The following is a 72,089-nucleotide window of genomic DNA, read 5'->3' on the forward strand; positions in this document are numbered from 1 at the left end:
ATTACTATGAATAAAAGATATAAGGTAACATTCAGCAGGAACCACGCCTGCATGGCCGACCCATGCCATACGATCAACTCCCATTGATTCAATTCATTCTTCCCGCCCTCTTCATCGTTTGATTTATCGCCGTGTTTAATATTAAGTGTCCATTTCACACATTGTCTCGTATTAGGGCCCAATGCCACTACAGAGTGACCGGAGATCAGTCGTGATAATGGAATTACATTGAATATCGACCTATAATGTGGAACTATAATTGTTAGACATTAATGTTCCTACTCCAGTATACCACAGTCTTGAATGTCTGAGCGATTGAAAGCTATATCCTAACCTTAATGATTCTGGCTACCTAATTCTAACCGAAGTCAAAGAAGCTTATATATATGGGACATTGTTTTGTTCTCATGTCGTAGAAAATCTTACATTTGAGCTGTCGTTTTTATTTTTCTCCAGAAGTCGTAGATTTTAGTATCAGCTTTGATCAACACAACTTCATAATACTTGGTAGTAATCGATCTATCAATTTTGATACGAATAGTTGAGATGAAAGAAATAATGATCCGAGGGTCACTTCTAGAACGTTGAATACACTATCGTAACATAACATCTATAATACGGATCCAGGACAAGACTCCAAATTACTCAATACTTCGTATTTCCCATTCATGCTCTTCTTACAATAAATCACATTATAGCGGCTACTTGGAGATTAGTAACAAGTGGGCACCAAAATATATGCAAAATGTCGTCCAGTCGATTACCATTTATACATCTAGATATCATTGCTGAAATTCGACGCGGCGTTCGTCGCGATCGCAACTGAGAAATTCAGTCGACCAATGGCTAAGCCGTTTGTTTCAGGTTTACAAAAGTTTTAAGTGATACATGCAATTGTAATGCCATCTGTTCACTGTAAAGTTCATAATTCGATCGACTATCTTCGTGTGTTTCTTAATATCAATTTTCTCATCTCAGATAGTCAATATGCTGTTAATTCTGCGGTCAATATTCGAGCCAAAGTTCGTAGAATATACGTTTACAGAAATGCTTACTACCTTATGTGATCGTCATGTGCCTCCAGTCATGACGAAGCGCTATAACGTAGATGTACACAGGCTAGAGGTCTTGGATTATTTATCACTCGAACAAAAAAGATATTGGCGACTGCACTTTCATTAAGTGATTCGAGACATCTGGATCGTAATTCAGTATCACACTGTCGACTTGACCTTCCATGTACTGTAAGATACAGTTGACTTCACCGAACATGGCTGCGTCGCTTACGGTTCGATGTGCTCAGAAAATACATTCAAGTCAGATTAACCGAAAAGTATTATCAAGAGATCTAGGGGATGATATAAATGCAGAGAACTTCTACGGAACCTTGTTTTTATCACACATACAAAAGACTCTTCGACACTATGTGGAGCAACCATTCGCCTTTTATTGGCTATATTTATGACTTCAGTTTGAAATTTCAAAATTTTTTGAAGCTTGGTGTTTGATTTTATGACGTTGAAGTAAAACAATCAGTATAAAAGAAACTCCTAATGTATCACTCACTAACTGCTTGAAAGGAAAGAACGTCAAAAATAATGGATGCAGTACCGTTACAAATTATTAAAAATGGAATAAAAATGTCATGTGGGTGATTACTGGAAGATAGCAAAGGACATAGCTCAGGCTTCCACTAAACATAATGTGCATCAGAGTGAAGCACACATCTGGAAAATGAAGATTTTTAGTTAGGAGAGGCTTGGAACGTTTGCTACAGGCCGAACCGAGAGCCCGGAATAAGTGAAAGGCCTCCTCGAAGAAATCTGGCCGCAGATCTTACTTGGCACTGAGGGACGGAGGCAAAGCCGAATTTCACAGAGGTAAATGTTTTCAGGCCAAGCTTACTGTCAAAATACAAGCTAAGTTCAACTATCTCTATAGAATCATGAAAACGTGAGAGCACATAAACAAAGGTATTTGCACGATTGAGGAGTCAAATGCCGAAGACATCATTAACTTAGAAATGATAGAGATCTTCGCTGCTAACGTCTTAGGCAAATCAAACTAAAAATAGAACACCTCTTAACTGTAGTACTACTTGAGAGGCTGGTTTATACAAGCCTGTGACAGATATTGGTTATTGGTTATATGACCTTAGTTGAGTTTAGTCTATTTTTCAAATAAGCATTAGCGGTTATTGTGCTTAGGAAACGAACATCAATCTCACAGAAAACAGAACGATGGATGAACTATTTAGATAAACGGTCTGGAATATGGGATGCTCTCAATCCATCAGTGTTAGAGAAATAGTCGATTGTGGAGAAAAGCAAATTTCAGGTAAATTTTATCGTCAAATATTTGACGATAAAAAATATATTTGAACATATGTTCACACGTCTGAAACTTTGGAGGGTTTACGAACATCACAAAACAGTTTTGGTGATCAATGAAGTGACAGCTGGAATTTTTTTCGATTTTTCGGGCTTAGATAGCACAGAAAGTATCTGAAATATCTTATCCCAATCTTCCAATTCCGGAAAAAATTTGACACATTTTGGGAAAATTTCGGAGAATCTGGTGTTGAAAATTTTGAGGAAATTTGTGTAAAAATTGCACTCAAACTTCAAAATTTCCTCAGATCCGAGGAATTCCCCAAAGTTACCCAAAATCCCCTCAAGCATTTGTGAGGGTCATTTGACATCAAGAGTTTCTCCAAAATAACCCAAAACTTCCGCGAAATCCTCCAAAGTTTCTTTTAACTTGGGAGCTCGAGATATTTCTCGAAAATTTCCTTCAAACCTTAGGCGATTCCCCAATTTTTTGGATTTTCTCCAAATTTTGGGGAAGGTCATTTGACTTTGAGGGGTTCTGAAAATTCCTCGAAAATTTTCTCTAAGTTGAGAGATGAGGATACTACCGGAGCTCACAAGTTCGGGGAAATTCAGGGGTATTTTGAGGAATTTCCCGAAGTCAAATGTCCCTCATCAAGTTTAAAGAGGAATGTTGGGGAAATTTTCGGGTTTTAGTGCCATTTCCCCAAAGTTTACCATAGCAGCTTCCTTGAAATTGAGAGCTCGAGTACGTTTGATGGTTTACTAACAAAATAATCTAGAACCAAATTATAAACTCAGCACCTGCTAAGGGAAATCTTTTACAATTTTAACTAATGACATCCATCTCACTCGAAGCAGTATCGTAGTCCTCAGAAGCTGTTTAAGTTCACACTGATCACTGTTTATACTTCAACGATGTGTTGCTAGACAGCGTTTAAAAAATAGTAATATTAAGAGTTACAAAAAATTGATCAAAGTAGACGAGTTTAAATGCAGCTTACAATGTTTTTCTGTCTTCAGTAATAAGGATAGTAGGTTGGTGAACCTGTGTTAATCTTGACAAATTGACTTCCAGTGAAGGTCTATTTTTTCCTTGAAAATATTCACTGATGGGGCTGATACCACTTGTTCGGGTAAGGCGTTCCAATCATTGACTACTCGATGAGAAAAACGGGACCCCACTTTAAGTTTATTGGATCGCGGTTTATGAACCTTCTTGGTATGACCTCGGAGATTATTAGTGCTGGAGGGAGCAAAAAGATCATATATTAACACCGAAATCATAATTAAAGATACGAAATGCCAGTATAAGGTTACCTTGCGTCCTACGATACGACAAGGGGAAAAGGTTTAGGCGTTTTAAACGCTCATCGTAAGGGAGTTTAGAAAGACCCTTCACTAATTTCGTTCCCACACGCTGGACACGCTCAAGCGAGTTAGTATCATTTAACAGACATGGGCTAGCTGCTTGGATACAGTACTCTAAATGTGGTCTTACATAGGTTGGATATAAAATTCGAAACATTTCCTAGTCAAAAGATTTGAACGCTCGACGAAGTGACCATAACTCACGAAAACCTCTGACAGCGGCTGCGTTGCCATGCATAGTTGCTTTTAATTCATGACTTATTATTGCTCCTAAGTCTTTATGTTCTTGAACTCATGGAAGAGACTTGCCATCGATGGTATAATGGTAACTATCACCGTGACCGACGTGCATTAGCACACTTCCTAGAATTGAGTTCTAAGCCCCAACCTCGAGCCCATCTAACTTAATCGTCTAAGTCAGCTTGAAGATCCAGATGATCAGCCTCACTTTTTATCGTTCTCCAGATTTTTACCTCATCCGCAAATAATGATGTCGACGACCTAAGCAACAGCGGTAACTCATTAACGTAGAGAAGAAAGAGCAGAGGGCCTAAGATTGTGCCTTGGGGCACACCACTTTTGACCGGCTTCCAATCGGATAGAGCCCCATTGACACTCACACTCTGTCTGCGGTCACATAAGAAGTTACCTAACCACTCCTGTACAGCACCTATCATTCCGAAGCTCGTGAGCTTCTGCATAAGACCTAAGTGTGAAACCTTGTCAAATACTTTGCTAAAATCTACGAATATCATATCGACAGACAGACCTTTATCTAAGGCTGCTGTCCAATCCTCTCTCGCAATAATTAAGTTAGTCAAGCATGAACGCTTGTTACGAAATCCATGTTGCTCAGAAGCTAACAGATTGTGTGAATCTATGTGGTTTAGCAACCTAACCCGAATTATCTTTTCAAGTAACTTAACGACAATCCTAGTTAGACTGACAGACCGGTAGTTAGATACGATCTGTCTCTGACCATCCTTAAATATAGGACTGACTATAGCGTCTTTCCAATATATAGGAAGCTGAGCAAGTGAAAGGGACATGTTGAGGAGTGTCGCAAAGGGCTTTGAAATAATGTCCGCAAGAGATGATAGCATCTGTGGATGTAACCCGTCAGGGCCCGGCATCTTACAAGGTTTGAGGTTAGTTATCAACGGAAGGACAGTCTCCTCAGTCACCTGTACAGATTCAATTGTTGGTATCTCGGTGTGAGTGGGACAAGTATTTGTTACAATAAACGTAGAGAAGACTTCTCTAAAATAGTTTGAAAAAGTCTCAGCTTTTGCTTGATCTGATTCAGCTCGTAAATCTGAATTTTCGTGTAACAGTAACTGGGGAATACCATCACTACGTTTCATTCGCTGTTTAACATACGAAAACAATCGTTTCGGACAAGTACGGCTATCATATGACAACTCTCGTTCGTAGGTAGTACGGGATTTAGCTATGGTTTTCTTACAAATATTCCGGAATTTCGGTACTCACGCTTAAATGACGCATGACCTGTCAACAAGAATAAGCCCCAGAGATGTTTCCTACGCTTTAACAGCTTTCGGGTTTCCTTATTAATCCATGGAGGGCAATGTGATAGCTTACGTGCTGACCATGAGATAAACGGCGACGTTACGGACTCGAATGTAGCCTTAAACTTATTCCATTCATCTTCGATCAGTCCATCCGCGTCGACCGACCAATCAGTCGAGATAACACAATTTCTGATTGCCGGAATATTAGCTCGCCAGATATTGAGACGGGATGGGGCAGATACAAATCGTATACTATGTGTACTGAACTTTAAGTGAAGTACAACGTGATCACTGTTTACTAGTGAGGGAAGGTGGTGAATATCAGAGACATCCTCACAGTGGTGAGTGAGGGCGAGGTCCAGCAGTGACGGATCATGTTTCAAATCAATATGTGTCGGTTTTGTGATACATTGTACAAGTGCACACTGAATAACGGTTGGTAAAAGGTCGCTATCGAAACCTCCATCTGGAGCTGTAAGCTCTGTCCAGTTGATGTGCGGTGCGCTGAAGTTCCCAATGGTGAGACAACATTCTGCCATACTCCAAGAACAGATGTGTCTTAAGATAAAGTCGTCAGCAAGGCAACACGGACGACGGTATGTTCCCCCTATAGTCACTAACCCATTTCTAGATTTAATCTTACAACATGATACCTCACATGTACTACTAAGATGAGCCTCCGATATGATTGATTGTATACGAAAGTGATCCCTAACGTATAACATTATGCCTCCCCCCTTGCGACTTAAAAATCTATCACTTCTAATACAGATATAGCCTGCGATGATGGAAGAACATTCTATATCCACTGTGAACCAAGTTTCTGTAACAAAAATTATATCGGGACTTAATTCATCCACCATCAGACTTAGCTCGGACGTTTTATTTCTAATACTACGGGCGTTCATGTAGCACGCACTTAAGGTGTTTTGGTAATCATTCATTCTACCCATACAGGCCTCGGAAGCATTGGATTCCCTTAATTCCCTTGATGGTAAGGTTAGTTTTGCCATTTAACTTGCGAGTTCTCAACTCCGTAAGAGCATTCTTCCACTTGATTTAATCCTCAAGCGGCCAATCTGGTCAGATACGAATATTTGAATCACGGGGTTTTTGTGCGTTTTTCAACAATATATCTCTTTCTTCAAAATTCCCGAGAACCAGCTTTTTACATTCGTTCTGTACACCTTTAGTCACTAGTAATAAGGAAAAGAGGTCGATCGACCTATTTTAATCCTTGCTGTTTGTAACACTGTGGAGATCCAAACTCATTTTGAATATATCAGCAGAAGGTGCTGATATTACGTGTTCTGGTAGGGAATACCAGTGATTCACTACTCAGTGCGAGAAACAAAGCTTCAGACGTAGACGATTTGATCTCGGTTTTTGAACTTTCTTCGAATGTCCTCTCAAATAATAAATCATAGACCGAAGAAAATTATAAAACATTAGTACCATGGTCATCGTTCAGCATACGATAAGCCAATATCAGATCACTCCGTAATCTACGGCAAAACAACGGAAATAATTTGGGATGTCTCAATCTTTCTTCATAAGATAAACGAGAGAGACTTTTTACCATTTCCCTCCCTCGTCTTTGGACTCGTTCCTGAATCCGCCTCATACTTGAAACAATGACTCGCTGCTTGAATCCCATATTCCACATGCGGTTTCACGAAATTCTGGTAAAGTACTTTAAAATTTTCTTCACGAAGTACTGAAAGGACCTACGAATGGCCCATGATACCCTAAAGCCTTTGGCAGCCTTGAAGTTGCTCGTAGTTTTAGGGTCGTTTCTTATTACGACTTCTAAATCTATATGGTCCATTACTTTGGATAATTCATCTTCACGTATTGTGTAGTGCTATGAATCATCATAGTTATCTAATTTCATCACCACACTCTTGTTAGGCTTTACTTTTAGTGACCACCTGCTCATCCATTCCATCGGTGAATTGAGATCATTCTGTAATACTATTCTATCTGACATACTGTGTACCAGTCTCCAAAGTTTTTTATCATCGGTGAAGAGTAGAACGGACGACTTTGCTACAGTTCGTAATGAGTAATGAGCAGATTTGTCAAACATGATATGCCTTCCCGAAAACCATGTTGTTCCATGGATAAAAGATTATGTCCTTCTACATAGTTTGTAACAGCCATCCGAACAATCTTTTCCATTAGTCTTACAACTGCATTGGTTAGACTAACGGGTCGGTAGTTAGTAACTGAATCTCTACTCCTCGCCTTACACACCAGACTAATTATTGCGTCTTTCCAGTCTCTTGGCAGTCTGGACTGCCGCAGAGGCATATCAAACAGTATGACTATAATTTCAGCAATTACATCCGACAAGGGCTTTCCTAATTCTAGGATGAATATCCTCAGAACTACTGGACTTGTCAGGTTTGAGATATTGAAGTAGGTTTAAGACAGTACATTCCTCAATAACTATGGGATCCATAGACGAGCCGCCCCATTGACAATTATTCATTGGTCGTTCTTCATTGCTGATAAAAAACACTTTACTAAAATATTCCAATAAAGCCTTAAGTTTCTCGACATCATCTCTTGTCAATATTAACAGATTTGTTTGTACCAAAAGTGATAGGATTCCATCGCTTCTCTGAGTTCACCTCTTTAAATACGAGAATAACCGTTTCGGACTATCTTTACAGTGCCTAACCAATTGTTTTTCATATGAATGTCTAGTCATGATAATTAACGCTTTATAGGCAATCCTTGTCCTACAATATGTCCATCTATACTGTTCTAAGCCAGTAGAGATGAATATATTCAAGTGCTTTTTCTTACATCTAAGATGTTTCTTGACATTTTTAACTATCCATGGTGAGAAGTTATTCGGTCTACGTAGTACCAGGTATGGTATAAACGAAGACGTAACTGAACTGAACTCATTTTAAATATGAACTATGCTTCTTCAACTGATGAGTCGGTATCTTCTGACCAATCTATCTTTGCAAAGCACACCTGAATGGCCGGTATGTTAGCTCTCCACACATTTGGACGAGGCTTAACCTAATCGTTTATCATGTCACAAGCTCTAAACATGAATGACAAAATGACATAGTTGCTGTTTGCTAATGGTAGAAGAATAGTTAGACCAGCATGAGTGAATACCAAGACTAACAAAGAAGAAACTTGGTTTTAACCAAAACGTGTGCATCTGGATACATGCTGTAGTAAATTATGCTTCAATACCGTTATCAAAAACCTACTATCAAAGGAGTTTATGGATCCTACGTTGGTCATCGTAGTTCAACCAATATCAGATGCATTAAAGCCTCCTAATATCAGGCATCTGTTCTTTGTACACCATACATGAATGTGTCCTAAAATAAAGTCATCAGCTAAGCAGATTAAGTTGCGATAGATGACATCGAGTATAAATGTACAACATCCGATAGTGAGTTCAGAGCTAATGACTTCATAACTTCCACTATCATGGGATTCTCAAGCAAAGGAGCGGATATTTATATTATTAGCTATATATAAGAGATGCCATCCCCTTTCTTACATCTTTGTCTATCACTTCTTTGGTAGTGAAATCCGGATAATTCTGGAGTAATATCGAAGTCGTGAACTAACCAAGTTTCCGTCACAGCTACAATGTGTGATCTTGATTTGTTCACTAATGCTCCTACTTCACAGAATTTATTTCTTAGACTAGGAGCATTTCCATACAAAACTCATAGGAAGAACGACCTATCCACACAAGCCATGGCAACATCCGCTCCTAAGACCTGACTGTTTGAAAAACCACAAAATATATGAAACGCTTCACGATTTTGCGTGTCATCCTTGCTTAGGAGCCATGCCAATCTTTGTATCGTTCCAATTTTAGTGCATGTACTGCCAAAGCGAGTGGACTTATGGATGTTACTATTCAGATACACTCTATGGTAGATTTTGGTCATTTGCCATCCTATTTCTTTGTTTTTATGATAGTTAAATGTTATTAAAAAAAAACGCCAATCTGAAATCATGGAGTGTTTGCTCAATATAGCGATCCAATCTCTAGTTTATTATCAGGTTACTCCTATTGACATAGAATCAAATTGTAATAAATAATAGATGATATAATAAAACTCGGAATTAAAGTAGGAAAAATCGTATGTTTAAAAATCTCCTGTGATGTTAAATACAAGGCAAGAGTATTTACAATAGGTCTGAAGTAAAGAGGATACTTTTAGATTCATTAAAAGAAATTAATTTCGCCTGACAACAGATACATTTTAAAAAATTCTACATTTTCAGTTATGAGTTTTTATGACAGTTTTCACAAATTTTTAAGTCTTATTAGGTGAAAATCTTTTTTTTCTTATGTATTTTGTAAAGGTGAGTTAAGCTCTTAAAAATCATTCCACTTTTGAATGATAAAATTATCAAATGAATGCTGATACCCAGTTCATTTAGAGAAATCTTTAAAAGTTTTAACATCCGTAAACGAAATAGTAATTTCAAGCTAGTCCTCTTTCAAGTTTTCAGCATAAATGAAATTTGCATTTATGGACTAAATAATTTCTCGTTAAATGAATACCGTATACCATAAGCTACGTAACGTTTTATTAAAAATAAATTTCGGTTTATCAATATCCTCAGCGATAATGTATCCTAGACAAAGGATATTCACCATGTCATGTAAAGTTTATTTAGTGATACAGAGTGCTGGTTATTATGGTTGTTAGCGGGACATTGATTGGATAGAAGCACACTCAAAGCACGATTGCTTTAGCGCACGCTGATTGGGTAAGAATTAGCCAATCAGCGCTAGTCGATACTTGAAGAACACTCTAGAAACCTTCTCATGTAAAAACTATAAATATATTAAAGTTTTTCCTATTGTGCTTTTTACTTTCATCTAACTTTGTTATTTGGAATACAATCTATTTCCTGTTTAACCGTGTTCTGATTTGAGGACGTGTCTGGTGAATCGGTGTCCGAGAATACTAAGCAATAGGAATAGCTGTGTTGTAATAAAAGAGATTTATAACAATGGTAATAAAGCCTTCTTTAACCACTTTCTCCTCTGTACTGGTTTAATATATATTAAAAGCTATTGTGTTTTTATTAAGACTGACTTTTCAAGTACAGGCTGCAATTTTTAGAACGTTCATGTTGTTGTTACGGTTTGCACTTGAGAATTACTACCAGATTATGTTTTTATGTCAAGGACTAAAGATTTAACCCGATAAGCTTTAGATGTTTGAAAAATATCTTGATAATATTTTAGTACGCTAGTTGATACATTTTCTTCTTGGATAGGGGGAAGATAATGAAGCTTAACCAAGTAAATCAAAAGAAACAAAAGCAGTAGTGTTTTTAAGTAGTCACAACGGATGAAGATGGAAATGAGTATTTTGGGTCTTAGTTTATAAGAGATGTACCTGTAGAAGGCTGTAAACAAATGTCGTCAATCAGGGTACACTTATTTTTCTTTCTAGGCAATATACTATGATACATTACTGATACAATTGCTTAGTAATCGACTTAGAATAATTTATTGATAATGAGTAAGTTCCTGTAATAACCTATTTTTAAACTTTATTGGAATCAGGGAGTTGAAATTTTGTTTGTTTTATAAAGCCTTACATATAAATAGATTGTCTGATGAATTAAAACAGGACGATGTAGACAAGATTTCTAGATCCTATATACAAATACATATAAGTCGCTTTCGTGTTTTCATTTATGTAGATCATGTTGATCATGACCATTCATTGACTAAAGCAAATGGTGAGAAAAGAAACTCTCAACTGTATAGTAAGTAGTAACTTGTCTTTCCTATTCTTTCTGTTTTCTGTTTATAATTTTATAATTGGCTGGTAGAAGTTGTAACTGCTGCGGTGGAGTGATTATCCTTAGTTCTTTACTTTCGAAAATTATCTATTTTATCACTTAAAATATGTACCAGGTTGTTATCTGGTTGTCTGCGAAATTTTCCGAATGTATCGTTTCCGGGACATTTGGTCAATTTCCTGTTCGGTTAATGATTAATTGATATATACTAGGACGCGACTTTTATAAAAGATTACATTTTCATCCCTAAAGCTTACTACATTAACTCGGAATGTTGGGCTGGCCACAGTGGATATGTCCATTTTAGATATCTTTGGATACAGCCAGCCGTTACCAAAAACCATCACATTTGTAATCCCTAGTATTATCCTTAAGACAATCATGTTGAATACTTCAAGAGTATTAGAAGATAAAGATGAGTCAAATAAATATGAAAGGGTTTTCATCACGAACTGACATCAGCTATAATAACAAAACTCTATTTAGCCAAATGGATGAGAGAATTTCGCGCCAAAATCCAAGACCTGTTATTTAATACCTGATTGGTTCGGCCATAAATTATAGTCTCGTCCGAAATTCTAGATTATTTCATGTTACAACTAATGTTAAATTATCAAGTTTTTAAGTAATAATAAAGTTATATCAATCAAGTTGAAATGTGATCATTGAATTTAATTATTTGACACTTAAAAGTACACATCGTTCTATGTTTAATGATTGGAAACAATCTATTTGAGTCAATGAACTTAAGTTTACTGATAGTATAATACAAACAATTTGAAGAGAATCTATATTTTATACAGTTCTAAAGTTGGAAATTTTCAAAATGAACTATTCAAATTGTAAGTGACCACATTCGTGACTGAGATGTTAATCTTATTCGATTATAGATCAATAAGCGAAATTGTATAGTCTACACAAAATTAATCGAATACGATAATGAATAAGAATGATAAATAAAATTCTATGGGGAGGGGAAATACTTCAATAATTAGATTTTAGTGCTTGCTACAAGATTTAATGGTTCTGGTTTCGATTTTATACAAGGTCGATGAGGTGACTGTTTATTTGATGAAGACCGTGGTTACTATAATAATTTAATTGGATTTCTGTAAGTTGGTTTCATAAAACGAAATTACTGAACACCAGTACACGCATTTAATGTTAAATTTAAAATTATCATCTAGCAGTAACATTGAATGCTGAATTAAATATTCTATGAGGTGTACAACATGGGGATTCAACAAGTTTAGATATAACAGAATTAGGCAATAAAACTGAAATGAACATTGATGATGGGTCAACACATAGTATCAATCCATATTGTCTTCACTAGTAATAAGATAATCACAACCATTGTGTTGTAATTACAATTATCCTTGTACTTCTTCCATGTCATCTTATCAATTTCATTGCAACGTAATTTCGCTGTAACGAGATAATTTGTGGTAAGTTGGATTCAAACGAGGTCTTTTGTTCTATATAACTGACTGATCAGTTTCCTATTGCAGCTACTAAACTAATAAATCAATATCACAGTCGATCGTACTTAATCCTTTTTAATGATATTGGCTGAACGACGTTTTTAACCTACAGTCTATGATTACTTTCTACTTAACTCAAATAAAGTATTTGTTTCGTACAACCAGGTCCCTGAATAAATTTAAACAGATCAAGAACAACATGATTTGTAGAATAAAATAGATTTATACCATTTCACGGTTTCTCATCAGCTTCATCCAACCTAAAATTACAATTAATGACATAATTATTAACAAATCTTGATCATACTTCAGTTTGTGTTCGAAACGTTACCAAAATCATAATAATAGAAAGAATAGGGAGAAGGTGTATAAATAAATATAATTAAGATCGTTGTGTACTTACGTGCTGGAAAGTAGGGATTCAGAGGTTATGTACAGGTAATGAAATGAATAAGTGTTTGAGTAGACGATCAACATGATTAAATACACAAATATGTAAACATCAATAAGATTATGTAGAAGATGAATATCAGAAAATGAAATTAAAAAAAGCGATAAAGATTAGGAACAGGGTTGAAATAAAAAGATAAAACGAAGTAAGACTGATGTTTTTTATCGGCTAATTGTTATAAATGCATTACTTAAACCTACTTCATTCACGCCTCTCAGTAGGTATCTGAGAATTACATTTGTAAAGATTTCATTTCATTTCAGGCGTAGCTTCCAAGGAATGTAATTAGAAGGCCTCAAGGAGGCCCTTCTCTCTATCGTCTCTATGTATTTGCTACTGAAGACACACGTAAATTTATATAAGCAGTTAAAGGTGAGATCGGAAGGGTATTAATTTAACTTTGAATGGTATAATGAAGACTCGATATTATATAGTGAAACCAGTTGAGCAGCAGGGAAGCTTGTTTTCTGTCCTACCTTGACTCTGTTATTGATTGCTCTTGAAATCTCATCCGCTTGAAGGTAAGGCTGATGAAGACAGATTCCTTTCCAACAGTCGATTATTTATTATCTTTGGGTTGTTATTTTCCGTACTTCGTAATAAGTTTCTTTGAATATCTATTTCTTATGAGATGCTTTACCGAAATAGCCAACTCTTCATTTGCTTTGTCGTTTGAACATAACATCCTAGCCATACTGAAGAGCGTTTGACCACACATCTTTTTATAACTGATACGATAAAAGCTGTTAGTTCAAATACTGTCTTATCTATGTCTCTTTCCTACACTCTATAGCAACATTGTTTTGATTGTAGTAGCTTTGTCTGTTCACTGTAAGAGAATACAAGCCTACAATAATAGACTTTTCAGTACCTTGTAAATTACTAAACGGAATATGTCAACATTTCTCACGTTCCCAGTACTATGATGATGGGACAAAACCGAATTTTCTTTTTGTAACTCAGATTGTAGAATGTTTTGGTACATTTTAAAACAGCTTTTCATTGTGAGTTCCAGAAAATTTACTGTGCAAGAACAGTTGCATTTATAAATAGACGGTGATATCAAACCGTATCCATTTTACGCCAAGTAAAAATATAACCATAGAAGTAAGCGGACAACAGGGTCCAAAATGATTTATCTTTACACTTATAATAATACTTTCTTCATCTAATGTGGTCTGCCGGGTTTCAAAATATCATACCTTGTGGAGTGTTTCAAGCTAAATTCTAAAAATAACCACTATATGTGTTATATTAAAATCCGTCACTTGATAACTCTATGTATGGTGGTAGTTTTTCACATTTATTGTTCCTATATGTTTTCTTATTAATTCAATACATTACATACAAAGATTGGACTTGAATAAACTTTAACGAATATAAACGCTTACTTTAAATATGCTCAAACGATAACGTGCATTATTTTCAACAAGTCAAGAAAAAGTTCGATAGAACTCAATAAGATTGCATGTATTTGCTTTCAATCATTTACTTAAATGACAGCTTAAAAATCGAATATATATATATATATATATATATATATATATATATATATATATACAGTTTGTTTTAAAAAAATCAACACCCCTTAATGCTTGTAAAAAACAATCGGCTGGTGAGCTATAAGCAACAGAACTGATTTGGTACAAAGTTATACATTTTGATTTAAAACACCAGATTAAATATCTTCATTATTTATACATACCTATACAGTGATAAAGCTGTTAAAATGTCAAAATATCAAATAGAAAAATAGTCAATAAAACTGTTGGAACTAATTTATTTTTATATCCAGAACTAATCATCAACTTCATCAGTGTACTCATCATATTTCAAAATGATTGGTTAGAATATCAGAAATTCGGATAAGTGATCACATGCAGATTTACTTACTTACGCCTGTTACTCCTCGTGGAGAAGCATAGACCGCCCATCAGCACTCTCCACTCAACCCTGTCCTAAGCAATCCTACCTAGCTCTTTCCAGTTGTTATTCTTCCTTTTCATATCTAATACTACTTCCCAACGTAATGTGTTCTTTGGCCTTCCGCTTTTCCACTTCCCTTCAGGATTCCAAGTTAATACAGGCCTCGTGATGCAGTTTGGTGATTTGCGTGATGTATATCCTATCCAACTCCAGAGTCTTTCCCTAATTTCCTCTTCAGCTGGAAGCTGGTTTGTTCTCTCCCACAGTAGGTTGTTACTGATGGTTTCCGGCCAATGAATGTTTAGTATCTTGTGTAGACAACTATTTATAAATACTTGTACTGTCTTGATGTTGATCGTAGTAGTTATCGAAGTTTCAGCTCCGTACACTAGAACTGTCTTGACGTTCATATCGAAGATTGTGACTTTGATGTTGGTTGACAGTTGTTTTGAGTTCCACATTTAAATTTAATTATCAAAAATCATAATTCCCAATGATTATATATATAAGTATCCAAGAGTTCAAGCTATCACAGTTAATAAATTTTATTAGGTATATAAATGGATAGAGAAAAAAATTCCGTAGTCAATCGACTATAAATTAGACAGTCAAATAAAGGATAGTAATTAATTAGTCAAAATGGAGCTTATAATTTGAATTCGGTCAAGGTTAGACATTAACGCCGTTGAATGCGAGCTCAAGGGTCTAGAGGTTAAGAGTTCGCGAGCGAGACTAAAGGCCTTGGATTCGGATCCCTTGAGCGGGATCGTGGATGCGCACTGCTGAGGAGTCACACAGTAGACCAAAACGGCCGTCCAGTGCTTCCAGGTTTTCAATGGTGGTCTAACACCAATCGGTTCATGATCTCAATCAAAAACATTGAACTAGATTTTAAAAAATATTCAGAAACAAATGTTAGATGAATATTCATTAAAAATGTACAAACAAGTTTAGCAATTGATGTTTGATAATTATTCGTTTTGCACCTCTTCCTAACAATAATTAAATTTAGTAAATGTTAGAAAACTTCAAATTATTTACGTTCAAACTTTTAAACTAACTCTAAAGTGAATGAAATAAAATGCGATGTAAGACAATACAGGAGGCTACACAATTCATCAATGATTCTAGAAGGTTTCAGCTTGCATTTTTAGTAAATAAGAAAGAAGTTCTAAGCTTTTAGTTACTGGTATCCCTGGAAACTTTGATTTGATTTACTAATCTTAGTAAGCTTAACGAAGAGCTTTGCTTTTTTAGACATTTCTTGTCATTCAAATACCGTGCAATTGGAAATCGAGCTAGAATCAGTTAGACTCTCATTATAATGTGCGGTGATTGATAGACGAAAGGTAGGGTAAAACGAATGGGGAATATATCAACGTTTGATTGTTTATATAGGCATTATGTCCTTGATGGAATTAGTTTGTCTTTTGGAAAGTTAGCTTTAATTACTTAAACATCATTATTTTGGTTTAATGATTACCTTGAGCTTTCTGATCACTGTACTGTACCAGTTATTTCCTAATTAAATTAAACGATACCATTGTATTCAAAGAGTAAATTATTTTAACCTTATGGAACAGAATTCTGAATATATCTTAGACGTAGCCAATAAAATGACACAAAGGGAGTTATGATGGATTTTATTTAAAGTGTTTCCCGTAGATATAAGTTAAGTTCAAATCGTTGTTTCGTTTCTGTGAAATTTATTTGAGGAAATGAAATCTATAGATGACTTAGTAGTCTATGATAAACTTAGCATTCATACAGGTTTTGCTGGATATTAAATGTTAATTTGGTGTATGATTTCGGTTGATTCACATCAAAAACATCTTACTGACCCACCTGACTTTGAGACAAGTTCTTAGAGTTCTGGTAACAAACTACAAACGGTGGAGTTCACCCACACACAGTACATCTCTCTCGTCGAAACACTTACAAACAATAAGTAGTTAATTCTGATCAAATATTTATTTACATATCTTATATGACGCAGCACATCGTTTAATCTGTAGGCAAATATGAATTATTCCTTACGATCACATACTAATACCGTCGTTTGAATCAGTGACCTAGCTGACTACCTGGTAAATTTGTGACGAGTAAACTAGATCCTGAACGATGGATACAATGACTTTATCGACTTCTTTTTCCCAACATATGATTTAATCCATACGGTTGCCTGAGATTATATTTTTGTATGATTTTTATCTGTGCAAGTATACACGTTTTAGTGTTCTGAAGTTGCTTTCCTTGTTACCAGTTTAATTTTACATACTCCACTAAGTTACTAAATATATGTAGTATGGTATGATTCAAGTTATTTGTAGACAGTGATGGAAAGTATTCAGCTAATTAAAAAAATTAATTATTCATTATTTTAGGTTTAGGAGCTGCTCTTCTTATACAAAAATGGTACCGGCGTTATCAAGCACGTCTGGAAGTCAAACGAAGATGCGCTTGGATGATCTATCAGACATTAGAGTATGCAGGCGAACAAAATCATGCAAAGGTAAACCGTGTTATTATAGTTAATATGAATTTACCAAATCGAAAGTAATGATGAACAAAACTCTTCACTCTAAGGTCTGTTTCTTTAAAGGTTACTTCTCTTCAATTAAGTTTTGTAAAGACATATGATAATAAATTTCATAAGTTATTTCTGAACAATGTTCTGTGTTTGCAGTTGAATCCCACAATATATATGTTTGACATATTACAATCATTGTAAGTTCCCTTTTCCGCTTTCGATACATAAATAAGTGAGAAAAGCCGACAAAAATTGGCTGCAATACGTTATATATATATATATATATATATATATATATATATATTGACATAGGGAGAGAATTATGCCTTGTTTCCTAAATTATAAATAATGTACTCAACGAGTATATATTCAGTGATAGAAGACATAGGGTAACGTGGCTCAGAGTTGTTAACCATTGAATAAGTGCATTTACTACTTATCTTACGTTCGATCCTGAGTTTCGAAATCATATCATAACATATTTTTCGTTTGCCACTTCACTCTTTTTTTCGCAAATCATACTGTTTATATCTGGTCTCTTTTACTACTTTCTAATACCATCATTAATTCTACTACTGTGGAATTTATCTCGTTCATCTTATCTCGCTATACCGATACAGTTTGGTAGCTTGACTCAATGCACTTGGATGTTAGATTATATGTTGCACATGACTGATTGATTAAAACTCAAATATCTCACTTATAACCCATTTATTTATCCCATGTAACGTATGTGCAGCAAAATGAATCTTTGCTTAGAATGTATAGTCCTAGTAAGCTGCTTATGAAACTCAAATCCCTTGTCTTTTACGCTCGATATTCTATTATACAATGTGAAATAAATCCATCTTTCATGTATATCACTAAATGAAATAAACTACTCTTGGTATTTTATAGTTTAGGGTTAAGGACTTGCTGCTAGATAAAAAGAAATACCTTGGATTCAATACTCTGTTTGGTCGTGGATCCGCACAGCTGACAAATGTCATACTAAGAAGAAACAGCTGTTCATTGTTTTCAACGGCTGTCTAAATATGATCAGTTCCCCATGTAAACCATAAAATTTGATCAATTTGTAATGAAGTACGATCATCATCATTTATTTATTTATGTATTACATTAATTTGTTAATTTTAATTATTTTTGCTAATAAACTCTCAATTTGTAAAATTTATTTTTTATTAAATTTTTCCCACATTTCATGATTACAATGAATCATAAAAACAAAATGTAAAGCTATACGATCTATTTCATGATCTTATATCACACGCATCCAGTGGAGAAACAGCAAACACCGATGTTAATTCTGACTGTCCACATAGTCCAGGTAAGATAAAATTCCTTTGATAGTTCTAAAGGATTCTATTGAAAAAATAACTGAAATATAATTTCTTCTTTCTAATTTACTCATTATTTAAATTATTTGTTATGAAACCAATGACTAAGAAATATTGAAGAAAATCTAAGGCACTAATTCAAACTTCAAAATTATTTACTTTATCTACATAAACTCATTGAAACCGAGTTGATTTATGTAGAAAAATCAGTGATGATCATTATTTACCTACTGATTTTGTAGTATTATAAAGAATATATATATTTCAATAGTTGAGATCATGAGTCAATCGAAGCTGGACCACCATGGAAAACCTGGGTTCGAATCCTGCGAGGCGGGGTTGTGGGTGTGCACTGCTGAGGAGGCCACAATCAGACGAAACGGCCGTTCACTGCTTCCAAATTTTCCATGATGGTCTAGCTTCAGTTTACTCATGATCTCAACTACTGAAATTACTACAATCTCGACAAAACCCCTTCATATATATGTTTCTTGTTATTAGTCTACACTTATACACAAGGTTTAAAAGAAACTTTGCCAATTAATTGCTGTAATTTTACTAAACGGGGTTGGAAAATCAGAAATATTCCTTGCTTATCACTTATGGCTATATCGAGGCTATCCACACAAGATGTACATATATCAATAAGAAACTGACCAATTGCAATTCTAAATAAGAATGGGCAGATATAAGTAAAACAATACTAAGTGAATTTATACTTCACCCCATCGCACAAGCTAATGGCTATCAGGACTTAGTAGCTATATGCATAACGCGATGCCGTTTGAAGTAAACGGTACTGGATTCGAGTCCCAGGGTGAACATCAATTCTCGGATGTAGGTACATCCGGCTGACGAGTCCCAAATAGGATAAAACGCGTATTCTTTATTCCACAACTAGCCACTATTCATCTTTCGTAAAAAAATAATCCTAAAAAGCTATTTCGAAATTAACTTGAAGGTGATTACAAACAGAGTGACAATTATGTGCATTCATATTAATTAGTAAATAAATCATTGTGTACTGTTAAATTATATACAGATCACATAATAGAATTACATTGTAAAAATCTTATTCACAGATGAAGCATTAGCAATAATTATGTTAGAATCTATAAATAGAAAGTATGTTTCAAATAAATAAACCACAGATTACATGTTTATCTTATAGATTAGATTAGTATGATCTTTATTGATAATTAACTTAATAATAAGATTGTACAAACTTTTGAAAATAAACATAGTATTAGGATTATCTTTTGTTACAAAATGTGATACTTATAGGCTTGATAATAAATGTGTCTAATTATACACCAAATACATCTACATATACAGAAGCACTTTGATTGGTCATAGGATATCATGGAAGGGAAATGAATAACTCACTACACTTAACAATATTTGAATAGAATTCATAATTGATAATCTACACCCCCAAATGCCATGGTCCGATCGACAGAGGCAAGTTTGTTCTACCGCTTGAAATGCTCTCATACGGCCACGAGTATATATATATATATATATATATATATATATATATATATATATATATAATGGTCTTAACCATTGAAATTACTATAATATCCACAAAATCCATCTGATATTAATCAACATATACTCACTAGTGACTGGCTTCATGAGGTATATCCTGGAGTTCTAGTGAGAAGTAATTACCAGTGGAGTTGAACAAGGTCTGTTGTGAGATAGTAACTCATTGAAGACAATGGTGGATGTGTCGTTCAATTTCGTGGATTAGTTGAAGTTAGACATTAACACCGTTGGATGCCGGCTCAGTGATCTAGTGTTTAAGTGCTCGCGCGCAAAACCAGTAGGTCCTGGGTTCGAATCTTGCAGAGGGGAAGGTCGTGGGTGGGCACTGCTGAGGAGTTCTATACTAGGATGAAAAGGCCGTCCAGTGCTTCCAGGTTTTCCATGATGATCTAGCTCCAATTGACTCATAATCCTAACCATTGAAATTACTATAATATCCACAAAACCCATCTGATATATATATATAGACAAAACGAAGGCTTTTTGTTCGGTGTAGATACTAGATATACTTATTGCAAACAGTAAATCTTTTAAAACATTATATGAACTAATCGACAACAATAACAATACAAAACTGATTGTGAAAAAAATTTCCTTTTATTATCTTAGATGTAAGATTTTTAACGATTCCAGAAACTGGTAAGCATTGCTTATGTAACCCACCTGTTGTCAAACCATTTCAATCATGCATGTAGTTTATTTAATTCATCCAACTTTCCATTCTTATTCTTTATTAGCTAACTATTATTGCTTTGTATCATTTATTAGCTTTCTTTATATATAAACAATAAATCCATTGGGTGCTTTTATTCTAACGATTATGAGTGTGACAGCAATTTACCTTTATTGTATGAATGTAATTGTGTCATTAATATTATTATTATTGTTATTTGAAAATCTTATTTTTATAATAGTATTTGTCGGTTATCAGTAAAAGCAATCATACCATACAAGGTTAATCTAAGTATGACTTTGAAACTAGGCATATATTGCGAATTTCTGGGTGTAATTGGAATACGTATACTTGTCACACTTTTCTTGACAAAATAACAACCACGTACAATATTGACAACAGTGAAATATATATATATACTAAAGTAGTCATGTTCCATTGCCTGTTTAACAATTTTAATGGAGTTGAGTTCTATGAGTCGAGTGATGTTATCATGTAGCTATCATTGTCTTTCTGATCAACCGCTTCATCATAAACTTCAGGTAGAAATAAGCTTATCGAATTTTTTTTACATATGACTAACGGCTTATTCTGTCAATCTTGAATTCAATTGACTGTTGAAATGAAAATTTACCTTCAAAATAAGTTTGTTAATTTTCTTCCGAAGGGTAAAAAAATCCTAAAATAAATTTGTAATGATGTATTCTAATGGGAATTCTATGATATACTAAACATATAATACTAAATAAAGCGATTAATAATAACAATAGATGATAATTGCCATCATCCAATTTGATGCATAAATCTTCAGATTTAAAGAATGCATTTTATCAACATACAGAGATATCAGATTAAAAAACCCTCAAAAAGCATAGACTACTGGAGAGTGACTACGTTATGATGTGGATTGGATTTTATTAATAATCTATATTCTGAAAATAATAAAAACAGAATTCACGCCAGTTTACAGGCATGATCAATGTGATAGGAATAGTAACACTAAATGTACAGAACAAACATCTAATAGAAGAAAGTTTTAGGTATACTAATTCAGTAGTTGTTTAAGTAGTATATGCATCATAGCGATCCAATGCATCAGCCGGGAATTTTTAATATTTCTTAAATGGACAGCCTGTTGATTTATGAACGGAGTAATTAAGGTCATTTCGTGCGCCAGATCGAATTAATGATAATTATCTATAACTAGAGAAATTAAAACGAAAACAGAGAGCACGGAACAACAAAGCAGTAATTACCAAAATATACCAAAATGCGTGTGTCATGTGACACAGTGATATACTGTTTATGTTATTCAAATTAGTTAAACTTGCTAGGGACGGTGTTAACATAAAGTGACAGCAAGTAGGTGGTTTTATTTAGGGAATACACTAATAAAAATGACTAAACATTTAAAGTTCCTATAATATCACTTGTGGAATGAGATATACTTACAGGTACTAGAACATTCAATGCATTTTCAGAGGAGCAGTATACTTCGATACAGCGAACAAATAATGGGAGTGATTTTATCATGCGGATAGATTGTGGTAGGTTATTCCAGAGTCTAGAAAATTTACAGGTGAAGTAATTCATATAAAGAGATGATTTAGAATAAGTTTGTTTCACTAGTGAGAAGGAATTACGGATGTCATAATGAGAAGTTTCTGCATATTGAATCACGTGATTGAACGTAAACGTTAGTTTATTAAGTAGTTTGAAGAAAAAGATAAAGTTTAGTTTGAGTCTCCTCTTCCATAAAGGGTCTAGCTCAAGTTTATTACATCTAGAATTATAAGTTAAGGTGCAATCAGCTCCAAGAATACGAAGTTTAAATCGTCTCTGTACTGATTCCAGCATTAATTTATCCTTTATGTGCTCACTGCTAAGAATAAACGTGCAATATTCTAGAAGAGGTTGAGCACAAACTTTGTACATTATATAACAGTTTTTGTGTCATTTCCTCAACCACAATCACTTGAATTCATTTAAACTAATTAACAAACTTTGCTAAAAATTTCCTTACTCTACGTATCCAGCTTACCACTTAAAATAACTTTAGAGAACAGCTATTTAAATTCAGAATAATTAGATAAATTTTATAAAAAAAATATTACCTAAGCTAGATCTATGTACACGAGATCAGATAACCAATTTTACAACGCAGTTGTTATTACAAAGGAATTACAATCAAATCATTATTGATAATTCAATGTTATGATGGTAAAGATTTACAGCTGAAGTAGTGGAGTTGTATATATTGAACTTGATGGTTTAAAGCTCCTCGAAAACTTAATATACCTCAGAGAACATGTCATCATCATAATTCAACGTCGTATGGGAATATATTTTGATATATTTCTCGATTGATAAATTATACTTAATTTATAATTTTTATTGATATTAGACATTGATGAACCGTTAGATTTAAACATTTGGAATGGTGATTGGTTACCATCAATACCGTCAAATTATCAAGGAATAAAGTTGTACTTTCCCATAGATATGAATCAAGTTGCCATGATGATGGAATCATTTGTTAATGGATATGTAAGTATTGTATATTTAATATCAAATATGAAGCTGATAATTATTTATAATACATAACCAGCTATGATAATTATCAATGCCAAGGTTGGACTTCATAGTTTCAGATAACTTGAGCATTGTGTAGAAACGTAGTAATAAATATATTTTTGTTATATTCAAATAAGTAGAAAAATTGTATTTCAGATGTTTTGTGACTTTATATAGGCTACTTTTTTCAAAGTGAGTGAATAACCTAAATAAATTAACACAAGTTTCAATAGTATAAACTTACGTTAATTTATTTCGGTTATATACTTACTCTGAGGAAGTGGTTTACATTAAGTCACAAAACACCAAAAATACAACTTTTCTACTTATTGGGATATAACAAAATTATATTTATTATTAATCAGCTCTGAGTAAAAGTACACTATTCTTGTCATATATATCTACCGTGAAATTCATTGAGCCATTAAGCCAGGTATTTGAAGACAGTTCAAATCTTTATTTTTGTATACAAAGAGCCGATTCAAACGGTATTTTCTATTTCTGTAAGTTGTTTAATAGGTAACATGAGATTTTGTAGAGTTACCAGTTACATAACTAGGGTTCATTTTTCATTGCTTTTATATCAGACTGATCACAGTCATGATATTGCTTTAATTTTCTTCAATTTTCTGTTCATGTTTAATAAAACGATTTGGTGATGAATTTCAAATGTTTAATTGTTGTAAGTGATGGACAGAAGCTATTATGTTGATAAAATCATTAAGTTTCTTATTCATCACATAACTAATATTTCAAGCCTTAAACAAAAAGTGACTGAAAGTAGGTAGGTCGGTCATGCATATCTTTAAAATGGTTCAACATTGTTTATAAAAACCCACACTCATGTTTATTATGAACTTTCAGAAAATAACCAATTTAACACCTAAAGCATGAACAATAAATCTCAAGGGAATTGAATTATGAATTATGCACTTCGAATGTAATTCTTGCATCATACAGAATCAAGTCAATAAATCTTAGAGCAAGTATTTTAAATATTTCTACCACAAAAGATTATTCACAACTCTTTAATAATATCTCAGACTGTGTAGCTAAGAAAACTGTTTTTCGAATCAACCAGGGGGGTAACATTTCTCTCAATGTTTCAAATACACTTAATTGATAAATACCAACTAACATGAAGTAAAAGTCAAAAGTTTCTCATCGACTACTTTCAATTACCTAACATAATTACAATATCTTAAAACTATCCACTAATGATCACATAACTATTATAAAAAGAGATATTTATAAAGACTAGTTCAACTGGAACTGACAAAAATGAATATAATAATTAATATTTATAGGCATTTCAAAACTAATTCTTAGTTTTCATAGAATTTATTCATTAAAAACAAAAAGGTTAACCATATTGAATACTGAGAATAAAAAAGACAACCTTCTCATTCATAATTTCACTACTACATTTCTACAATCTAAACCTATTTTCTAATATAATCTCTATTTATTCACATAATAGATAAAAGACATTCTTTATAAATTTAACTATTCAGTCATTGAATGTAAATAAAAATAATAAACGTTAACTATTTAACTTATTAGGCGTGATCCTAATTAAGATACCATCTGAACTATTACTGTCCATTCTTTTTCGAAATTTTTCTCTTTTCTTTTTTTGAATTCATAATTATTATAAATATAAATTATAAGAGGGAAAATAAAATGTAGTTTGCGTGATAATTGAATCCAGGGAAAATTGTTCCACTCTATTATAAGTAAATATATACCCCAAAGGAAAAACATTAAATCAATTAATTAGCTGAAATTTTGTGTTTGAATCTCTTTTTTGAAAAAAATGTTTATTTTGAATGGTTATATTTATTAAAATCTAACTGTTTTCTTTTACATTAAATCTCCTGGCTATATGCTTGAATTAATGTAGTATACTTGATAAGAGTTTTGTAGAGATTGTGGAAATTGATAGTTTACTTCATAAACTAACCTTTGTTTGAAATATATATCCCATAATAGGAAGAAACGGCCGTCCAGTGCTTCCAGGATTTCCATGGTGGTCTAGCTTCAATTGACTCATGATCTTAACGATTGAAATTACTATAATATCCACAAAATCCATCTGATATTAATCAACATATACTCACTAGTGACTGGCTTCATGAGGTATATCCTGGAGTTCTAGTGAGAAGTAATTACCAGTGGAGTTGAACAAGGTCTGTTGTGAGATAGTAACTCATTGAAGACAATGGTGGATGTGTCGTTCAATTTCGTGGATTAGTTGAAGTTAGACATTAACACCGTTGGATGCCGGCTCAGTGATCTAGTGTTTAAGTGCTCGCGCGCAAAACCAGTAGGTCCTGGGTTCGAATCTTGCAGAGGGGAAGGTCGTGGGTGGGCACTGCTGAGGAGTTCTATACTAGGATGAAAAGGCCGTCCAGTGCTTCCAGGTTTTCCATGATGATCTAGCTCCAATTGACTCATAATCCTAACCATTGAAATTACTATAATATCCACAAAACCCATCTGATATATCAATGAATGTACTCAATGATTCAAAACAAAACAATCTCAGAGAAAATTAAATGTTTTGGTTTTGGTCCCCAGAAAATTAGGGGATACACAATGTTGAAGAGTCTTTCACTACGATAGTTATCTTCTACTTCCTGCCTTTCAATAAGTTTTATTAAGGTCATTTCATATAACCATAACGTTATATTATTGTCGATATTCAAATGATGTAAGAAACGTATTCATTTCTGCATAATATAAAATATAGAAACTTGCAAACTAAGATGTTTTCTAGCTTATACGTTAATATAATCGATTATGAAGTACATAAATCTGCCTAGAGTGATGTAGACATTTTAGTAAAAAAATAATTTGAATGTCACCTCATGCTTTTAGTTCTATAGTTCCCGAATTCCATGGTATATTTTGAGAGATAGACCGGCAATCTATTGACAAGAACATTCATTTTCATTTTAACTCTTGGACATAACTAAATGAAATAAGAAAATAGATTTGATCAATTTTATTTGGCTAGAATTTTGATAATCTTATGGCTTAAACTAATTTCGTGTACCTAGAAATGAATATTTAAAAAATATGGAATTGTTGTTATAGTTCATTTGAGTTATCAGGCATGAATACACTCAGTTCACAGTTACAAATGTTTATTTTATGTCGGTAGAAAATATAGTGATAACTGTTGCTAGAAAATATCAAATTGTGGGCCCGATTCACTTGATTTTTAAGAGATTTATTCTGCCTTTATTTTAGCACCACAATTATTTACATCAACATTTAGATTGTGAGTATAGGGGTTGTGGAGATTGCTAAGTTTTTTTGATTGAGATCATGAACCGATTGATGTTAGACCACCATTGAAAACCTGGAGGCACTGGACGGCCGTTTCGTCCTATTGTGGGACTCCTCAGCAGCGTGCATCCACGATCCCGCACGAGGGATTCGAACCCAGGGCCTTCGGTCGCGCAATTTCGTGGATTGGTTGATGTTAGACACTATCACAATTGGATGCCGGCTCAGTGGTCCAGTTGGTTTAGCGTTCACGCGCGCGAGATTGGGGACCTTGGGTTAGAATCCCGTGAGCGGGATCGTAGATGCGCACTGCTGAGAAGTCCCACAATAGGACGAAATGGCCGTCCAGGCCTTCCAGGTTTCCGAAGGTGGTCTAACATCAATCGGTTCATGATCTCAATCAAAAACTTAATGATCTCCACAACCCCTATACTAGTAAACAAATTATATGATTGAAGTATTGATAACTACGAAAAATTTCCTCTCTTAGTAGGACATTCTTCAGAGTAATTCATTTTACTTGATGAATATATTTTGAAAAAAAAATTACCTTTTCAGTTTATATTTTTAATTTGTGGTCAATGTCATACTACTGAAATTAAAAACGAAGACTATGAAACTAAATGCAATTTAAGTAGATCGGTATAAAATGTTTCAGTACATGTTATATCATATAGTCATAATATTGACTTGAGTCCTGGTACATAACTTTTATAATGCTAACCTGTTGTATTAAAATTTACTGACAATAACCTGGAAATAAATTTTACTGGTGATCTAACATCGATCGATTTATGATCTCAATTAAAACTTAACAATCTTTACAACCCTATACTGAGAAATATGGCTACTAGTTCAAGTGACTTAACATAGCGCGCACTATGTTTTGACCTTCATTGATAAGTGACAAGAACTCCTGAAACTCGGTATTGTGTTATTTGACATTTATCATCAAGATTTACCTATAATCTTGAGGAATCTGGTGGTACCAAATACGCGTCATCAATTTTCTCAGTCTCAGTTGTTACTACCTACCTATTCATATTGATTTGGATGTTTACATACTAGTCGAATAAACAAATTGTTAACCAGGTTTTCTAACATGTGGAAAACAAATATCATAGGTATGATCTAGTCTATTCACTTTATTTATATCATCAGTTGTTGACTTTACATTCTGTGGTTCTATTTTCGTAGTGATAATGAAGAAATCAATCACAATTATTTGATAGAAGTAACTTATTAAATACACATATTTAAAAGATTTAGTTGTCTTTTTAATCAAACTTCTTTTTGATTTTATAAGAATAAGTTGGTATCTAAATACAACACATCGGTTTAACCATTCAGAATAAAAAAGGGGTAATGATCAAAGATTAGCAAACTTTTTATTACCTCTTTTAATTGATATTTGGGTTGTTTGTTTGTTTTGTTTCGTTTTCTCATTATATTCACACCCAAATTAGTGATTTTATTTAAAACTAAACATTATGGTATGATTGATATATTGCCTTGACCTAAAATGTTTCCAAAGGTTCACATTTCAAGATGAATTTATTCTAGCTTAATGTAAGCAAGTTCATAGTTGAAGTTTACATTCAGTACCTTGATAATAAAGTCTGTAACTCGTAATAATATCAACCATCTGAAAATTTAAGTATAAACTTTATTAAAAATAATATCAGCAAATGAATACCTTGGAATCCAAGGAGTACTGAACAAATTTTATATCCTAGTGAAATATTTTTCAGTAGTTCCCACAAACGATCCTAAGTCAACCAGTTACAACGTAGAACCAGGCACATATATGCATCGGTCCAAGTTGCTATACCTCAGTAGCACAGCAAGACAAACACCGGATTCATAGAAGCAGTTAACTCAACGATGTAATATATAAAAGAAAGGTTTTATGTAAGGATATAGTACAGAAAGAAAGATATGAAACGATTTTAATCTCATAGTTTAAGGGAAGACAGAGAGTGTATACACCTACGCCATTGTGATCGATTCTGAGTCATGTCACTCAGAGTCTCCTGAACAAAATACAAAATCCAGGATATTCATATTTCATGAGGTCCATGATGTTTAAACCACTGAATGATTATCTAGTATTGAATTACAATTTCATTGAGGAGTTGCTTTCAATTGTCATAATTAGTAAATACAAATTTATTATTAATCACCTAGTTTGTAGAGATATGTTTAATTTATGCATAATTTTTATCCCGGAACTATTCTCAACTAGAAAGCTCTATAAAAGTCATAACTAGAACTGCTTTGAATACTTTCTGACTCACTAATTATGTTATACTGAACATCAAAATCAACATGCACAGAAATTTATGCAACAATCAGATAATAATCATGTATTCGTAATTGTCTAGTCCTATGGTGAACTTCTTGAAGCTTTTAACAGAAAACTATCACTTGTACAATCAATTTATGATATACAATCATGAGATAGTGGATATGTATCTAACTGTCAGATGTTTCCATAGTTTATTCAGATTCTAATTTCAGGATTATTTGTTTGTTTTTTATCCATCAATGCATTTTCAATAATACCGTTGAACAGTATTTTTCTTTCTTTTAATAATAATGATGAATATATCATCATAAGCTAATTTATATTATTTAGCGAAATATCATCATTTTTAATGAAATCCAATTGGTATTATCATTCAATATCATATTGCTAAAAACAGTTCAACCGTATGGCTATATGACATTATATTAAGTAGCCTAGATCGATTTACTTCTAGATAATAGCGAAAATAAAAACAATGGTATCCCAAACTTGACATTGATCTGTTACCTAAAATTTGACAAAGTTGATTTCTTTAGTTACTTGAAGAAACAAGATAAATTTAATAGCTATGTCATATAATGCTTCCAGCGCATTAGTGGTCCTGTAGTGAATGAGAACACACATGAAGGATAACCAAATGTATTTGAATACGAAATTACAGAGTTATTTGGTAAAATGTGAATACCATACGCTCAGTACTTCATTTGCAGAATGTTTATTATTTGTCTCCGACTTTGTTGTTCCTTCAGTTTCATAGCCATCACTCTCTGTTTCCGTTCTCTTCTACTTGATCTTCGCAAACTTCTACTGCCAGGTATCCCACTTTCGATTGATGTTATGTGCTACTTACATCTGTCAACATAAGTGGCACACTCCACAATGCTACACAAGAATAAACCCATTAGTTTCAGGTCTTTTAATGGGTATAAAGCTCTATCAATTACTGATGTTTGAATCTAGCAATTCACATTTTTCAACTTTGGTTAGTTCAAAATAAAGCGAGACGATTCAATACTGTCATTTAGTCATTATATATTTCAGCAAACCCCTATATGAATCGATTTATTTTTCAATGAGGAAAACGTGACTACTAAATGTGTATTATTGTGCTTTTAATCATGTCGTATCTATTTTTCTTCGCATAATTATTCACTCCTGTCAATGTACATATTCTGGATAGATTTGTGTGTTGATCGATATGTCTTTTACTGATTTATCTTATTCATCGTCTATTTGAACTATACTTAAACCCAAGCAATAATACACAAACTGATTTTGGCAAAGATGTCTAATTTCTAATCCATCAATTCATTCACTCGCATGACCTTCATGATGATGAGGATATGTGATTTATAATATTCTTGGAACACTGTATACAACCTCGTATTTTACGTCTCTGTTGTATTAGCTACACAATTTTCAAACTTAAGTATGACAAACGAAACAAATCCGAGAACAAAAACTACTGAAGTCACATAGATATTATAATATCTAACAATATCCCATAACTTTTTACCTTAATATTAAAAATCTACCTTTACTCCCCTATGAAAACAATTATTTTTCTGATAATATTTTCAGCAACTTCACGCAAGATATGTATTTCAAGTTTTATGCGAATCCAGACAATGTATCATGTCACGTCCAAATATTCAAATGGCATCAACATCAATATCTCGACATATTACCGTTGTTGGTGATCTACATGGACAATATAGTGACCTCCAAATTATTTTATATAAAGTTAGTATGATGTGGATAATCTCACTGTAACTAATGCTTTAAGCATATCGATCTATTCTAGTCAATTTTTTCATGAATGGTATCAATGAAAAGATGAAATAATCATAACTGAGGTAGTCATAATAGTTAGTTAGGATTCTGTAGACTACTTGGACTATATTCAATAGAATAGTAGAATCAAATATAATATAAAATTTGTGATCTTTTGAAATCTCCATTTTGTTTAGATGTGCAACTTAATTTTTCATATAATGACGATAAAGATCTTCAACTCATTTGAATGCATTTGACGTTGTATTCTCTGACCTAGATGATTTAATTGTTCTGGACAACATCATCAACGTCTACTTCATTTAAAAGTTAATTTTTCAGTTGTTCAATATGTGTTATATTAGTTTATTATGATCTTCCTGATATAGCATTCAAAAAGCACTATTTTTTATATTAATTTGATTACACCCGTAAACAACCCTCAACAATTTATGGATATCGTAGTTGCTTTTACCAAGTGACTCAGTTCTCATAATTATTGAACTGGACGTGTTTTTGTAATAGTAAACCATAACAAATCACATTCATACCACTATCAAAATTGATTTTTATACTGTCAACGTTCTTTGATATATTGACTTAAGAAGTATTCATTACATATATAAATGTCCTATAGAAGCATGGTTTATTCTCTGTCTGATGTACACATATGTTTGCTTTATATCCATATTGTTTTAGAACGGGATGCCAGATGTAACGAATCCTTACGTATTCAATGGCGATTTTGTTGATAGAGGTAGAAAATCTGTAGAAACATTATTAACTATCTTATGTTTAATGTTGGTTCGACCAACTTCAGTATTTATAAATAGAGGCAACCATGAAGATCTTTATGTAAACTGTCAGTAAGTCATAAATGTTTAGTTATTTAATTGTCGTTATCAGTGACTAGGTAGTTAAAAGTATTATACGAAGATTGCTTGAGTCATGACTTAAATAACCATTGCTAACCAAAGGTATATGGTAATTGTTCTGTACTTTTAAGTGTAATACTCAAATTCGTGTACTCACAATCTCTCCACGGATTAAAACTAGGACTCTCGCGTCTCTCAGTGAGCTTGTTATCCTTTGATCACTTGATTAGAATCAAAAATCCCACATTTCTAACCTCAGCCACTTCATGATAGTCCCATTGCTCCAATGTATAGAGCTCCTGGATCCGATCCCTATTCGACTCGTAGGTGTGTCATGCTACATGATCTCATAATAAGAAGAAACGATCTCTATCTCATTAGGACCAGTCCGCTCATAATAGTAGTATGACTGTTTAGGAATCATGTCTCCCATTATCATTTAACATGGATAAAAAGTCTTTGAGCCATGAAGTTACAAGTTTATCTGAATTATTGATGGAAATACAAATATGTTTCAAATAGTCAGTTGACACTTGTAGACAAGTGTTCGTTCAATATTTTCTCCTTAATTTTTTCACTAGTCATTCATTCCGTAACCTTAGTTCAACTTTTGTTAGTTATTAATATTGGTCTTTAATAATAGCGCTTACTAGTTGAGAAAGATCACTTGGTTAACATACACAATAATCGTCATTAGTTCTTGAGAAATTTAATTCTATCTGAGTCTCTTCAGTTGTGTGCCAGCATCTCAGTGCTGATGTCTACATAAGGACTATGACCCAAAATATTTTTTGCTCTAAATAATAACACATCATCTACTGAGTTTTTGAGTTTCGATAGTTAATAACTTGTTTAACGCGTGTAAAATTATTAGCAAGGGTTTGTACTTTCCCGATTTTTGAGGTGCATCTGCCTGATGAGTCCCTAAAAAGATGAAATATGCATTTTGAATTTTATTGCTTCTAATCGTTTACTAATTCTCTTCAGTTACTTTACTGATTCAGAAATTATCGAGACCCTTATCCAACTTTTTCTGTTTAGATTGGACCTATTTACGACATCAAATGTAGACCACATTTCTATCATAATCTTGATCTAAATAGATAATGAATTGATTTTGTAATTGTTGTCTGGAGAACGGCGAAATCTCTCTCTACATTTTTCATCTTTAAATATTTTCAATTTCTTTTTTCTCTTCTAGATATGGATTTATAAAGGAAATTCAAAAGAAGTATAAAGTAAGCATATATGAAACTGGATACATCAGTTTATTTCTGATCTAGTATTGTTGTTGTTGTATACGTATCTTCAGAATTATTATTTCATATTATATCATTCAGTTACATAATAGCTAATCAAGTTTCTTTTCAAATAGCTCAAATAACAATGTCTAGTTTAACGTTTTTATGCCATAGTAATACCAGAGTGGACATCAACTCTGAGATGCAGACACATCTAGCTGACAAGTCCCAACTAGGACGAAACACGCGTCCTGGATTCCACTGCTAGCCACTATCCATCTTTACTTATAATGATAAGTTCACCTATAATGTTATATGTGTAACTAACGAATATACTAAATGATGATTTTATGAACATTAATGAGTTTCAAATAAATTATTGTCAACTATTAAGAAAAACAAAAAATAAACCTTGAATATGAAAATATATGCTCACAGGCTGGTATGTTGCATCAATATTTTAACAAGATTACAATCAGAAAGCTTTGAAAAACAAACAAACTCCCTAGAATTACTAAACTCTAACATTTATCAGTACTTTATGAAGAAATACTTTTGAGGTATTCAAACCCTCTAGTTATTTGTTAAAAAGGGACTTCACATTCAGATCTTTTTTTTCGGAGAAACTCCCCAATTCATCCTTAAACGTATAATTTTGCTGAAAACTATTGTTCCATATACTTGTGGTATAAATTAATAATAAATGCATTTCATTATTATAATTAAGTCACATCAATAAATAAATAAAATAAAGTCTATAACAAATTCGTTGTCTTTTAAAATATTATAACAACTTAAAACTTGTCTTTCAACTTTAAACACTCATCCAGTACATTATGTTATATTAGCAAATTACTATTCACGATCAAATGTGATGGCGAAACTCTGGAATCTTTCACGTACCTGGGAAGCATCATTGATAAACAAGGAGGATCAAATGCAGACGTAAAGGCGAGGATTGGCAAAGCAAGGGCCGCATTCCTACAATTGAGGAACATATGGAACTCAAAACAACTGTCAACCAACATCAAAGTCATAATCTTCAATATGAACGTCAAGACAGTTCTAGTGTACGGAGCTGAAACTTTGATAACTACTACGACCAACATCAAGACAGTACAAGTATTTATAAATAGTTGTCTACGCAAGATACTAAACATTCATTGGCCGGAAACCATCAGCAACAACCTACTGTGGGAGAGAACAAACCAGCTTCCAGCTGAAGAGGAAATTAGGGAAAGACTCTGGAGTTGGATAGGATATACATCACGCAAATCACCAAACTGCATCACGAGGCCTGTATTAACTTGGAATCCTGAAGGGAAGTGGAAAAGCGGAAGGCCAAAGAACACATTACGTTGGGAAGTAGTATTAGATATGAAAAGGAAGAATAACAACTGGAAAGAGCTGGGGAGGATTACTCAGGACAGGATTGGTTGGAGAGTGCTGGTGGGCAGCCTATACTCCTCCACGAGGAGTAATAGGTGTAAGTCAGTAAGTAATTCAAGATGCAAAATTTGATGTTGAATTTTGTTTATACCGTTTATTGGTTCGTTGCATGTATTCATGGTTATTGTTATATTAAAAAGTATGAAGAGCGTATTATATATATTTGAATATATGAATATTTTATTTCTATTTGTTTAGTCTTCAGCTGGTATGCTAGTGAAATGTTTTGCAGAATTTTATCGTTATCTTCCGGTGGCCACATTAATTGACGATAAAATTTTTGTCTGTCATGGTGGTATATCAGATGAAACTGATTTGAACACATTAGGAGATTTAAACAGATTCTCAGTAAGTTTTAATGTTTCCATAGCCTATAAATAAAATCTATTGATGACAAACGATGATGTTTAGTGAAATATACAACTTAGAAATAAAAACAGCAATACGAATTGTGTCTACAATATGCATATCTCAGACAATTTTGTGACCAGATTATCTGAGCGAATGAATATGGCAAATGGTATTTCAGCTAAAATCTGTGAATAATAGGTGATCCAATATTTGTAAAAGAATCTATAAAATACAAGTAAATAGATATGCACATACGTACCATTATGTACATATTTATAATGACATTTAAAGACACTAATGATGAATTAACAAAACTATATGAAAATGTACAAGATAACCAATAAGAATAACATCGTCTATCTATGGAGAAGCTAGAATAATTTACCCAGGGCTGTAATTTCTCGTTTAAGATAAGTAAGAAGTTTTAATCGATATGGGGTTTTTCATGAATAGTTTAGTGATATTTTTTACCTGTTTGTTTGTTTAATAACACAGTAACTTTGTTAAATCATAGTATCACTAATTTTCTCGATAGTGGAGCTATGGCTAAATGATTAAAGCTTTTAACTTTCAGTCAATTAATTGTCAGTTCATACTTTTCTACACCGCCTACTTCAGTTTGGGCAAACGAGTAGTATCATTTACTTCACAATATTTAGTTGGAAGACAGTTACATGAATTTATACCTGGTAAATAAGGTAAATAAGTAATATAAATACTCCATTCATCTATAGTGTTTACAGTTCTATGGTGTCCCAATAGTTGAAATTTCTTTATTCTAATAACATAAAGATATATATAAATATATAAAGCATTACGTATTAACTTTATTACTCTTCCTTGATAAATACCGTCAATTTTTACTAACTTGCCGTATCATACATGCAAGAAACTGTCTTTATTTTTTAACATGTATGGTAGATTTGTTGCATTACACCCCATTGTATACATGACATAATATCTAATTAGATATTAGCTAAAGTTTTATAGGAAAAAGTTAACTAACAACAAAAAAGCAATAAGCGTATTACTTCACTTTACACGATTGTCTACGTTTTCTATAGTTTACATTTACATTTTACAAGTTCTGAATTTGAAAGAAGCATTTAATTTATACAAAGTGACATATGGCTTCTGATTATAACTTTCATTCACTGTGAGACTGGTTCAGGATTCATACTGATTTATTCATAATCTATAATATAGGTGATACATTAGAAATCTAAAAATAATGAGTGAGAAGTCGTGACCAATGAAGTTTAACCATATCTGTTATGAGGCAGTAACTCACTGAGGATAATGGTGGACGGTCGCTCAATATCGTGGATTGGTGGAAGTTAGAAATTAGCACTGTTGAATGCCAGCTCAATGGTCTAGAGGTTAAGTGTTCGAGTGCGAGACCGAAGGTCCTGGGTTCGAGTCTCATGTTCAAGATCGTGGATGCACACTGATGAGGAGTCCCAAAGTACGACGAAACGGCCACTCAGTGCTTTCAGATTTTTCGTGGTGGTCTAACATTGATCCATTCATGATATCAATCTAAAATGCCAATAGTTTGAATAAAAATAGAGAACATTATCATGATAAATGGATCAGAAGTAACGATTTGTATGTTAAGAACAAAGAAAAGAAATATTTTCGTCAATGTAAAGGTTTTCCATACACATGACAGAAATTGATCGCCGTTGTGATTTTTAACAGCCTCTTGTGTTTATAAATAATGTGTGACATGGCATCCGTGATGACGGAATGTCAAAACTATGACCAATTTATAGCAGACGAGGTTTTAAGACAAAAATATACAATGAGTTATCATCTCCGCTTTATCCTTTAAGCACATGTAACTAAGCCTTGAGACAAACTAGATAGCTTTGCTTAAGAATTAAGACAATCCTTTTTGGGACATCAATAATCAAGTGAAGTCTGTAAATTCCCTTAGCTTTCTGAAGTCAGATATTACAAATGGATCGAAGAGGATTCATCATTTCAGTGTTTTAAAACCTATGTTTTGTGGCTAAACTAGCATGATGATGGTGCAAAAGCTAGTCCAAACCACCACTACTCTTTATACCACCTTTCTTGCAAGAATTGATGTTGTCACCTATGTCACAATCAACGATGAAATGGATACACGAAATTCTTGACTAGTCTTGACGTCTCACCACTAAGAGTGGGTGCAACCATAGTTTCTCTGAGTCTTGTGAAAGTATTTTCGACTTGGAAGATAAAAATCATGACGTATTTACAGATTCTGATCGTTAGCTGAATATAGGCGACTCAGGTGATTTATATTACATTAAAAATATGGATGATATCAGCTCTGCACGCAAAGTATGAACATCCTTTTCCAGATTATATGTTCACCATCGCGTCAATAGTGGACATCAAGGACTTTGTCAACAAGTTAATCCTGAAACCTGCCAGAGGTTTGTTGCTTTTCTGATCAATCTTTTCTAATCCCCTACTTTGATTGTGACGAAGCAGCGTCACTGCAGAGACTGGTTGTTTGAGAATATTTCACTATTATCATACATTTGTAAAGTCGGCACTGCGACTTCGCCCACTGATAATGATCTTATGCTTTCAGCTGTACCGTTCTCCAAGAAATCTGTCTGCCATGGTACAGCTTAAAGGAACAAGTGTTTCACCCGATATAGCTTAAGTGGATCATCATCATATTCAGGTCGTGTAATCATGTTCAAGAATTAGTCACAGTAGATAAAGTCCGAAATCGATCTAACTTACCTCAATAAAGCACCTTGACTGACAATCAAATAAATGGTTTGTACCAAAAAGATTAAAAACTAAAAGTAATGTCATTTATTACTTAATTTCTTCCCGTCTTTCTTTTTTGTTTTATATATTTAAACAAATACAAAAGTACCTTACACTTTTAAAACCAGTGGATGAATTAATCTCAAACAGTGATAGTAAAAAACAGGTAAGGTAAATAAAAATTGGGAAGAAAATTATGATGCATTTTTCCTCTCTAATGATTTTATAAACAAAACTAGTTATCTATTCGAACAGTTAATCACAAATTCATAATTTCTGATAATAATCATCATCAGGAGGTATTTCCTGGAGTTCTAGTGAGAAGCAGTGACCAGTGGAGTTCAACCGGGTCAGTTGTGAGATAGTAACTCACTGATGACAATGGTGGATGCGTCGCTCAATTTCGTGGATTAATTGAAGTTAGACATTAATTCCATTGGATGCCGGCTCAGTGATCTGGTGGTTAAGCGCTCACACGCGAGACTGATAGGTCCTGGGCGGGATCATGGATGTGCACTGCTGAGGGGTCCCATAATAGGACGAAACGGCCGTTCAGTGTTTCCAGGTTTTCCATGTTGGTCTAGCTTCAATTGACTCATGATTTCAACTAATAAATTCATAATTATTCAACAAGGTTGTGATGAACGAGAACATAGATGACGACAACCAATTGTATTATATCTGTCGGCATAACCAGCATACACCACAAATTTACTAATCCAAAAATTTTAATTTTACACGAAATTTGCACTATATATACAACTGACTTTCAACTTTTTTCACACAAAATAATTGTGCTTTCTATGGTTCATACTACTATAAAATATCATTTCAAGTATTTAGAAATAATAATGGTGAATTGTGATTTATATCAGTAGTAATTGAATAGGATGAATGTTATTTAATAAATTGTATTAAGTGGAGTAAGCTATGCATTTTCTGTTTGTTTTTTGATGGAGTTTTGTTTTCTCGGCTGGATGGTTTGGTCGTGGAGCTATCATCGTCCAAACCATCCAACCGAGAAAACAAAAATTCATCAAATACACCCACCTAAGCTACAAATCTTCTCCACTATCTCATTTTCTGTTTGTAATGTTTTTTTAAGAAAAAATGCTAAAGATATCATAGTTACAAAAGTTTCTCTTCCAATTGAACATTACACATGTTAACAATTGAAGTTAAATGATTAAATCATTAAATACCAGTTAAAAGCTATGCGGTAGTCACGAGATCTCATAGTCTTGAGTAGGGTGGTGGATACTACTGCTGATGAGTTGCACACTAGGACGAAGTAGTTTTCTAGTTTATCTTGAGTTTGAATGGTTGTGTATGTAACGTCTGTGCGTCATGTTAACCACAAAATGTAATCATCTCTGCTAACTAGCCTAAAATTACTTATAATTGGAATGTACTTTTTTTTCATCATTTACCTTGTGATTACAGTATCAAGATTTACTTTGGAGTGATCCACAAACACAATCAGGATTATTAATGAATGAAAGGCGTGGTTTAGGGTGTTCATTTGGTCCTGATATTACAAACTTATTTTTGAATAAACATAATTTAAGCCTACTTATTCGTTCACATGAATGTAAACCTGAAGGATTTGAATGGTCACATAATAAACAATTATTAACTATATTCTCAGCATCAAACTATTATACAGATGGTTCAAATCGTGGCGCCATTGCTAGAATTTCTGTTGATGGTTCTATACAAATAATACAATATGTAACTGGTGGACAGAAAAAATTCAAAACACTAAGACAAAAGTAAGGAGTTATATATATATATATATATATATATATATATATATATATATATATATATATGGTTTTTAAAGTACTCTACTCTCACCTATAATTAAAAATATTTTCTTACTCCTATATGTACAGAGGATGATTACGGATATTTTGAGCAGAAACATAAGTACCAAAGACATAAATAAGACATGAGAACACTTCAAAACCGATAGTTCATTTACTATTAATATTTTAAGTTGTTCAAAGGTTCAAACAAATTTTAACAAATAGTAAAGTTTTTTTCGATCCCTTGTCGAATTTCACTTTCCCACTTTAAAATATATTTAACTCTACATCCAAATTAAATCTACATGATTGATCATTGGATTTGATTGTTTGAACATTGTACGGTATTAGTTATTATGTTTTCTGACATTTATTATTACTAGAATTATAATTCATCTTTACCTCATAATAATCTTCTATAAAAGTGAAGAAAGTAATCAGAAAGGTTTTATTTCGAATCATCCCACTGATATTTAAAACTGAAATCGATCAGTCTCTTATTCAAACAACCAATGTAAAAATGAATTAAACTTCACCCCATTGCACAAGCTAGTGACTATCTAGACTCAGTAGCTAAGTGGATAACGCGATAACGTTTGGATCGAATAGTATCGGGTTCGAATCTCGGAATGAGCACCAACTCTAGGATGTAGGTATATCCAGTTGACGAGTCCCAAATATGTCAAAACACCCTTCATGGATTCCACTGTTAGCTGCTATCCATCTCCGCTTATAACATATTTCCCGTTATCACAGAATAATTGGAGGAAACATTAATAACTTTTGTAACTAACCCATTGTTTTTAGTAATTTTTAATATTATATTTTTTTAAAATTATTGTTTATAAACAAGTGATATCTAAAAATGAATAGTTTCGCTTAAATACATATAAACATAGGGAGTTTTTTGTTTGCTTTTCATTACTTTTTTTCAAATAGAGTTAGTTGGGCTGAAGAATCAGCATTAACGGATTTAAAAAACAAAATCGTTGCTTATTCAACAGAATTGAAAAGAGAATTTCAATCACTCGATCCTACAAATACTGGTAATGTTTATTTCTCATATTAACATATATGCCATTGTTATTATTATTATTATTACGATCGATAAATTAAGGTTCCTATATATGATCCCTAATTGAATAGTAAGTACACATTATTCAGGAGGATCATACTGGTACTGAGTATCTAAGCAATGTTTCTTCCCTTTCAAAGGTTAGCTGACTAGTTTCAATCTGTGTGGTAAGCTTTAAAATTCAAACAATTCCACGAACCCCCTTATACTAAACTAATGACATTTTGAAATATTTGATTTAATGATATAAATTTCAAAGATAATTTTCATGATTAATTAATTTTAACTAATAATTCATTCAAAATTGAGGGGATAAAGAACAGTTGTTTAGTTCTAATATAGTACTATCATAACATTTTTAGAGCTTGATCAAGCTTGAATTCTTCAGAACTTTTAACAAGCATTATATCCTCAATATAAACTGTGTTGGAATTTAATTGTCCACAATTTCGATTTTAATCAATTTGTAACAAATTCCTATGAACATTCAACGTAATTTTATATTTTGGTTCTTCATTATTTCATTAATTGATTACGGTGGTCATGATTTTCCTTTAAAACTTTAGAATCCAATTTCAAAGCTATTCGTTAATAGTCACATGATAATTAATAAAGTTCATAGACTGTTGTAGCCACTTTTTAAGTAACTTTCATCACTGATAGTTCTTAAGTTGATTTCAATTCGTGATAAGAGCTACTTCCATAATGAACAAACATCTCCAGAAATCTAACTAAGACGAAATAAAGCATATTTTGTGATGAACAAAAACACTATTGGTTAAATGTCAAAAACATACTTTCAATCCTGCATTTGCAAAATGTCCTTTACTGTTCCTTTATTTCCATGCAAATTACTCTCTGTTTCCATTCTCTTTTATTCGATCTTCTCAACCTTCTTTTGTTAGGCATTCCATTTCTGATTGACGTTATATATTACTTATGTCGACATAAGTAGCACGCACCACAATATCCCAAACTAATAATAAGTTAATCTTGTAAATTTTAAGGAATCCATTATTTTAAAGTAGATGAAAGAAATCAGTGTCTAATTTATATAAAAAAAATCCACCGTCATCTTGAATCATATGTTATGCTTGATTGTTTCATCAAAATTTATTGCATCATAAACAATTACCAAAGGGACTACTGAAAAATAAAACAAGTAGTTAAACAATGTTTTAATGAATCTTTATTTTATTTGAACGTTAATCTCTCGATGATAACGTACACTTTATTGATGAAACAATGTTTTGAAATGTTGTTGATGAATTCGACCACAAAACAGTTACATATCTAACTGGCTGTATTAACACTAATTCAGTTCGTACAATCTTCAGATAACTCATCATCAAGAGTGCTAGATTAATATTCTTTTACTGTTCCACCATACATACTTCATAAATATGTTGGGCAAAAAGAAAAAAAAAACTTATTAAGATCTTGACATCAGTTCATGATGATTGATCTACGACACAGCTATAACTAATCCATACACAAATCAAAAAACAAACGAAATTTCTGTATTATAATCAAAATGTCACATCTTATGATACTGAATGAATTGTTTACAATGAAAATGTTTTATTAATGTTACTGTTACGTCCCTGATCTGTCTACCAACTTTTGTGAAGGATAACTTGTCTAATCTAGATTAAGATCTTGATGCGTTAAGCTGACTGGCTTAACCTTGTGGCTAGTATGCATGAGTTCGAAGTGACACCAACTGTTTAGTGTAAAGAGACGAATACTATCCTACCACCTGATTGGCTGACAAGCACGCGAGAAAGAGAAGACAAGTCAACTGGAACACTACGCGATCTATTCCCGATTTCAGACTAGTTTAAAAGGATATATGAATAAAAAGACGACTAACCAGACCACAACGCACATGATCTCAACTATTAGAATTAAACTGTCTTAAAATAGATTTGTAGAATTTTGATCACAAAATAACTAATAGAATTTTATTTCAATAAAAGAAAACAAATTTTCCCTTATATTATTTGTGTTTATTAAATTTTAGGCAGAATTTCTAAATTAGAATGGTGTAAAGCAATGGAAAAAGTGTTAGATTTAAAGTTACCATGGAGTACACTTCAACCACGTTTAGTTGTTACATCTAAAATACCAAATCAAGTAGAATATTTAACAACATTTCAAAAACTTACTACTTATAATACCCCATCAAAGGTAACATTATAGATAAATATTTTTTAACATTATGTTACTAACTTACTTATGTCTGTTACACCTCGTGGAAGAGCATAGGCCCCTCACCAGTATTCTCAGTCGAACGCTGTCCTGACCATTCTCTTCCAGTTGTCTCCGGTTACTATTCAGTCTTTTGATATATACTTCCAATTCCCGAAGCAATATTTTTTTTTGTCCTTCTCATTTTTGTTTCCCTTCAAGATTCCAAGTTAGCATTTGCTTCGTGATGCCGTTTGATGAATTACCCAGTATATGTCTTATCCACTTCCAATGTTTTTTCCTAATTCCTTCTCCAGATGGGAGCTGGTTTGTTCTCTCCCACAGTAGGCTGTTACTGATGGTATCCGGCCAACAGAAATTCAGTATATTGAGTAGACAACTGTTTATAATTATTTGTACATTTTTGATGATGATTTTAGTAGTTCTCCAAGTTTCAGCTACGTACAGTAGAACTGTCTTGAGGTTCGTATTGAAGATTTTGACTTTGATTTTCTCTGACAGTTGCTTTGAGTTCCATATGTTTTTCGATTGTAAAAAAGTTTCCCTTGCTTTACCAATCCTTGCCTTTACGTCTGCAAGTGATCCTCCTTGTTTATCGATAATGCTGCCCAGGTAGGTGAACGTTTCCGCACTGAGACCGACTGCTGTAATGGCTGTTGCTACACTAGTTGTATTCACTTGCGTTTGTTGATGAATTTTAGAATACCTTGTGTTCATCTATATTTCTGTTCAAATGCCTGAAATGTTATTATCTTAAAACCATTTATTTTCTATGCTCAGTAATTCTTAAAAGGCAATTAAACTCAAAACTGTACTGATGATGTCGAGAATAACAATGAAAGCTCTACAACCAAACCATTTAGCTCAGAGAATAAAACTCCATCAAAATTATCCATCTGAGCTACAAATCTTCTCCACCATGTCATTCTTTGTACACACTAGGGTATCTAACCGGCTGCTATTTTGAAACAGGGAAATAATAAAGTATATCTCATTAAGACTACCTATAAGCCGAAAACATATCGAATAATCTTCACTTATCAATGCTGTATCTAACCTTAGAATCTCCATGTTTTGATAAGAATGGATTCTGGATTGAATAGCTTTCTAGTTCGTAAAATTTTATATTTCTAATCACATAGTATAATGCGTTTATTTCCATTGAACTCATGGTAAATACGAAATTAGTGTGAACTCTGTTAATGGAATTATTATATATAAATATATTTGTAAGTCACAGATTGATCTCAGTTGGGATAGAATCAAATACCAGTAAATATCTGATGGCTATTTGATACGAGCATAAGACGTCTTAGTTGTGCACAACTACGGTCAACCAGGGGACCTTCAAGTCCCATGATGAATGGTTAAGCATTGGAAGCATTCTGTTACAATAACGACCTTAACCAATCAACTAAATGATACGACAATCATTCTATGCCATAAGAAACATCTGTTTTACCCTCAACTTGTCTGAAATCCACCAGCTACAACTTCTTACTTAACGTCAGAAACATCTGGCAATATGTCACTGGTGAGCTTGCTAATATATCTTAGTCAAAAGAATTTTGTAGAGGTTGACTCGGTTTATAGTTTGCATCTGTCTTAGATTGGTCGCTGCCAACACTCTAATTTCATAGTAACTTTAAAGATAAAAGGTAGTTGCCATTACATTCTTGCAGTCGATCTTCATGGTAATGATATATACCCGTAATAAACTATCTGTAATTTTTGTTGTTTTCCTGGTGTTGATGTTAAAGACTGTGATTGATTAGTCTCTATTGGCATATATACATCTTCGATATTTTCATTTAATTACCAATTTTTTCTAACCTTGATGCATCTGAATGATGGATCGTAAATAGAATAAAAACCTGCATTCTGAACTCTACTGTTAACTCCTATTCAACTCAAATAGGAACTTGCAGTAAACAAGGTTTGATGTTCAACCATCGAACAGGAAGAATAAAGAACATCTGGCATTGAGTCACTTAGATTAGTAGCCATATTAAAACCTAATCAATAGAATTCGGTCAACACATAGAGATTAGTTACTGCTCAATGATCAGTCAATGTAGTTATCTACTTTGTAAGTGTATTTATTGAGTCAAGGAAGGAAAAGTAACTTGGAATTCAATATGAAGTAAATAATCTGTTGCATTGTAGCCCTTTTTATAATTTTAGATATTATAGTTAATTTCACTATTTATTTATCATTTTAACTTCCATACTCAGTTATTTTTCGACACAGATAAACTTTAAATTGTCTGTTAGTTGGTAAACAATTTTTTTAGTGTGTGCATAAGTTTTGAAATTTCTTGTTTAATCAATTTTATTAAAAAAAATACTGTTTATTTACAAATGAAACAAGGTGCCACCTTCAGTCACTGAAGAAATGTATAAATTTCGTGATGTACTTGAAGGAATCTTTAGAGCAATGGATAAAGATAATTCAGGTAAGTTAACTTCATAAGATATACTACATTTTGAAATATGTATACATCCGATAATAAATGAATCAACAAATCTACAGTGAACAAACGATGCTTCAATGACATCTATGATCGATCACTAGTAACCCATGAATATCCTTGATTCTTAATGTTCGTGCTTCATATATATAAATCAGAAAACTTATCTTTTGGTTTATAAATGGATAACTCCCCTGCATCACAGATGACGCAAGTTGGTAGAGCCAACCGAGCCGAGTTTCCATCAGACACAAGCCCACCAACCCTGTTAAGATCTTTAGATGGTATTGGATTCATCTTCTGTCTTTATTATGTCTATTGGCCCTGATTAAATGTGTCCAAGATATTATATTAATTCGTGAGCAATATTGACTCTGAGATATTTCATGATTCTTATCGGAATTTCAGAAAATCGACATTAGGTAGGATGGTCAGTTGGATCGTAAAAATTATCTGACTCAGCATTCCTGGAATAATTTTAAGGTACTTATTTCTATTTGAAGTAGGATTTGATGTTGTTCATGAACAATATGAAGATATCTGCAACTGAATCATTCAGTTTAGTGAACTCAAAATTGACAAAAATGATTATTTGCTTTAATTTATTACTGAATGGGTTAAACACTTATTAACATAATTCCTGTTTGATCTAAGACATATACTAAATCAGAACTGACATGAACACTCGATAAAAATGGTCATAAAGTAATAAATTCTGGTCCATCTTAATTCATCCGTAGAAAAATCCAATGTAAAACTTACATTTTTCGTAAATCCTTAATAAGACAAGACCCTGGACGGTAAAATTGAAAGCTCTCTTCATATACTCTCCAATTCACAAGTGATAAGACAATCAAAACTACACGTTTTTATCAGTCAGTACTTTACGATAACATACTTTTAACTCATTATCTTTAACAGTAAAGGGTTATGGAAACTATTAAATTTTACTGAGATCACGAACAGACATAAGTAAGAGTACCAATGAAAGCCTGGAGGCACTAAATAATCGTTTATTCGTAGCATGGAAATCTGACAGAGCGCAGCTACAACCCGGCAACCGGGATTCGAACCCAACATCTTTTACCTTGCACCCGAACTCTCAACCTCTAGACCAATGAGCCAGCATCCAATATTGTACAAGCCTAACTTTCATCAGTTCACCATATTGAGCGACTATCTATCACTACCTTCATTGGGTAACTTCCTCATATTCGGCAAAGCTAACTGCAAGTTGATTTGAACTTAATTGTGTGAGCCCAATTCGTGAAGACCCAGTACCGAAGAGTTCCATTCATTACTTTTAGATTTTCCGTGATTATCTAACTCAGATTAATTCATGATCTCATTTTAGATAATTAGTTGAATTGATGCTTTATTTTCTAATACACAAACATATATAGGTCGAATCTCATTAAATGAATTTAAACAAGCTTGTTTACGTTTACCTAAATGGACAAAAATCGATGAACAAATAGTAATGGATATGGCACGTTCAATTGATATTAATAAAGATGGTTTAATTGATTTCAATGAATTTTTAGAAACATTTAGATTAGTTGAATCCGATCATGATCATTATGAATCAATAACTGATCAACAAATAGATGAATGAAATCACTGAATTTTTATTTATTTTTTAAAAAGAAAATAAAATAAAAAAAACGTTTCTTTATTAAACTATTGAATTAGATTGATGCAACCATTTCTGTTTATTATTTTTGATCTAATCAAAATAAACAGAGTGTATTTATGTTTCCTTGGATTCTTATCCTTCAATTAAATTCCATTTTTCCAGAAAATATGTTATTCCTTACTTTAAAAAAATATTATAAAAGGTGGAATACTCTATTTTAGAAAGTCAATATTAATCTGTATATGAATTCATTATTATTTTATGAAACTTGCTAATGATTCAATTAGAAACTATGACAAATCATCAATTGTTTGAATTCACTATTCATTTCTTTATGATTACATGATTTGCATAATTTAAAATAAACAAGAGCTTTTAACACTTTAAAATGTATATTATTCAACGCATAGCGTTTTTTTTTTTTACATTTTTGTGTGTATACAGTTAACCACACCCAGTTGGTAACAAAAAGGAAATATTCACTGCAACCTCGCCTACCTTTCTTCTTCTTCTTCTTCTTCTTCATCTTCTTCTCATGACTTTTTTTTCATTGTGTTCTGTCTTTTTTAAGTGTACTTTTTTTATATAATCAAGTTTATGTTATGGATAGTGAATCGATTTGGTCGATTGATTTTAAATACCATTATTTTGTAAATAAAATTGTCTCTGAATCTCTTCTCTTTTTTAATCGTTTTAAGATGTTCTATTTGGAGAAAATGGATTGTTTTACACTATTGAACTGATTAACTGTTAGAAAGCCTTATAGATTATCATTATCATATGCTTTAGTGAATACTTGGAAGACTTCACTTGATTTGTGCTTTTAAATCATTATGAAACGAAAACATAGTGTGTAGTCTTTATATGTCTTTACATTTTTCTTACTATTAGGTAACTAAGTGTAATTAATAAGAGGGTTTAGATTTGTGTTCTGAGTTACTTGACGCTCAATCATAAATCTTGAGTAAATTCTCTAACGAAATGATTATCCACTTGTAACTACCTGATAGATGTGTATGATAATGGTGAATAGTATGCACTGACAATGTACTTATTAACAACGAATATAATCGCTACTCTCATTATCTTATATTTCACTGAGTCACAAGAATATTTTAAAAAAATATGCCCATTAAATGTGAAAAATTATTATTCAGAAATAGTACAACTACTCATATACATTTACGATGGACCTAATATTTTGTGTGATGGTTTGAGCTTTTCCGTTGACAGTATTAAGGACTTTGTTTGAACGGTCTCAAATGACATATGCTTGTCCCGATCAAATGCATTACATAATATAAATAGAGCGAAAACTGAAACCTTCACATATAACTTTATACCTGCTGCATAAACTAATTATTTTCTAAACTCCGCAGCTAAGTGAGTAATCTATCGACATTCAAAGTACTGATTTCGATTGCCAGAGTGAATATTAAGGATGGAATGTAATTAAATATGACAAAAATAGCTTCCTCGATTCTATCACTTACCACAATCCAATTTTGCTATAACCTAAAGTTACTATGAGATGATGACTGAATAATTTATTTTAGTTCAACAGCCGAATATATTATTCAATACATAGTATGAGCCCAAAATTAGGGTGGAAAGGTACCTATTTCAATTACCAATAGCTTAGAATGCAAATTTATAATTAAGGTACTTTTAACAGAGTAATGCTGATATACTGTTGTTAGGTAAACTGAGATAGTCAGCTTTCTTTTCACCTAAACATATAAATATAAAACAAATCCAATCGAAAATGAAATTATGTTATTTCTCTTCAGGCATCTGAAGAGTGAATGTGGGCTTTTGTTCCACTAAATGACTGGTCACAGTTATCTTTTTTTCTTAACCACATGTACAATCATAAAAACCCATTCATATTGTCTGTGAATTTTTGGAAGATAGATAGACACTTCTTTCCAGATATGAACAGCTAATTGTTTTCGAAGGTATTCCACTTGATTTTCTATTAAGTGAGTGTACTTAGAAAAAAGTAACATGAATCTAAATTAAGTTGGTTAATAGCTATCAGTAGAATGTAGGACGTTTGTTTCTTCCCATTTAGGACTGGTTAGCTGATGTGCCTGCATCACACTGTTAATGTTCTCACAGATATTCAACCCCAGTACCTTTCGCTTCAAGCTCAACCTGTTATCCCTTTAGCTCCAGTGACTTGAAAATTATTCTTCTTTGTTAAATATTTGGTTATAATAAAATGTTAGAAAATATGAATTTTATAATTTCATGCCAGCTACTGCATCTTCGCATGTTCAAAGACCTCTCAAATCATCTAATTTAGAGTCCGGTTTCGAATCATATCTGTTTGTTAAATCTTTTCATATCCATAGACTAATGCACAAATACTTTATTTCTATATCAACACGGACATCATATAATGGCTAAACTACATAAATAATACAAAAAATAATGTATTTACAGTGAATCATCTTTGTACTTTTTTATTCGTATGACTGTCTGTGTCTGCAGAAAAAAGTTCTATATAAGATAAGTCCCAGTTGTCCTAATATTCCGAATAACCATTATTCAGCAACTGACTGAATATCTTCTTCAGATTCTATTTTGTCGTTTTTTAGGACATTTTTAAATAATTGTAAATGTTTGCATTCTGTTTAATCAGTTGCCAAATTTAAGATGATAGTTTAGTTGGTTTATGATGATTAGTCCAACTTCAAAATAATTTTTGTATCACAGACTATAGTCAGCTGGAGAACTACTGAAAATTAGGAAGCATTTAACAGCTTCAGTCTAATTGAGTATTTTTTTTAGTAACAGAACGAATATTACTGATGGCACTAATTTGTGGTCGCGTATTACTATGAACTAATTAAATTTTGACCAGCGTATTCTGTGACTCACTCTTTGTAAAATCTTGAGGTTCTGAGTTCAGCTCCATGTGGTATTGAAGAAGGAGTCCAAATTATGACGAGCCGAGTGTTTATTCATCACTTATTTTCAAACATTTACCATCTAACGCTCGTCAGTGACAAGAAAAAAATTGATTATACTCAATACAAGAAGGTTACGTTTCAATCTTCTTGTACGTTTTGATTAAATAACCTTCAACAAGTTATTCTGTCAACGGTGCAGGATACACAGAAGCCCAGACAAAGTGTTTCCGAAATAGTTGATTTGCCACAAAAGATCCAAATGATGCGAACAATAAACATAGTATCAAGCGAATTAACGAGTATTGTTTAACTCGTAAACATCCATGTATAAGAGAAACAATAAAAATTTCTAGCAATCAGTGCTAAAGTGGATAAGAGAGATAAAAGTATAAACTGACTTCCGTAAATTTGGTTATACAAACTTATTCCTATATACTGTTTAACTGCACCCATTTTGTCAGTAAGCCGTAAATTTATTAATTGAGTTGTCCATTTCATAAAATGCTCACTGGAACGTCATAAATCCGCATCAATTTAACGGGGAGTGAAATGAGAAGGCAATAGCTTGTAGAATGATTGATTCACTATCTTTCACCTACTTTGTGATAAGTCTAGATAATGATTTTAGTATCAACCATTTTACACAAATAATCATGAATTTTCCAATCTAAACGATTTTCCACATAATTACGAAGTGTAAAGTAACCCAAATAAAATACACATTCTGTCTTGACTACTTGTGAGTAGTCTAAACCGGTAGGAATGTTTTTAATCACTGAAAAATTTGCACCATACTAAAACACAGATATATAATCGAAGAATATTCTTTTCAGCAAACTCCCTTCAGGTTCTACAATTATGTGTCTAACTTAATAATCCGAAATACGGTTAGGTTTAAAGCGAAATACAACGTTTAAAGTGATAGCATATGAATTCAGATTTGTTTGTAATATAAATGACTCATTTGAAGTGTTGACTTGAATAAGTTTATACGTTAAACGAAATAGAGAGGATTATAATCAGAATAAATACGGTTAACATGGGTTATGAGAGATAATATTGTAATTACAAATTAGAAATTATGTAATATTTAGAGTATTATGAATTATGTACGAACTAGTAAATAGGGTTGGATGTTGGGTAAATTTCTTAAAACGTTTACAAGTATTATAATAGTAATGATAACAATAACGATAACAATATGTGTGAATATGTTTAGTCTACGAAAATGCAGTGAGGAAGGTTGTATGAAAATTAATTAAATTATATCACCATATCATCATAATGATTGAATAATTAGGCTAGAAGTTGGCCAACATAATAGGAGCGATTGAACTTACTTCTAGACACAAAGCTCAAAAGTTCTGATCCAAATAGTTATTGCTTCAGACATCTGAAAGATTATAAATCTGAAGGATTTAGGCAGATCACTGTTCACACAATATGTTATTGTACATGATTGCGCCATGTTGGCTGTATGGCCAGTTTGTATTAAATAAGCTAAAACCCAGCTGTTAATATTTTTAATTATACCTTTGCTTAACCACACTGTGAGGTGCTAACAGGCACGAAAATACAGATTCCTATAACACCTTCCAATATAACTTGCTACGCAAGAGCAGTTGGATTGATAGATACAGAAAGAGGTGGCTAGTCTAATTAATTTATCTATGAATCTTGTAGTGACCATCGAACGTAGGGAAAACATTAATTATAGTTTACATGCATTGAATGTGCCTTGAATTACTTTAGTATTAACATTTCGCGGGGTGCTTCGTCTCTAGATTGTAGGCATATATACAGAGGGTTTATGCTACCAGTTATATCTTCTTAACGCTCTCTTATCATGGCTGAATGTTTATTCATAAGCTTTTTCGGATATCCATTTTCTTTCAGATCAGTACGCAATGACATTTTTCTTCTTTAACCGCATCTAGGAACCATACAGTCTTAATTCGATAATGAAAAGTCTTAATCAAGTTCCTTTTTACTGTTAAGGAACAAAATTAAAATACTTTTGTATATTGACCAGTCCAATTAGTTTTCTGTTTTAAGTCCCTTCTCAGTGACTAATCTATCCTCCTTGCAAGTAAAACATCGACAAAAGCTATTCTACCTCTATTTCCTTCATCATATGTGAATACGATAGACGGATGAACTTCTTTAAATTGCTTGAGTGTCTTTGTTCGGTCAGTATGATAGTTGAACGTATCGCATATATATCGACAGTTAAATGAAAACTTGTCAATATGCTGTGCCAATTGACCGTTTTCTAGTTTAGTGGAATAAAATCTCAGCCGTATGGAACCTAGGGGCGAAGACATTGTAACACCATCTATTTGTCCATATATTTCATCAATGAATTTGAAGTTTACGTTCATAGTACATTTCAGTAATAATTCCAAAAAGAAGTCCACCGGGTATATAGTCTTTCTTTCTTGTTCTCTAAGTCATTCACACATATATTCAACACTCTCCCTGAGTGGAACATTTTTAAACAATGATGTTAAGTTAAGGACATCATCATTTGTCCTTTGGTGTTTACGTTTTTGACCTTGTCGACGAACTGGAACACATCCTTAATACTATGCCTCACTGTATGTTTGTGGAGTGGTTTTAAAGTGGTTACTAGCCACTGTACTACAGTATGCTAACGGGAATTGTAAATGTCTAAAATCAGTCTCAATGAGATATCCGGTTTGTGTAGCTTTGGCGGTCGGTATAATTTGGGTATCAACGTCGTTGTTTCGTTTGATAGAATTACCTGTTGATCCCTGAGGTTTCCTAAATATCTAGTCTGTTCATTCTCTATCTTATTATTGCATCCTTCTAGTCATTCAGATTTTGGAATTTTAAATGACCAGTCAAGATGTTATTCACCTTGTTGATGTAGTCTGTGTGGTTGAACAGGACAGTCCCCGTTTCATTATCAGGTTTCGTAATCATTGAATTTTCGTCATTATTAAGTTCACGAATAGCTTTGTGCTTTTTAGTTAAAATGGTTCTGTAGTTATATCTGCTATTCTGAAATTGACAGCAGTAATCAACCAGAAATAATCTAAAACGCCCAAGACCATAATCGGAGGTCGGAAATAGATTTTAAATTGGATGTCTTTATTTAATTATGCAGTTTCGTCCATCACAATTTTAGATCTAGTGATAATGATCCCATTTTTCCTTTATTTAATTAGTTGCCGGAAAAATTATGAACATAAATTATAAGTTCAATCGGAGATTTATTTTGAACTGGTTGATTTTCTATGCTTTTGAAAAGTTGGATACGTCTCTTCACTGATCTTTGTTTAGTTATCTTTGTAACTCAATGTCTTCTGTTAATTTATCAACAGTAAGTTTCCTGTGAGCAATCTTTACTTCGAACTCCAAGTCAGTATTTAATAGATCAAATTGGTTTAATGGATAATAATCCAATGCTTTTTTGTTTTGATGAACTTGATTACGGCAATAGTATCTTCTACAGAAGAGTTTTGGATTATGACGTGATTCAATAGAGTTCCCAATAAATTCCAACGACGTTTTAGCTTTCTTGAACTCTGCGCTATACTTCGGAACTTCATTGAGTGCCTTCAACTCAATGGGTTGATCCTATTTTAATCGCTGAAAAACCCCCATCATTAACGATTTTATTTTATATTATAAAGTCTTGAATTTACACGCTATAATTCTAAACGATGCATTTTACCTTGAACCTGGCCATTTTTTTGATTAGTAACTTAATATAATTGTAGAACCTGAAGAATATTCTTCGTTAATGTGTTTTAGAAATGTTTTTATTTAAGTATTATCCTCAAATCAGTAAAACATCTTGTATAATTACGTATAGACTTTCAAAAGGTATGTTTTCACTAAAAAATGAACAGGACCTCACAAGTAGAACAGACTTTCTTTCATTCAAACATCACTTAGTACACGAGTTCCATTTTTCTATATGGTTGCTCTCAGAAATTGACTTTGTGACTCCAGAATTACATACCTCCATCCAGTATAAAACTATGAAATTGATAAGTACTATTCAGTAACATTTACTTGATAGCACTTCAGGGCCTACTAACATTTATTACTTAATCTAACTTAGTCAGACATTTTGGAAGCAATAGGCTTACTGAAATAAATGAATTATTTGATATTACTCCGTTAATTAAGTGAAGTTCATTTATAATGTTAATTCTCTTAAGATATACAGACAGATCTAGTTGACAAATACCAACTATCACGAAATCTACATCCAGAGTTTCCCTTTAACCACATAATATCATACTATGAAAATAAAATTCAATAGTTCTGGAAAAACAACACCCATTAAGTACAGCATACTCCAATGATCCCGACAGAAAATTTGAATGAACAGATACACGGAGATCAGTAAATATAATTTCGGAAATAAAAAAAGCATTTTAAACAAGAAACAAATAGATAATTTTGTAGTTATATATGAAATTATTAGGTAATACATAACAAACAGATAAAACGAAACAAAGAATAAGCACATATACAAAAAAATGTCAACGTGATAGTCTGTTTTGCAATGATTGTAAATCTGGAAAACGTATCTCCTTGAATTTCTGATGAAGATTTAAATCACGCATTGCTGAAACAGCCCGAGCTGGCGCTCCGGATAATCCAGACTAACATTTTTTAACAAAAAAGGTAGAAACAGGTTGATCACATATAAGTTCATGTTTTATGAATGATACAATCGGCACATAGAAAGAAATTAGTGCTTAAATTCGTTTTTTTTTTTTAAATTAGTGTGCATAGCGTTCATAATTTCACTTCAAATTTCACCCAAAACTCTTTTGGATATAAAACAAACTAGCTGCAATCGGATTATGAAACAGAATGATTCATTTGTAGCGAACTATTGTATACTTAGGACATAATAAGCACTTAGTTAAATCCATAACCATATCACAAAGTGAGATAACAATTTGACATAGGCTCTTGTGTCCATTGAAATAAAACGGAATACTTATGTTGTGGTATGGGTTACTTATATCCACACAAGTAGTATATAACGGTGGTCAGGTATAAATGTATTTCAGTAGAAGGTCGATGAGGAAAGAACGGGAACGGAACGCAATTAGTATGAAAACGTATGAACAATGAAATTTGAGACAATGGTTTGATGTTTGCAACAGGAACAGTCAATTTTGAGATGATGGGTTGATATTTTGCAAATTAACAATTTATTACATGGTTCTCAGATTTTATTGAGATGCTCTGTAATTTAACGTCAAATACATTCGATTGTCCCAACTGGTGTTTTTGTTCACTACAATGTGACCGACAGATCCTTATTACTTCTATGGTACGTACTCGTACACATATTATCGTCACCTTTTACTCACGTACATTTTCTGTAGGTATGCTACTCTATTTTCGTTTATTCATATGAACTATGTACGTGCATTGGTTAGTATTGCCAATCCCAAAGACGTATTCGCGCGATCATTTCCTGCCTGTCTCCTAATACGTTTTCTTGAAATACAATCTCCCCGTTACATTTGTATTTGGCATTAATATCATCTTTATTCAAATGGCATTAGCTAAATTATTATATAGGAAATTAATAATGGGGACCAATAAATTATGGAGTCAGATGGGCCACAAAACGCCATAACGTAAAGACTCCCATGCAAGTCAACGGTCGCAAGTCACCGTAAGCAAAGCGAAAACCAACAGAAGCATAGATATGAATAAAAACAGAAACAAATTGAGCATTGTGCAGATTGTTATAAATAAATAATATATTTGTAATATCAAAATGAGATATTACAAATATATTTTTTATTTATAAAAACAGAAACAATTACGGTGCGAGAAAAGTTACACGTCAGTAGTGTAATGTTTAAAACTTTAGGGAAGATGTGCAATGGACAACGACGGTTTCTAGTTATCCCAAGCATGCTATCTCTATACAACTGAATCCCCTAAACTACTTGTATTTAGTAGGATGGTAAACTTAAAGGCGAACAGTTTGACAGTTAAACTGCTACAATATACTTCGATACGTAGACGTAAGTACAGTCTCTCGATCAACGTTTAGAAAGATCTATGAAAATATACTTTAGCCAAAACAAGGTCGTAAAACCACCTTATTCAATTGCCCAATCTCTTAATTCGATCTGTTTTATTTTCGATAACATTTGGAAACAGTTCTGAAATACGTGCCGATATAGATTTCTTACTTGAAGACTTCTCGGCCTTGAGCTTGAGCATGATGCTGTTACATATTTTACCACTAAACAATGATTGCTATCCGGGTGGTTAACTCAGTGTTTTAGATACCATTAAGATTAGGTTCATTTCTCTGAGATTATAGTGAAATGAGTTATGTTGAATATAAACTTGATCATTCAAAGTTCAGCACTGATATAAAGCGACTAAATTTAACTCAATTATTTAAATTCTCACCCAGGTTGATTTAATTAATGATTCTAGTCTAGATGATGCTCAGGACCTTTCATTTTCAATCGTTTTACTTCATAACCATCTTCTGCCCGTCTAAAACTTCACGACTATTAATCATTTTGTACTTAGACACTGTTATCGGATTGACAGTGACTGTTAAATTAATGAAGACCTACGGAAATGCTGTTAAATTTCTAGAGTTCATTGCCCCACCTATTTGGGGGCACCAGGGCATTTGGGGACCTGGTACGGCCAAGAGTGGGGAGAGTCTGCTCTTCTAGAAATGCTCTCACATGGTCACGTGTATATAGCCTCTGCCAGGGAAGTCCTACTCACTGCCTTCTCGTACCACGGGCGTTGTTTACGAAATTGAGAGAACGAAAAGCGAGTGTCTGGCGCTTTAACCGGGTTGGTGGACATGGAGAGTCCACCTAGGGCAGTTGGAAAACCCTGATTCCAAACCAATGATGCACATTGGCTCCAGTATCCTGAAGGAACAAATGGCGTATGAACCAATCGTTGGTCACTGACTACCATGGGACTGCATCGCCTTATGTTGCTCCACTGCCTTGTGGACCAGACCTTCAGGTCGAAGGCTCCGGGTGTGGCCCCCTAAGAAAACCACCTGCTTCGGTTTGGGCACTCGGGCAGTATTATAGCCCCCACACATATCAAATGAGATCTGTGTGGCGCATATCTATTTGGTGCCTCCTTGTACCAATATCTATGTGTTAAAATAAATAAATAATCCCACTTATTCATTCTGATAGTAAATTATTAGAATATTTCTGAGCTTGACCTTTTAAAGATTAAATAATAAAATGACTGGAATGAATTCATCTATACGCATATATCTTAAGGCGAAAAAATTCCTTGTCTAGAAATATCACTAGTACATAGTCTATTTACGAATTTCATCTTTTATCATTTTCTAACTTATAAAATATTCCTTAATTAGTTTGGAACTTTAATCCCTTCTTTATTATATCAATAGTTACAATAATAAATTGAACTTGCCTCTTGTTTCTCTAGTTTTTGTTGTTCTTCATATCTATGAGTAATTTCATTAATATGAGTTTCTAATACCATTCCACCTAATACAAGTTCATTTAGTATGTAGTGTACCTATACAAAAAGATTAAAAACTTTTTTTAAAACAACAAATTACCTTATCTACATGAAAAATTAAATCAAGTTCACAAACATTCTCAAAACATTTATCTAATGCTTCAACAAATACTTGAATTAAATCCAATATGCCAAGTTCACTTTCAGATGAATCAACACAAAATACAAAATACAATGTTGCATAATGACGATAAATTAATCTATAATCTTGTCCACCGACTAGTCTGTAAAAGACCAATATACAAAAACAGGGTATCTTACGTGCCACCTTCTAAAAAATTACAAACATCATCATCTCTTCTAGAGACCAAATGAAAAACTTCTTTGACAATTTTCTGTTGTTCATCTTCACTCTGTGATTGAGATACAGTAAACAACAATTTAAACATACATAGTGCTCATAAAACTTTATTAATCTTGGTTTTCCATGGTTATTAATAATAAGTATGGCACGAATCATCAACAGGAAATATCAAGGTGTATCCGAAACTAGCGTTGCATAAACTCTCTATCGCTTCAGTGAACCGAAAAAAACCTGAAGCAAAAATAAAAGACTTAAGTAGCCAACTTTTATGGAAGTAATAAAAAATTAAAGTTACTAGTGTTTGTCGATCAACATAAACATCACCATGAACGTTATCACAAGTCAAAGACTTTTAAGATGTTCAGTCAGTCAGTCATCTACAACGTAGGATCAGGCACATGTATGAATCGGTCCAAGTTGCCATACTTTTAATTAGTATTTACATGTTGAAGATAGAGTTAGAGCTAGTGACACGATGTACGATCAGGTTCAGCCTCACCCAAATGTATGGAGAGCTATTTTATCATTTATTTATTTAGTTGAACACATAAATATTGGTACAAGGCGGCACTGAATACATATGCGCTACACAAGTCACTTGACTTGTGTGTGGGCTGTGATACTTCCCGGGTGCCCAAACCGAAGCAGGTTGTTTTCTTAGACGGCCACACTCGAAGCCTTCGACCTAAAGATCCAATCCACAAGGCAGTGGAGCAACTTTAGGAGATGCAATCTCATGATTGTCGGTGGCCAACAATAGTCAGTCAGTCAGTAACAACGTGGAACTTGGTACGTACGTACATCAGTTCGAGTTGCCATACCACATTAGCACAGAGATGCAGTTGTCGACTCAAATTCTGTAGTGGTAGAGGTAGTAAGAGTATAAGCAGTAATCGGAAAGATTAGGGTTTGAAGATCTTATTCAAGTAGTATAATCCAGTGAAATAAATTTGGAAAGAAAATAAACGACCTGAAGAATTCAGAAGATTAGAATTTGGGGGAACACAAAGAGTGGATGCACCTGCGCCATTGCAAACGATTTTGAGCCATGTCATTCAAAGTCTCTAACCATTGGTCGCTATCACCTCGCGGATTCCAACCAGGTAGTCTACACCTACCAACATGGCTCAGTCCACTCGTCAGTGACTTCATGGATTTGTGCCACGTTTTGGTCTGGCCGCCCCTAGCTTCCTTCCAGCCTACTCCTATACCAGAAAACATCGCACGTCGGGGCAGTCGGTGGTTGGGCATACGTAACACGTGTCCCAGCCATCTCAACTGATGAAGTTTCACTACTTCATCAATTGATTTGCCACCCTTACCTGGTACCCGTTTCCTAACAACTGCGTTACTTACTCGGTGATCCCAAGATGTACAAGCAATGTTTCGAAGGCATACTTCATTCGCTACCTCAGAATCCTGGAGCGTATGAGTACTATTAGTTTAGAATCAGAGTTTTCCAACTCTCCAAGGTAGATCCTCCGTGTCCACCAACCCGGTTAAAGCGCCGGACATTCGCTTTTTGTCCTCTCAATTTTGTAAACAACACCCCCGCCACGAGGAGGCAGTGAGTAGGACTTCCCTGGCAGTGGTTGTGTGCACGTGGCCATGTGGGAGCATTTCGAGAGGGAGAGCGGACTCTCCCCACACTTGGCCGTACCAGGGCATTTGAGAGCTAACATATCAGGTATTCATGAGTGCGCTGCTAAGACAGATTGGTCAGTAGATACCAGCTTATCAGTTGAAGAAGCATGGTCTATATTTAAAGGCACGTTTAATTCAGTTACGTCCTCGTTTACACCATACCTGGTACTACGTAGACCGAATAACAGTCCACCATGAATAACTAAAAAAGTCAAGAAACTTATTGGACGTAGGAAAAAGCTTTAGAATATATTCATCTCTACTGACAACAGTATAGATCCAGTTATTGTAAGACTAGAAATGCTTGTAAAGCGATTATTATCAAGACTAGACTGTCACGAAAAACAATTGCTTAGGAATTTTAAAAATATTCCAAAACGGTTATTCTCGTATACAAAGAAGTGAACTCAAAAAAGTGATGGAATCCCATCACTTTTGGTACAAACAAATCCGTTAATGTTGACAAGAGATGAGGTCGAAAAAGCTGAAGCTTTATCGGAATATTTTAAGTGTTTTCTATCATTGATGAAGAACGACCAAGGATTAAGTGTGACTTTGGCGGCTTGTTGATAGATCTTGTAGTTATTGAGAAATGCACCGTCTTAAGACTACTTCAACATCTGAAACCTGACAAACCCAGTAGTTCTGACGACATTCACCATAGGATTATGAAAGCCATTGTCGAATGTAATTGCTGAAATTATAGTCATACTGTTTGATATGCCTCTGCGGCAGTCCAGAATGCCAAGAGACTGGAAAGACGCAATAATTAGTCTGGTGTATAAGGCGGGGAGTAGAGATTCAGTTACTAACTACCGACCCGTTAGTCTAACCAATGCAGTTGTAAAACTAATGGAAAAGATTGTTCGGATGGCTGTTACAAACTATGTAGAAGGACATAATCTTTTATCTGTGGAACAAGATAGTTTTCGGGAAGCCATGACATGTTTGACAAATCCGCTCATTGCGAGAGAAGATTCGGCCGCGGTAAAAGATAGAAACACTTCTGTAGATGTGATTTGCATAGACCTAAGAAAAGCCTTTGATAAGGTCTTCAATTCGTTTCTTAAATTAGAACTGGAAAGTTTTGGAATCCACTATAAGGTCAAAGACTGGATAACTACTTTAGCAACGTGTATACCATAGAAGCGCCCTTCTCGTCAGCGTATACAGATCCCCCCACACATACACTGGATAGCGTGACCATTAAAGAACTCGATGTCTTTGGTCTGCTAAATAAGCATGACATAGGTAAATCCACGGGGCCCGATGAATTACATCCTAGGCTACTGAAAGAATTATCTAACTTCGTTGCAAGCCCTTTAAGTACATGCTTTAACCTATCCGTTACGCAGGGTCGCTTACCGAAAGATTGGAAAAACGCCATAGTAAGTCCTGTCTTCAAAACAGGCACGAAACACAAACCTGAGAACTACCACCCCGTTAGCCTAACTAGTGTGGTTGTTAAAATCTTAGAAAAGATTATTCGGAAGGAGCTGTTTAAGTATCTCGATAAAAACCGGATCCTCTCGGAGAAGCAGCACGGTTTCAGAATAGGTTACTCTTGTCTCACTAACTTATTAGTGGCTCGTGAAAGCTGGTGCGCTCTTAAGGACCAAAAGCTACCTGTAGACGTCGCCTTCATTGATTTCAGTAAAGCTTTTGATAAAGTTCCGCACAACCGGCTGTTATATAAGTTAAGAAAAGTCGGGATTGGAGGCAATCTATTTATGTGGATAAAAGACTTCTTAGTTGGGCGGCAACAAAGAGTAAGGGTGAACTCAAAGTTATCTAGCTGGGAAACTGTGCTTAGTGGAGTGCCCCAGGGTACAGTTTTGGGGCCAGTGCTATTCCTCTTGTATGTAAATGACCTTCCTTGTCTCCTATCATCATCGGGTCTTGCTATATGCTGACGATGTCAAGATATGGAAAACGATACGATGTAAGAGTGATAGCTTAGAACTTCAAAATGACCTGAAGAGATTATCTGAATGGTCTGAAGCCTGGCAGTTGCCGATAAATACTTCCAAGTGTGTTGTGATGCATATCGGTCATCAAGGTACAGATGCATACACGATGAATAACACTGAGCTACCTGTCGTCCAGACATATAATGACTTAGGAGTTATCGTTAGTCAAGACTTAAAGACTACTGCACACTGCCGTGCAATAGCCGCCAAAAGTTTTAGAACGTTATGGTCAATACGTAGGGCTTTTAGTCATGTCGACGCTAAGACGTTTTTGACCTTATATACAGTGTTCGTACGTCCTAAACTTGAGTACTGCATACAAGCGGCTAGCCCCTGCTTAAAAAAAGACAGTGAGCTTCTGGAAAAGGTTCAGAGAACGGCCACTAAGCTGGTTCCCGGAATAGCGAAGCTTCCGTATGAATCTCGACTGGCCAAGCTGAACCTTTTCCCGTTGTCATATCGCAGAACTAGAGGCGACTTGATTACAGTCTACAAATTGCTTAGTGATAAATTTGCACCTAACATGCCCTTATTTTTCTTGTCTTCCAAAACAGAGAATTTACGAGGACACTTCAAAAAAGTTCACAAGCCGAGAACAAATTACTTGTCAGCTGACTATCGACTTTCCCATCGAATCATCAACGAGTGGAACTCATTACCTCAGCACGTGGTTGAGGCTCCATCCGTCGACTGTTTCAAAAGAAAGTTGGATCAACTGAGAGACCACTATTGCCAGGACTAACATAGGCCATCGAGCCTCCTGTCCTTCCCAAACTGAAACTGAAACTGAAGCGACTTTCTCCTTGACAGGAGACAAGGGGTATGTGTAACTGGAGCTCTCTCATTGTGGGGACCTGTAGAAAGTAGAGTTCCCCAAGGCACATCTTCTCTTCTTACCTTATGTAAATGAATTGCAAACTAGGTCTTTTTAGTATTTGGATGAAATATTTAGATTATTATATCCAAGTCGATGACGCAGGAAGCGCACAAAATGCACTTAAATTTAGTAAGGAAAGTGATAAATAATAATCAGCAATAGAAAATCCTCGGGTCAAAACATTTTGTTGACCAAAACTAGACGTAGATATTTTGACCCAAAACACTTACCAAACAGCCAGTATGTGGACTCCAAGGTCGCAGAGGCCAAACAATCAAACCGTGAAAGTAAATTGACAATAATCAATATCTTTGCTGCAAACTAACACATGCGTTTCAGTTTCTTTGTTTGGATCATGATGTTAAGCAGCGTTTATTGGTAGTCTTACCAATCGATGGCAGTTGCTACTGTGAATTTTTCTGGGATTGTTGGTGACAAGTATGGATTAAAGCAAATAACTGTATGAGAACATAAGATCCTGTTCTGAATTCTTGAGAATCCACCAAAATTCTCTTGGAGGATTCAAGACAAGTTTCTGTTAGTATCTGTTTTTTCTGGTCGTTTCAGTACTTGGCTGCTCTTAAACGGTAAGAGATATGATTACATTCCGAACTACTATGTCCTGCATCTAACTTCTAATTATTCCCCATAAGATTGAGGGTCTGGGTGATAGTGGTCCCAAATGACGCAGGTCTTTTGTCTCGCTTGCGGCCGCGAACTTATACAGTGTCTCGTCACGACAGACTGAACCTATGGTCACTTTCGTTAGTCTCTTTCTCCAATGACTTGGATTCTTATTAGTTATTTTGGGTTCTCTTTGAGCTTTATGACTTTCCACATCATAATCTGTCAAACGACTAAGAATCCCAAAGGCAGCCGGCCTGTACTATTTGTAAACATGAAACCAGGTTACCCAGACAAGATGGTGGGGATTTACATTATTAAGCCGTTATGGGAAATCAACAGAGGAAATAAGTGTAATTTAGTTAAGGCTGATCAATTAATAAAGTGGTGTGGGGCGATTCACCAAGAAAGTAGCTAAAATGGTATTTTAAATATGGATTGCTCATCTGGGTACCTCAGTTCACTTACATTCAGATAGAGGTACCAACTTTGAAAACATACTTTTTTCAAAACTCATGCCGTGCTGGGAATTCGCAATACACGAAAAATTGCCTACCATTTAGAAAGCAACAGGTTTGTTGAACGACCCAATTGAACACTCAAAACGCTACCAAAAGCATTTGTTATTCAGGAAGAAGCTAGATCACAGGAATTTGCCATAAACATGTTTACTAACATATCGCGGTAACGTCCATACGTCCACTGGACATACACCTCAGTTGCTGTGGACAGAGAGGGGTGTATGGCTTCCAGCTGATTTCTTGCCGCCAACAATGCACTCAGAAACTCTCTTGGTGTCAGACACGGTTATGAAGCTTCGGGACGACATATCGAGGCATCATAGTATGACTCAAGTACATTTGGGCATGGTACAAAAACATCAAAGAGAGTATTATAATTAGAAGGCTCTTGAAGTACCCTTACAAGCAGGAGAAAAGTATGGTTAAGAACAAGAAACCTACCAACAAGGAAAGTAACTAAACTATGTAGAGAATAGACAGACCCCCATGAAATGGACGAAGTCTTAGCGAAATCTTCATGTGAAATAAAAGACCAGAAACGAATCTCACTTACATATGGTCGCCCAATATAATCACCTAAAATTGTCTTGTGATCGTGTATGATATATGGTTAACTAAAAACTACACCTAAGTTACTTTTAAAACAATCGGTTCACGACTGCGTTTTGTTTGGTTTGTTACGTATCTCAAAGTGATAGAATAAGCAGTAAGAGCATCAAGAGAGAAGCGTCTTGTGGTTTGAAGTTATTGATTGATTGGTCGGATCAGTACCTGTATTTGGACAGTCGCAGCTAGTTAGAGGCTCACTGAGACGAGAATGTACACACATCTGACAGTAATATTTACTCCAATAGCGATTCCAGCCAACCTATCGAGTTGATGGCTATAGTTTTATTGTCACTGTTGCACCCTGTTTGACCGTATTAACATCCACTAGCATAAATTTCAGAACGTCAATAAAGCCGAGCAGTACTACATAATAATCATTGCAACGAGGCGAAATTGAAGCCTTCTGAATCTGTGGAATTATGTGGGGTTTGTGTTTGTTACCACAATAACAGACCTAATCTGAAATTCGTGGATTAGTCATGATTTGACTACCTAGTCTATAAGATCTAGTATGGAGGTCACATCACTTTTTATACTAACTAGCCCTGTTGTGATAATCAGCACTATGATCTTTGGTACTTCTGAACATGCTCTGTCCGAGGATAAAGTAGTATATTTAATGCAAAGATATGAGTTACACAGATTTAGTAGGCCCACCGGGATGAACCATCTCCTTTAGATTTTCGGTTCCAGACTTCATCATTTTTCAACCTCTAAGTGTTACAAATTGAATGCAAACTTTGTCAATAGTTATATGCTTGGCTTCAAAGATCATGTGGTTAAGGACAGACACCGCTACAAATCCACTAACGACTTTGGTGGAAACTCGTACGCTTGATTTGCATATTATTTAATTCGGGCCGTTCGGCAGTTGCTGCTAATCCATAAGCCATTGCATACTATCCATTCAAGCATTCCTCCGTCTCAAAAACCAGTCACGGACGTTTTACAGTGTTCTGTAAACCGAAGGACTTTTTCAACCAAATAAATCAACAAAACTAAAATAACGGTCGTTACAGATTCGCTCACCCATTTCCATTGATTTGTTGTGATGCAGTGTGTCAACCAAATGACACCATATCACGCGAATCAAAACTTTGAATGACAAGTGCACGTGGTTGACCAATATGTGATTTATTTCAAAACAGTAGACATATTTATGTGTATAAATGATTGCTGATTGATTTTTTCCAGTAAACATTCTTCATTCCTAGTGTTCTCACAAATAAAGCAATTCGGGGCTTGTATACAAGAAGCTCGTGCATTAGCATGTCTGGACACTGAGGGTTATACCATTCGGAATGCACCAGTAGAGTAAAACGACAATGAAATGACTCTTTGCTTACATCATGAGACGATCGACTACTCAGGTTTGCTTTAGCTGGTGAACAGACCAGCCTCGTTTCGTTTCACTTTGAGGGAACAAAAAAGGATCTTACCAAGCCAATTCTTTGTGTAGATAAAAGGAGGACAAGACTTTAATCGCCACAGAAGGCAACTGACCGTCACATATATCAGCTTCATTGAATGTATCCTCGATCCAATCTAGGCATCTTTGAACTTCATCAAATTTATTAACATTTCGTGACATCTTTACACTTAGCTAGGTGGATTACTTGGATGAGTCCCCCTATGATTTGGGTTATTACTAGATATATTGAAATCGATCTTGTCACAAAGTCCACGTTATTCAGAGTGCTTGGTTGAATCTTTTGTCCTGTGAAAGCACTAATAGTACAAATGTCGAAAATAACAATGCAACTTGTATTCTTTTGAAGGAGAGTGAAGCACGAACGTTTTTGTTCAACAGTGTTTTAGTAGAGACCTCATATCAGAGACCCGAAAAAATGACGAATAGATAGTAACTAAACTTGGCAAATAGTCAAGAATCCCAAGCTTTATGCCACTTGAGTTATCCTTTTTTAGCGTTCTTCTGTGAACTCTGAAATTGGCATCTATGTAGAATCATGGTCTACTTCAATATTAGTACCGCTGTAATAATGGACCTAATCCTAAAATTGTAGATTTGTAATGGTATCACTACATAATCTATAAGATCTTACGAGGTAGTCACATCATCGTGTACACCAATTGATTGCATCGTAACAATCATCAATATATGATGACGAACAAGCCTAGACTAGAGATACTACCATGTATTTTATACGAGTAAAGATGTAAGGTCCTAACAGCTTAGGTCGACTAGTTAAGAGTTCACCTCAAACAACTAAGCATATGTCAAAACAGCATAGTTCAAGTATTCATTCACTTCCTTATTTTGTATAGTCGTTGTATTTCCTATTATCATATATTGAATGTTGAGAGGCTTTGTTTGTCTCAACAGATAATCCCACACGCCACTGTGACTGCGCGAAGATCTAAATAAAGACCTATTCACAACTCGTCTGGTTTTTTTATTCAAGTGACATCGCTCTTTTGCGCCCTTTTTCAATTTTAGCGGCATGGATTTCTTCTCATCTTATGAACTCTTTTCTGGTTGCTAACTTTGTTGCTTCATAGTCACGATTCAGTCATGATTTGAGTGATTCCTCCTAGATCTTATTTTTATCTTCAACTCGTTTTAGGTGTTTATTATATTGATTTCGAAGTCGTTCAAGTTCATTCATTTGATCACGCCAGTTAGCCATCCCTCTCTCATAACTCTGTTGCGTGAAGCCAAAGGCGACAGCGGTAGGTGAATTTGAAGCATCTGGTTCTAAAGACAGGCCTCTCATCATCTGTGTAGTTTTTAGTGTTGCGAAATGGCCAACAGAAGATGACGTGTCTGCTGGAGAGATTGTTTCAACAGAAGCTATACGGGAGGTTTCAGTGACCATGACCGGATCATTATCAGAAGTAGTCGAGAACCGACTAAAGCTTTAAGTTTCTCCGTTAATTATATCTGTCTTTGTCGGGGTAACAGAAGAACCCACAGTTTCAGCGATTGTGCCGTGGTACCTCAATTCATTGTTAGAATCAACTGAGATTGAATGATACACATGACCGTCGTTACTGGACTCCATATTAGCGTATAAATGACTGTTGATTTGGACAAGACGCGGATTTTGAGGATGTTGAGTTATACTACAATCCCCTTCGCTTAGTCCGTGTGAGGTCGATCGATTAGGCAGAGGTGAAGGTTGTGTTCCATTAAAATCGAATAAACCACTATGTCCACTAGCCAGATCGAATGTGCGAGATGGTGAGTTTTCATTTGAAATTCCATATACAAAGTGTTTGGGGGTTATACACATGTTTCTGACCAGGACTACTGCAGCTATCGAACAGATCACTGCTAGCGCTACCCACTTTGTTCGAACAACTATCACTTACAAGATATTCGACCTAATCGTTTATCGAACTAGTATCATGACTGGTTTCCTCATCAATACATTTGTTAGAATCACGCTGCTGAGTTTGAAGAGATGCCTTCCGTAAATCGTGCCGTCGCAAACTGCACTCAGATCCACCAATGTTTAATCCTTTGTGAGATTGCCTTAGTATTCCAGAGACGAGGTTTGGTTTGTAGGAATTTCTTGCAGAAGCCTCTAGGTCTGCACTAGAGTCATCATATACAAACCCAGATTTCCTTGACGTTGGGCTCTCCTGATTCCTGTTAAGTACGACCGAAGATGGAGAGTGACTAAAATTACTTTCATAGAGAATCTTTTTCATTTTTGACTAATCTGATTTTCTTGAACAGCTACAGCTGCTTTAGTTCGCTGAATTAACTCTGGAAGAATATGGGAAAAACGAAACACACTAGCCAAGAAGGGGTGTCTCATGGCTTGGGAACAAGACGGTCTTTCATTCATACCTTTTTGGAGAACAAACCGTACAAAATCCTGAAATTCATCGGACTAGTTACCTCCCACCAGCGTGGGGCATCATTTGAAGCAATTTGATATAACGCTGCCATAGGATTGGTAGCGCTGAAGTAAGGAGGTTCCAACTCAGCCATTTCAATACAAGTAATTCTTAAAGGAGCAATCCAAAATGGTGTTCCCACGAAACTACTGGCCGGACTCACAAAACTAGCTGATCCGAAATCATCAATCTTTACGCCACCAGAGTCCGTAAGTAAAATATTAGCTGCTTTGATGTCTCGATGAATTCTTTTCTCAGAGTGCAAGTAGTCAAAACCAGTTAGTACTTCCTGAACGATACAGGCGATTTCATCTTCTCGACGTGGTTTTTTGTGTACTTCTTAAACATCTGCAAGTGAGCCAATGAAGTATTCCATGATTAACCATGGAGTTTGCTCTTTCATGAAGCATCCTTTAGGCAATACACAGTTTTTGTGTGCAACGTGAGAAAGAAATTTTATCTCTTTAACGACGTCACTCCACTCTTCTTCTGACTTCTTACGTTTAATGTCAACCCCTAGTTCTTTGATAGCTACGACCTCACTTGTTATACGATTCCGAGCATAGTAAAGTGCTCCAAAGCTGCCGCAACTAATTTGGCGAAATTCAGTAAATACAGTCGTTGGATTTTCATGACTGAAATATTTTGACAACTTAGAGTCTTTAAAAACAGTTGTTCTGAGAGACTTAGGCATCGAGTTCTCATTCGTTGAGAAACCGGCAATATTCTTGCCTGATGTCAGCCAAACTTCAGACCTTTAGTGACCCACCTTGGTGGTGGATAAAAGGAAAAACAAGCACAAAGTTTATAATGATGTAAGAACTATGATGATTATTAAGATCCAGTTGGTTTAGATGGACTTATTTGGCGAGCAAATGAACAGATATTCATGGACTATCGGCGATTGCCGAAGCAGTTAGTTGTAATTGATTGGAAGTCAAACAGTGAGCGAGTTGATAATTTCCCCTTGGGCTAAGAAAACAGAACTAAGGTGTTTTTGATAGACAGGTTAGTCGAACCGACGTTCCTACGGAAGTCGATCCTAGGGGAAGCTAACGTAACAGCTTAGACTGACTGGTTAAGAGTTCACCTCAAACAACTAAGCATATGTCAAAACAGCATAGTTCAAGTATTCATTCACTTCCTTATTTTGTATAGTCGTTGTATTTCCTATTATCATATATTGAATGTTGAGAGGCTTTGTTTGTCTCAACAGATAATCCCACACGCCACTGTGACTGCGCGAAGATCTAAATAAAGACCTATTCACAACTCGTCTGGTTTTTATTCAAGTGACATCGCTCTTTTGCGCCCTTTTTCAATTTTAGCGGCATGGATTTCTTCTCATCTTATGAACTCTTTTCTGGTTGCTAACTTTGTTGCTTCATAGTCACGATTCAGTCATGATTTGAGTGATTCCTCCTAGATCTTATTTTTATCTTCAACTCGTTTTAGGTGTTTATTATATTGATTTCGAAGTCGTTCAAGTTCATTCATTTGATCACGCCAGTTAGCCATCCCTCTCTCATAACTCTGTTGCGTGAAGCCAAAGGCGACAGCGGTAGGTGAATTTGAAGCATCTGGTTCTAAAGACAGGCCTCTCATCATCTGTGTAGTTTTTAGTGTTGCGAAATGGCCAACAGAAGATGACGTGTCTGCTGGAGAGATTGTTTCAACAGAAGCTATACGGGAGGTTTCAGTGACCATGACCGGATCATTATCAGAAGTAGTCGAGAACCGACTAAAGCTTTAAGTTTCTCCGTTAATTATATCTGTCTTTGTCGGGGTAACAGAAGAACCCACAGTTTCAGCGATTGTGCCGTGGTACCTCAATTCATTGTTAGAATCAACTGAGATTGAATGATACACATGACCGTCGTTACTGGACTCCATATTAGCGTATAAATGACTGTTGATTTGGACAAGACGCGGATTTTGAGGATGTTGAGTTATACTACAATCCCCTTCGCTTAGTCCGTGTGAGGTCGATCGATTAGGCAGAGGTGAAGGTTGTGTTCCATTAAAATCGAATAAACCACTATGTCCACTAGCCAGATCGAATGTGCGAGATGGTGAGTTTTCATTTGAAATTCCATATACAAAGTGTTTGGGGGTTATACACATGTTTCTGACCAGGACTACTGCAGCTATCGAACAGATCACTGCTAGCGCTACCCACTTTGTTCGAACAACTATCACTTACAAGATATTCGACCTAATCGTTTATCGAACTAGTATCATGACTGGTTTCCTCATCAATACATTTGTTAGAATCACGCTGCTGAGTTTGAAGAGATGCCTTCCGTAAATCGTGCCGTCGCAAACTGCACTCAGATCCACCAATGTTTAATCCTTTGTGAGATTGCCTTAGTATTCCAGAGACGAGGTTTGGTTTGTAGGAATTTCTTGCAGAAGCCTCTAGGTCTGCACTAGAGTCATCATATACAAACCCAGATTTCCTTGACGTTGGGCTCTCCTGATTCCTGTTAAGTACGACCGAAGATGGAGAGTGACTAAAATTACTTTCATAGAGAATCTTTTTCATTTTTGACTAATCTGATTTTCTTGAACAGCTACAGCTGCTTTAGTTCGCTGAATTAACTCTGGAAGAATATGGGAAAAACGAAACACACTAGCCAAGAAGGGGTGTCTCATGGCTTGGGAACAAGACGGTCTTTCATTCATACCTTTTGGAGAACAAACCGTACAAAATCCTGAAATTCATCGGACTAGTTACCTCCCACCAGCGTGGGGCATCATTTGAAGCAATTTGATATAACGCTGCCATAGGATTGGTAGCGCTGAAGTAAGGAGGTTCCAACTCAGCCATTTCAATACAAGTAATTCTTAAAGGAGCAATCCAAAATGGTGTTCCCACGAAACTACTGGCCGGACTCACAAAACTAGCTGATCCGAAATCATCAATCTTTACGCCACCAGAGTCCGTAAGTAAAATATTAGCTGCTTTGATGTCTCGATGAATTCTTTTCTCAGAGTGCAAGTAGTCAAAACCAGTTAGTACTTCCTGAACGATACAGGCGATTTCATCTTCTCGACGTGGTTTTTGTGTACTTCTTAAACATCTGCAAGTGAGCCAATGAAGTATTCCATGATTAACCATGGAGTTTGCTCTTTCATGAAGCATCCTTTAGGCAATACACAGTTTTTGTGTGCAACGTGAGAAAGAAATTTTATCTCTTTAACGACGTCACTCCACTCTTCTTCTGACTTCTTACGTTTAATGTCAACCCCTAGTTCTTTGATAGCTACGACCTCACTTGTTATACGATTCCGAGCATAGTAAAGTGCTCCAAAGCTGCCGCAACTAATTTGGCGAAATTCAGTAAATACAGTCGTTGGATTTTCATGACTGAAATATTTTGACAACTTAGAGTCTTTAAAAACAGTTGTTCTGAGAGACTTAGGCATCGAGTTCTCATTCGTTGAGAAACCGGCAATATTCTTGCCTGATGTCAGCCAAACTTCAGACCTTTAGTGACCCACCTTGGTGGTGGATAAAAGGAAAAACAAGCACAAAGTTTATAATGATGTAAGAACTATGATGATTATTAAGATCCAGTTGGTTTAGATGGACTTATTTGGCGAGCAAATGAACAGATATTCATGGACTATCGGCGATTGCCGAAGCAGTTAGTTGTAATTGATTGGAAGTCAAACAGTGAGCGAGTTGATAATTTCCCCTTGGGCTAAGAAAACAGAACTAAGGTGTTTTTGATAGACAGGTTAGTCGAACCGACGTTCCTACGGAAGTCGATCCTAGGGGAAGCTAACGTAACAGCTTAGACTGACTGGTTAAGAGTTCACCTCAAACAACTAAGCATATGTCAAAACAGCATAGTTCAAGTATTCATTCACTTCCTTATTTTGTATAGTCGTTGTATTTCCTATTATCATATATTGAATGTTGAGAGGCTTTGTTTGTCTCAACAGATAATCCCACACGCCACTGTGACTGCGCGAAGATCTAAATAAAGACCTATTCACAACTCGTCTGGTTTTTTATTCAAGTGACATCGCTCTTTTGCGCCCTTTTTCAATTTTAGCGGTATGGATTTCTTCTCATCTTATGAACTCTTTTCTGGTTGCTAACTTTGTTGCTTCATAGTCACGATTCAGTCATGATTTGAGTGATTCCTCCTAGATCTTATTTTTATCTTCAACTCGTTTTAGGTGTTTATTATATTGATTTCGAAGTCGTTCAAGTTCATTCATTTGATCACGCCAGTTAGCCATCCCTCTCTCATAACTCTGTTGCGTGAAGCCAAAGGCGACAGCGGTAGGTGAATTTGAAGCATCTGGTTCTAAAGACAGGCCTCTCATCATCTGTGTAG

At 34.4% G+C, this 72,089-nt stretch overlaps 2 protein-coding genes across 2 annotated transcripts; one reads left to right on the forward strand and one right to left on the reverse strand.

Annotated features, from left to right (window-relative positions):
* The first annotated feature begins 2,142 nt into the window (after nucleotides 1–2,142).
* PEF1 (peflin or Penta-EF hand domain-containing protein 1) lies at nucleotides 2,143–47,586 on the forward strand. Its single transcript, XM_051215146.1, has 16 exons — nucleotides 2,143–2,337; nucleotides 10,952–11,017; nucleotides 17,299–17,426; nucleotides 18,681–18,771; nucleotides 20,942–20,971; nucleotides 23,410–23,552; nucleotides 30,763–30,924; nucleotides 31,654–31,820; nucleotides 33,031–33,067; nucleotides 34,718–34,867; nucleotides 37,752–37,811; nucleotides 39,089–39,417; nucleotides 40,393–40,499; nucleotides 42,552–42,718; nucleotides 45,111–45,195; nucleotides 46,614–47,586. Exons 1-16 carry the CDS (start codon nucleotides 2,274–2,276, stop codon nucleotides 46,823–46,825), a joined length of 1,998 nt encoding a protein of 665 aa, XP_051068330.1. The 5' UTR covers nucleotides 2,143–2,273; the 3' UTR covers nucleotides 46,826–47,586.
* A 6,551-nt stretch (nucleotides 47,587–54,137) lies between these two features.
* On the reverse strand, nucleotides 54,138–62,409 carry AP3S2 (AP-3 complex subunit sigma-2). The gene is made up of 5 exons (XM_051215147.1): nucleotides 62,347–62,409; nucleotides 57,713–57,856; nucleotides 57,583–57,674; nucleotides 57,211–57,545; nucleotides 54,138–54,407 (listed from the first exon to the last, which is right to left on the reverse strand). The coding sequence occupies exons 2-4, from the start codon at nucleotides 57,779–57,781 to the stop codon at nucleotides 57,332–57,334; spliced, it is 375 nt and encodes a 124-aa protein (XP_051068331.1). The 5' UTR covers nucleotides 57,782–57,856; nucleotides 62,347–62,409; the 3' UTR covers nucleotides 54,138–54,407; nucleotides 57,211–57,331.
* Between the last annotated feature and the right edge of the window lie 9,680 nt (nucleotides 62,410–72,089).

The sequence above is a fragment of the Schistosoma haematobium genome, chromosome 2, assembly GCF_000699445.3.
Source record: "Schistosoma haematobium chromosome 2, whole genome shotgun sequence".
Lineage (NCBI taxonomy): Eukaryota > Metazoa > Platyhelminthes > Trematoda > Strigeidida > Schistosomatidae > Schistosoma > Schistosoma haematobium.

Bases quoted from the DNA above. Each gene is read 5' to 3' on its own strand.
- PEF1 (XM_051215146.1), top strand. From the start codon at position 2,274: ATGGGATGCTCTCAATCCATCAGTGTTAGAGAAATAGTCGATTGTGGA. The intron at 33,068-34,717 runs GTAAGCATATAT...CTATTTGTTTAG, and splicing joins AAATTCAAAAGAAGTATAAA to TCTTCAGCTGGTATGCTAGT. The intron at 39,418-40,392 runs GTAAGGAGTTAT...TTTTTCAAATAG, and splicing joins TTCAAAACACTAAGACAAAA to AGTTAGTTGGGCTGAAGAAT.
- AP3S2 (XM_051215147.1), bottom strand. From the start codon at position 57,781: ATGATTCGTGCCATACTTATTATTAATAACCATGGAAAACCAAGATTA. The intron at 57,675-57,712 runs GTATGTTTAAAT...TCTCAATCACAG, and splicing joins TAAAGTTTTATGAGCACTAT to AGTGAAGATGAACAACAGAA. The intron at 57,546-57,582 runs GTAAGATACCCT...GGTCTTTTACAG, and splicing joins AATTTTTTAGAAGGTGGCAC to ACTAGTCGGTGGACAAGATT.